This window comes from Macaca thibetana, chromosome 19, assembly GCF_024542745.1.
Source record: "Macaca thibetana thibetana isolate TM-01 chromosome 19, ASM2454274v1, whole genome shotgun sequence".
Classification (NCBI taxonomy): Eukaryota; Metazoa; Chordata; class Mammalia; order Primates; family Cercopithecidae; genus Macaca; species Macaca thibetana.
In genome coordinates this window covers 4005981-4078069 of record NC_065596.1, presented here as the reverse complement: position 1 = coordinate 4078069, position 72089 = coordinate 4005981, and the positions used below count along the sequence as shown (strand labels likewise).

Genomic DNA, 72089 nt, shown 5'->3' with positions numbered 1-72089 from the left:
TCCCCAAACCTCTTTATTCCCAATTAACCATTTGTTTTGTTACCATTGGGGTATCCAGGTAATAAGACCATTTGCTACTGATCAAGACTTGGTATACAAATGACAAATCCCTTTGGCCTCTGCTTGAATAGCTCAGAGGATGGCTAGTAGTTCAGCTAACTGGCTGCTCTCACCCCTTCCTTCATCAGAAATGCTTATGTTTTTAATAGGATTAAAAGCTACAGCCTTCCAACATCGGGTCCCACCAATGTATTTGGTGGATCCATCAGAAATCAAGCATGTTTCTGATCCTCTGGGCTTAGTTCTTTAAAAGGTTTGTCCCATTGTGTGGGAGGGGAGGTTTCCTTCCCTATCTGCAGAACTTTCTCAGTGGTTTTATGAGCTGGCAAATTTTGTACACGCTCATGTAAAAGTGATACCCCCTTTGGTGTTGACTAAGCTGGACTTGTATGTACCATTTCCAGAAAGGACTTGGGCATGCCCTCTCTGGTGAGTTTTGGGGGAACACATGATCCAAGTCATAACAGAAATTTCAGGCCTCATAAAGACATTATGATTGAAGCAGAGGTGTTCTGTTTCCAGTAAAGCCCTATAGCAAGCTAACAATTGCTTCTCAAAAAGGGTATATGCTTTGCTAGACTCTGGCAGTTTCTGGGACCATGATGTTGGAAATAACACTTAAAATCCTAAATATGTTGAACACTCAAAGGATTCTTAGCAAAGCAATTTTACTTCTGTGCAGAGGGGTGCTTCTCCTTGGCCAGTCGCCGTAAGAGCACACCTGAACAAAGGGGTATGAGAGCCTTTATTCCTGGTGCAAGTCCTGTCCCTGTATCCTTTCCCCATTGGCCAGGGTTGGGCCGCACAATCTAAACTAGTCCCAGTTGGCTAAACATTTGAACTTTCTTTACATAAGGCGGTCAGGTAAGGGAGAGAGGGGAAAGGGGAAAGAATGTCGGCAATGAGCTAGAGAGATAGTCTTCTTTCCAAATAAGGAAAGGAATGTGAGCTGGTATGATAACACCTGGTACTGTTGAGTGTCTGGGCATGTAACAAAGGCAGAAAGAAAGAAAAAAAGGAGAAAAAGGAAAAAGGGGTGGGAGTATTATGAATTAAAGAATAAAGGATTAATCAGGCTATTTGAAGAGAAACCTCATTATATCCCACAGACTTCCCCTTCTAACTCTTTTCCTTCAAAAAAAATTTTTAGCATAATTTGGCTCCGTTGTTCTACTTGGTGCTCTAGAAGGAAAAGCTCATTCAAATAAGGGGGAAGAGGATTGTAAGAGGTTTCACAAGAGCTGTTTCAATAAGTCTTTGTATTAGTCCTCGGGCACAGGGTATAATACAGCATCCTACAAGAATAAGCAACCCTATTCCGATGGCCAGAGAGATGAGGATTGAGGACATAAGTCCCTTCCATATCTACTGAACCAATTTCCCATTACATTTGTGAAGGGATCATTTAGTCCAGAATTTTTGCCTAGCTCATTTGATAAGGCAGTAAGACTTTGTAATGCTTTAGTTTTGGTCCCACCAGGAGCAGTATTATTATGGATATAAGTACAGGATTGGGTCCCGATTATGACACAAACTCCACCCTCCTTTTCTAGTATCATGTCTAATGCTATACTATTTTCCTAGGCCATCTGACTGGTGGGTCCTAATTGTTCAGCTATGCCTTTAATAGCATCTCTAGTATAAGTAATAAACCGTTGTTGATTGTAATAAATGTAATTTATCCAATTCACATTTTTATTTACAGTTAACCACCAGAAGAATGTAGATTCGAATCTGTCAGTTATTTGATTTGGGGCCTTAGATTCATTTGGCACTCCTCTTGGGACCCCAATGGCATCTATGTAAATCTGAGAATCGAAGGACCCATGGGGGTCCTCTCTTGTTTGACGATGTTTGGTTTCTACCCTTTCTGGTTGATGAAATGCCAGGGTGAAAGGGATGGCCAATTGAATTAGAGCACAAATTCCACTCCAGTTATTTGGCAGAGTGTCCAGTATTGGTCCACCACAATACCGCTGTAGCATCTGCTCGAGGATGGCTAAGGACTGACTGATGGGTAAGCTCTTGGAAGGACTTAAGCTCACTGTATCCCGTTAAGGCTCCCAGGAATGCCAAGTTTTCTCCCTGTCGTGAGAGACATGAAGTAAAGTTGACATTGGGAGATGGACACTGAATGGCCCTCGGGGGCTGACTCGCAGGCTGTTGAACTTCAGGGAACAGCAGAGAAAGAGCTTGGAATGATTTATTGCCCCAGGCTGAGGGGTTTTGGAAGAGAGCTACCCTACAGCTCATGCCCAGTCAACTGGAAGACCATCCAAGTGGAAAGGGGACAATCTGGGTCTCTGATCCACCGTGAGCACCAGTGTAACGTTCACTTTTGTTTAAAATGTGGACGGAATATTTAATCCATTCCAGCCAAGCATTTGCATCTTGATATCATGCCTCTAGAGCTATAGTTTTCCTGAAGTTTTCTACCTCCACAACAGTTACCTTGGTTGGGTCATTTTGGAGATGGGAAGAGGACGTTGGACTCGCTATACTTGGGCAGAGCCTTTGTTTCCACGTGTCTCCTGGACTCTGGTGAATTCCTTTATAATTGTTAACCAGTGGTTTAATTAACCTTAGGGAGAAGATTCGTATAGGGTCCTGTCCTGCAACGTCTGCTCTTAATCCATACCATTCGAATATAGAAAGTTCTTGGGCCATTGTCCAGGGATTATTTATAATCAGCAACAATGGGATACAGTGCAATGGCTTACAATTTGGCGGGGTGAGACCACGTTCTAGTTGGAGTTTTTGTTTTAGTCCCCATAAGCTATTTGAAGCAGGGGACCTGGCTATCCACCCTTTGTACTTAGTGGTCCACCAAACATCTGCCCAGTCACTACAAGGACCTCTTTAAAGCTCCATACTTATACTTGGTTGACTCTTTGCAGTATGGACATAGATGCTTATCAACATGGGATAGCTTCTTTTGACCTTGCTCATCTCTGCAAGGGATGACTGAACAGGCTTCCAACTGAAGGGTTAAAGAATGGCTAGCCCAAGTTACACTGATGACAAGATGACCTGTTGAAAAGAAAAGAGAAAATAAACAAGTGATTATTAGGCTCTTTTTAGAGTTAGTTTGGTGGGGCCGAGCCCTGGAGTGACAGTCTATAATTCTGGAGGTGGTTGCGCCTTCTTGACTCGGGTGTTATGAGTCCATCCTCTTTCCGCTGTCTGGACTGCAGTCTCAGTAGTTAGGAGCCCGAGGTAGGGTCCTTCCCAAGCTGGTTCAAGTTTCCCTTCCTTCCACTCTTTGATGAGGACATGGTCTCCAGGCTGATTTTGATGTGCTGGAAACTCCATGGGTGGCATCTGTCGTAGGAGACCTTTAGTCTTAAGGGAAGAGAAGGTAGAGGATATACCAAGTATATAATTTTTGAGGAACTGATCTTTTATTTCAAATGTAGGAATGTCACCAGTGGAGTGTAAGTAGGTCAATCCATAGAGCACTTCAGAAGAGGAAAGGCCAATATCTCTCCGAGGGGCAGTCCAGATTCTTAACAAAGCAGTAGGAAGACATTTAGTCCATGGCCATCGAGTTTCTAAAACTAACTTAGTTAAGTGGTTTTTTTAAGTCTGATTGATCCGCTTTACTCTTCCTAAGGAGGGTGGATACCAAGGGGTATGGTATTCCCAATTTATATCTAGAACCTGGGCTAACTTCTTAATGACATGTGTACTGAAAGGTTCCGTTATCTGAATCAATATTTTCTATTAGTCCAAATCTGGGTACGATGTTTTCAATTAATGCTTTAACTACATTATTGACGGTTGCACTTGAGAATGGGATAGCCTCTACCCAGTGAGTAAAGTGGCCTATTATTGTCCGGAGCTGCACGCCCCGGCCATAGCGAATAATAATTGAGGATTAAACGCCTGAGCTATATTCATTTCCACCCCACACCTTCTCCCTATCTCTGCCTTTTTTCCCCTGTACTAATACCTCATTAAAGATGGCGCTCTTCCTGCTTCTTCTTCACTCACTTTTCCCGCGCCCCGGAAAATTGTTACTTAATAGCGCAAGCGCAACATGACGTCCGACCGGAGAAACCGAAACTAACCTGGCCACGCCCTCGGCAATGAGATCATTTCCGCCTTAGCCCAACCCCTTCCCTTCCAAGTGTATATAAGGCAGTGCATTACCGCCATTAAACGAGACTTGATCAGAGCACTGTCTTGTCTCCATTTCTCGTGTCTCTTGTTCCCCAAATTCCCACCCCCTCCTCCAGGGCCTGCTCTGACTATCCCGCGGGCCGGGATATATTATTACTAAGTATTTTAAATGACCAATTGGTGACATTTCAATATAATCAATCAGAACACTTTGCAATGGTCTCGGCCCTGGATTCCTTCCTCCAAGTGGCGATTTCCTTAGAATCTGCTTATTACTCTTCTTACATATTAAGCAACTATCTAGAACTTGTTTCACCAGGGTGTAAATTCCTATACACCGATAAACCTGGAGAACTGCATCGCACATTGCTTGGCATCCCCAGTAGGTCCCCTGATGTAACCGAGACAAGACCTCCCTCATGAGAGGTTTCGACAACATCTCCCTTTGATCTGGTAATATCCATTTCCCTTCTGCATTCTCTTTAGCTCCTATTCTTATTAACTTCTCTTTTTCAATGGAAGAGAAAATGGGGGTTGCAGTAGGAGAAGGAAGGCATGGAGTTAAATGAAAAACGGGCATTTTGGAAAAAAATGGTAACTTCCTTTGCTATCTGATCTCTGAGATTATTTCACTGACTTATGAAAGACAATTTCTTTTGATGTCCTGGGACATGTACAGTAGCTATCTCTTCCGGCAACTGGAGATTGTGGAGGACATGAGCAATTAGTTCTCTCTGAACTACATCTTGGCTTCTACTACTGATAAGACCCCTCTCCATCCAAATTTTGCAAAAGTGTATGCCACCCCAAAGGCATACTGAGAGTCAGTATAGATAGTTCCTTCTTGGTTTTATAAATGTTCTAAAGCTTGGCTGAGTGCAAACAATTCACAGCTCCAGGCAGACTAATTATTAGGCAATCTTCCTGACACTACTTCTTCAAGCATTTCTCCATCAATCACTGAATACCCATTATGTCTTTTTCCTTCAATTACCTGGGAGGACCCATCTATGTGTAAGTGCCACCCTGTCTTGAAAGGAGCTTCTTCTATGTCTGGTAGAATGTTTGTATGGTAGTTAATCAGATCTAAACATGCATGCTCTCTTTTTAAGTTTGGATCCCCTGTTAAAAAGCCTGCTGGATTAGGTGAATTATCAGTAATTAATATTAAGTCATATTTTTCCAGTAGAATAGCTTCATATTTTAAAATCCTTGAGTCAGTGATCCACCTTCCTGCTTTCTGATTTAAAATAGTTCTAACTTGGTGGGGCGCGTTTACTGTTAACTTACCTCCGAAGGTTAACTTCATAGTTTCTTCAATTAATACTGCTGTAGCCATGATGGATTGGATACACTGGGGCCACCCACAAGTGGCTGGGCTTAAGACCTTTGACAAGAAGACCATGGGCTGTTGACGGCCTCCATGCTCTTGGGTAAACACACCTAGAGCTACCCCATTATTTACATGAACAAAAAGGTGAAATAGCTTTTCTAGGGAGGGTAGAGCTAGAACAGGGGCAGTTATAAGCATCTCTTTTAATTCCCCAATTTGCTGGATTTTCTCAGAAGTCCACAAGAGACAATCAGGCTTCCACTGGTCAAGTTTCTCATATAGCAGTTTACTTTTTAATGCATATGCGTCAATCCATAAATGGCAATATCCAGTTAGTGTTAAAAATTTCCTGAGTTCTTGTTTAGTTTGAGGCAGGGGTAGGGAAACAATTCCCTCCATTCTTTCGGGTCCTATTCTTCTTTTACCTGCACTGATTAGGTGACCTAAATATGTAACTTCAGATTCTACATTCTGAAGTCTCGCTTTTGAGATCTGCAACCCCTCACATTGCAAGTGATTGCGCATGTGTGTAGAGAAGTCACCTACTTCCTTTATATCTTTACCAGATATTAGAAGATCATCCGTGTACTGAAGCAGGCATATTTGCTTAGGGACTGTGACTTTCTCTAGTACTTGTTCTAGGATTTGACCAAAGAGGTTGGGGGAGTCTGTGAACCCTTGAGGCAAGATTGTCCATTGATATTGTTGTCTCTGCCCCAAATGGGGGTCTTCCCATTCAAAAGCAAATATATCTTGGTTATTCTCAGCCAAGGGACGTGACCAGAAGGCATCCTTAAACCTATCACTATAAACTACTGATGACTGTATGGAATTTTGCTAAGAATGGTGTAAGGGTTAGGAACAACTGGGTGAGTGGTCTGGATTATTTGATTAATAGCTCTAAGGTCTTGCACTGATTAATATGACCCATCTGATTTCTTGACAGGCAAGATTGGGGTACTGTAAGGAGACATACATGGTTCAGGAAGCCTATCTTTAACAAGACTTTCAACTACAAACTTTAGCCCTACTCTGCCCTCTAAAGGAATAGGGTATTGCTTTCTTCTTACTATTTCCCCAGGAGTTTTTAGTTTTATATATTGGAGGGATTTGGAGTTTGCCTCTATTTCCTTCCTTTGACCAGACAGCAGGATGAATACATTTCTCATCCACAGCAGTGAGTAAATGTAGTGAAGTGAGGAATCCTTTAGGGCCCACTTGAAGGCCTATGCCTAGACTTAACCTTCAGTCCCTTCCTAATAGATTAGTTCCTGCTTCAGTAATTAATAAAAAAATGAATATGAGTAAATGGATTTTGACATCTGACTTCTGTGCTTTCTAAAATTTTGCCTTAAATCCTTCTCCTTTTACCCTGGTGACCAAAAGTTCTTCTCAAGAGCAAGAAGGACCAGGTGGAGGGAAACAAACAGAGGAGCGTGAAGCCCCTGAATCTACTAAAAAGCTGATAAATTCACGTTTAAGTCCCACCTCCAAATTTATCAAGGGCTCCTGGTGGGACTCAAAATAAAAGAGGCAGAGCCCCTACCTCCCCTATTGTTCTTCAAAAGTCATGAGTGTGAAAGTTTCTCTCTCCCTCTTTAGTTCAGAACATTGTCTCTTAAAGTGGCCTGTTCTTCCACATCTGTAGCATCTATCTTGTCCTTCTTCCTTCTCAGTCTTGGTATTCCCTGCCCTTGCTCTCCTTTACCACTTAGGGGACTTATTAAATGAGGACCTCGACCATCCAGATGGAGGCTTGGGTCCTCTAAAGGAGGGTTTAGGCCCCTTATGATGTCTGGCCCCTTAAAAGCCCTGCTTAGAGATATATGGACTTGGAGCCATCTGTTGGAAGGTAGATAACATGTTTTGTCTTTTGTTTTTGTTTTTCCTTGTCTCTTCTTACATATACTTTTTGATCCTCCCTGAGCAGTTCACTCAGGGGACGGTCCTCCCAATTTTGTAATTCTTTTGAAATGTTTGGCTAACTTTTAGTAACAAAGTGAAGTTTTAACATTCCTTGTCCAAGGGGTTTTTCCAAATCAAGGCCTGCATACGGTCTCATTTGCTCCCTCAATCTATTTAAGAATCTAGCGGGTCCCTCCTTTTTTCCCTGTTGAATATCAAATGCTTTAGAAAGATTCTGAGTTTGGGGTACTGGTTCTCGAATTCCGTTTTTTTAATCATCTCCCTTAGATACTGCATGTTTTCTCAGTGATTTGCATTGTTATTGTCCCACTGGGGATCTTGGGTGGGAAATTTGTAGTTTGCAGGAGAAACATTTTGACCGGGAGGGTGCTCACGTTCCCAAACCGCCGTGGCAGCCCTCCAAATCATACTTCATTCTTCTCCTGAAAAGAGGATGCCCAAGATGAATATTGACTCGGCCCAAGTGTATATCTGAGGCCCTAGAAATTGACCAATTTGATATGTTACTCCATAATGGTCGTCCACTAATGGCTTAATCTCCTTTTGTAAATTCCGGACTTCGGAACTAGTTAAGGGATCATTTAAAAAGCCAATAGCTCCCTCTCCTTGTGGTACCTCTCTTATAGGAAAGAAAGTTGGATCTGGCTCTTTAGGTGTGGAGGGAAATGGAAAGTTTTGAATATCTTTTTTACATTGCTCTGTCTTATGTTGAAACCCCTTTAAAGAGGGCTACTTAACAGGTTGGGGGCAAGCTCACAAGAAGGTAATTCTGCAAAGTCAGTACAATAGGGAGGAGGAGCAATATGAGTAGAGGCACCACAAGTTGGGGAGGGATCTGCAGCAGCAGCAGCTGGGGGAATGGAACACGGGCAGGTGACGCAGGTGAGGAAGTGGCCTGAAACAGCTGGGGAATAACCTGACACCGCAGCCGGAGGGAAGAAAACCAGAGGAGCGGCATCGGGGACAACTGGAAGAGTGATGCAAGCAGGGGAGGGACCTGAAATGGAAACTGGAGTGGCAGGATCGGGGCACTGAATGGAGGAAGATGATCTAGACGGTCCCAAGTGTTAGTGGATGTGGGTTGTCTAGACATGGGAACTCTTTCCCTTCCAGAGGGGTTGGCTTCTGGCTTTCTCCCTCCAGAGTTTAAAGGGTAAAGGAGGGCAGGTATCTGCCGCCAACAGAGGGCGTAATCGATTTCTTCTTGGGAGACAGGGTTCTTATCATTAACGTGCTCGATTAAGAGCTGACTAATCCGCTCTTCATTAGACCCAAATTTTGGCCAGAAAAGTGAGGGTTTAAGGGTGGGTTCTCAATAAAACAACAAATAAAACAACAATATTTTATTATCTGCTGTTTACCTTTATACTTGGTTCTCTCATTATCTTTCCAATACTTTAGCATAAGCTCCAAGGGGCAATCAGAAGGAATTCCATCACTCTCTTGACTCTTTAGCTTTCCTGTCTTACTTGAAACATTCCCCATCTTAGGGGTTATGAGTGGGCCCCAACCTCTCCTGTTAGAGCTGTCTAACTCCCTCTCTCTACTGAGGCTTTAAGAGGGGGCTCAACCTCTCTTGTTAGAGATGTTTTACCGCCCCCTTTCTGGGGGCTTACTGAGGCTTTAATAGGGGGTCCAACCTCTCGTGTTACAGGTGTTTTACCTCCCCCTTTCTGGAGGCTCAGCCCCTCCCGTTAGGGGTTTCCTGCATATCCTATAGCTCACCCTCCTGGAGGTTCCTTGCACCCTTCTTTTCGTCTACTCTGACTCTTCCTGCCCCTAGTCGATAGATGGCAGCAAAAAAACAGAGAAGACTCACTCACTCCACACAACCATAATGCTTAGCCTCATTCACACACACTCAATCTTTAAATTTTCCCGACCACCAAGGCAATACTTTGTTGCCTTTGCAAAGTCTCCTACCTTATTCGGTGCACAAGAATTACCTGGCCCTCTTCTTCCCATGGTCTTCCAAGCCTCTCCTCCCCGCTTTGCTGAGAACCCAGATTCATTCATCACAATGGGTGAGTCCTGATCCTCCTCACCCTCAGGTCACCATAACTCGACAGTTGGATGCGTACCCCCGGGTGAGGTGACCAAAGATCCCCTTCCTGAAGGAGAATATTCAAGGCCCACATTTGGGCACCAGAATTGTTGGGAATAACACTCAAATTGTAAGGAAATTGAACATGCAAACAAAGGATGCTTAGCAAAGCAATTTTACTTCTGCACAGAGGGGTGCTTCTTCTTGGCCAGTCACCATGACAGCATACCTAAACAAAGGAGCACAAGAGCCCTTATTCCTAATGCAAGCCCTGCCCCTGTACCTTTTCTCCATTGGCTGGGGTCAGGCCACACAATCTAAACTAGTGCCGGTTGGCTAAACCTTTGAACTTTCTTTAGATAAGATGGACACCTAAGGGAGAGAGGGGAAAGGGGAAGGGGTGTGTGCAATGAGCTTGAGAGCTAGTCTTCCTCCAAATAAGAAAGGAAATGTTAGCTGGTACTGATAACACCTGGTACTGTTGCATGTCTGGGCATGTAACAAAGGCAGAAAGGAAGCAAAAAAAGGAGAAAAAGGAAAAAAGGTGTGGGGTATTATGAATTAAAGAATAAAGTATTAATCAGGCTATTTGAAGAGAAACCTCATCATATCACACAATAACCTGAAAGGTACCCTCTTATTTTGTTTCTGAACTGCCTAAGGCTCCAATTAGCATGTTGATCTAGGACAATTATTTGCAATTCTACTGGCCCATCCCATATGGGTCATAGATCCAGGGCCAGTTGCACTCCTTGTTTAACTTGCTCAGAAGTTGTGCTCTCTCTCTCTCCACAGTGAAAGTTATAGTGTTTTTTAGTGACCACATGCAGAGGTTGTGAAATGTTACCCAAGTGGGGAATATGATGTCTCCAGAATCCAAACATGCCAATATATTTCTGGGCCTCCTTTCTAGAGGTAGGGGTTGCAAATTCTAGTATTTTAGTTTTAGTCTTTGGTAAAATGGACTATTTACCTGCATTCCACAGGACGCCAAGGAATTTTACAGTTTGTTCAGGTCCTTGAATTTCACTAGGGTTAATTTCCAATTTTTGAGATAGGAGCTGGGTTTTTACCTGTGCCAAGCCCCGGCTAACTAGTTCTTCAGTTTTTACCCTGATTGGGCCAATTGTACAGCTGCTTTTTTCAGCAATAGGCTGATAGCTTTGAGCCTGATCAGTCAAGACATAGGCCTGGCATTGGGCCAGGGCCAGTCTGGAAGTCAGATGAGCATTTTCCATTTCCAATTTACGTTTCTTTTTTTGCAACCAGCCCATATCTTGATACATTAAGTTACAAGCAGTAAGAAAACACCATCCACTTTGGGAGAGCCCTTCAGCATCTCCTTTGCTCACTGCAATCCCCTGCAGCACTTCATGCACAAAGGTTTAAATTGCACTAATTTAGATTCCCAATTCTCACAAAGGCCAGTTCCCCTGGAATATTCAATCGCCAAGAGGGACAACTGGGGGAGTCCCCATCCTGGGATATGGGAAGTCCCTGAGCCTCCAGCCCAGTCGTTCTGGCCAAAAAATAGCACATTATGGTTTCTAATCTTGTTTGTGATGACAAAAATGTTCTGTGCAGGAAACGTATGAGGAAAGAAGAAAAAACACACACACAATATTTTTAAGGGTAAACAACATTTATTCCATGTAAATGGCAATGCAGATATAATAAGCAAATAATACAATAAGCAAATAAATATAATACAGAGATTGATAAAATAAGCAAATTGCAATGGGAAGAGGAGATGGGAATATATATATATATATATATATATATATATATATATATATATATATGTGCTCACCAGACTATGGAGAATTCACTACCAGATTGGGAAGCAACAGCCTGGGCTCCGGAGTCGGCCACCCATCCGTGCACAGATGAGGAGAGGTGTCATGAAGTTTCGGCACAGTCTGGGACCCTAGCTCTTTTTGTAACAAGTCCCTTGGCATGAGGCCCAGTCACGGGGCCCCTTTGTGATTGTGCTCAAGGAGCACAAAATGGTCAACTTGTTTTTCTGCGATTGTCTAATTTTTTTCAATAACCATTGTATAGGAGTAGATTGAAAGAGAGATTTCTCTAAATCAGCGCTGGATAAATGCCTCAAGGGGCTCACATAACCTGTTCCAGGACTTGGTGACCATTGTTAGTATCCACGTTCAATTGAGTTCAAATTTAATATTTAACTTTTCCTCCACAAATTCTCCTGTCTTGATAAAACAGCTCTGTCTAGGCAAAGGGCAAGGTGAACCCCTTGGTCTGTAACACAACCTCCGCCTCTTGGGTTCAAGTGATTCTGCCTCAGCCTCTGGAGTAGCTGCGACTACAGGTGAGCACCAGCACTCCTGGCTAACTTTATGTATTTTTAGTAGCGATGGGGTTTCACCAGGTTAGCCAGGCTAGTCTTGAACTCCTGACCTCAAGTGATCCACCCACCTTGGCCTCCCAAAGTGTTGGGATTACAGACGTGAGCCACCGCCCAAAATTATTTATTTCTACCTCCTATAGCAGTTTGAAATTACTTGAAGGTTGTTTCAAATGGAAAAATAAAAAGAATGTGGATAAAAATAAAATATAAAAAGTTTAAAAAATTACAAGAAATTACAAAATATATATGTAAATCTGGAGTGGTCAAAAATGACAAATTTATTTAAACGGTTTTATTAAAATTAGCTTTAATTGATAATGCACTATTATCAAATAAAATTGATTTTCTCTTGAACGAAGATTTTATGTATTATTAATATGACAGCAAAATACTTCTGTTCATCTTTTGAATACATTCAAAAAGAGAGAGAGTAAAAAAGAGAATTTTCCCATGCTCTGGGATGGGCCCGGCTGAGGGCAGATAAGGAAGTCCTGTTGCAAAAGGCTGCAGCATAGGCTCTTTCTTAATTCAGCCCAGCATCTGATCACATCTTCTGTCACTCAGTGCCTGAGGGGGGCGGGGCCTTAAGTATTATCCAATCAGGTATGCTGGGCTGGAAATTGTCCAATCAGGCACACAGCTGGAGCGAACAGGACAGCTTCCGGGTTTGGTGGAATCTTTATCTTTCAGTGCAGCCAGAGCTCCAGGTCACCTCATCACTGCCCTGTGTCCTCTTCTCCTACAGGCCCAGCCCCTGTGGCCCCGTGTCCTGCAGGTATTGGGAGATCCACAGCTAAGACCCCCTGGAAGCCTAGAAATGGTGAGAGTGCCGGGTCCGCCATCCCAAGAGCGGGAAGGAGCTGGTTGAAGCTGGTGGGGAGCCGCTGTGGTGGGACTCAGGCCTACCGGCAGTCAACTCCACAATCCGCGCCCGGAGTTCTTGCCCAGGGCGGCCTCAATCCCCTTCAGCCATAAGATGGCAGCTGCGCTCACAGCCGGGCCACCAGGTGTCCTGTCTCTTCCCTGCACAGTGACTGTGCCCTGGCCTGGAGCCCTCTCCGTGCATCTCTGCACCCACAGGTGTTACCCAGATTGTGCAGGGACCAGGGGAGGGTCATCAGGGGAGAATCCTGACTCAGGGTGCGGGTTCATGAATGGGAAGAGCTTTGGTCCGTGGTGTTGGCAGTTTTTCTTTTCTCCTATTAAATATTTATGGGGCCGCGCATGGTGGCTCATGCATGTAATCCCAGCACTTTGGGATGCTGAGGCGTGTGGATTATTTCAATTCAGGAGTTCAAGACAAGCCTGGCCAAAATGGGGAAACCTATGTCTACTAAAAATACAAAAATTAGCTGGGTGTGATGGCAAATGTCTGTAGTCCCAGATTCTAGGAAGGCAGAGGTAACAGAAATGGTTGAACCCCGGAGGCAGAGACGGAGGTTGTAGTGAGCTGAGATTATACCACTCCAGCCTGGGTGACAGAGCAAGACTCTCTTTAAAAAAAAAAAAAAAAAAAGGGACTCACTGAAAAAATATCGAATAATTTAATCAAAGTGTGATTCAAGAATCATAGAGCACCCAGTAATAGTTTGTAGTTTGTGGTTCATGGGAGGGGCTTGAAGGAAAGCCATTTATAAGGTGTATGATGAAGAAAACCGAATTCAATAATTAGTTAGGTTTAGTTACGTAGTTTCTTAATTTGTACAATCAAGGTGAAAATTTCCTGGTTATGTAATCAGAGTTTAACTGGCAGTTTATAGTGGCTTAAGCCTGAATTTTGTTTCCCCAGTGTAGTAATTTGCTAAAAAATGCACTTGAGTTTAGATTTTATTTTTTAGAAGCAGGAATCCAGGGACTATAGCCTCCTCAGTCTACTTGCCTGCCACTTAATTATTTTCACACCCCACAGGGGACAGATTTTCCCTGGCATTTTCCACATGTGTCCCAAACAGGGCCTCAAGTGTATCCCATGTTCCTCAATTAATCATTCTTTTTTTTTTTTTTTTGACACGCACTTTCGCTCTGTAGCCAGGCTGGAGTGCAGTGATCCGATCTCAGCTCACTGCAACCTCTGCCTCACGGGTTCAAGCAATTCTCGTGCCTCAGCTTTCCGAGCAGCTGGGACTAGAGGTGTGCACCACCACTCCTAGATAATTTTTGTATTATTAGTAGAGATGGGGTTTCACCATGTTGGCCAGGATGGTCTCAATCTCTTGACTTGGTAATCTGTCCACCTCGGCCTCCCAAAATGCTGGGATTACAGGTGTGAGTCACCATGCTCAGCCAATTAATCATTTTTTAAAAAGCATTGCATAACACGATTGAAAAGATTTGTTTTCTGTTCATAAATATTTCCCTTGAGAAGAAAGCAAAAAATAATCCCCTGACACTGTATTATAAAAAAATGTCTGTACCTCTCTTTTTTTTATTTTTCCAGAGAACTTACTGGAATGTTTTTGGGTCAAGATTACCCTTTGGAAACTTAATAGGGTGATGTGTCCTCAGCCAACCTTCAGTTTTTTTCTGGTCCTGGGTTTTAGTACTTTCTGGGGATAAACTAAGATACCCACTATGGCTATGTCTGCTAGAGTGTCTAGTGAACATTAGCTCTTGGGTCGTTTTCTCCCATAGGACCACCTGAAGTACGGAGTGTAGCCTCTGAAGGGAGCAGGTGGGGTGGCAGCCTTGGGGCCAAAAGGCATCTTTTAGTTCACTTTTTTTTGAAAAGCTAACCCCTTGAGACATGAAGATTGTCTTCATCCAACCTGCTTCCTTTTCTTGGAGACACATTGCTAGTCAGTCAATCACATGCTGGTATTGAGGGGAAAATAAATAATTTTTGCTCCCTGGATTCTGTGTGGGGTGGGGGCAGAAAAATAGTGAAAGAAAAATAGTAAAAAAATTGCGGGAAAAAAACACTTCAGAAGACAATATACTGACCCTAGTGGGATGGCATAAAACTTACGAAGTAAAATGCACCTGAGGCATTGACTGGGGCATAGCACAGTGTCTCCTGGGAGGGTGGTTATTGAGTGGATCTATACCTTGAAAAGATTTGTTCGCTTATTTTAACCTCAGGTTTGTTTTGTTTGTTTGTTTTTTTATTGTTGTTGTTTTTTAGACAGTCTCACTCTGTTGCACAGGCTGGAATGCAGTGGCTCAATCTCAGCTCACTGCAACCTCCACCTCCTGGGTTCAAGTGATTCCCATGCCTCAGTCTCCTGAGCGGCTAGGACTACAGGTGCGCACCACTGCACCCGGCTAGTTTTTGTATTTTTAGTAGAGATATACCAGGCTGGTTCCAAATTTCTGGTCTTAAGTAATCCACTTGCCTTGGCCTCCCAAAGTGCTGGGATTACAGGCGTGAGCCCCTGCACCCAGCTGCATCATTTTTTAAACTGTAATTTGCATTTTATTAGTAGGGCTTGAAAGTAACAAAATATTTACAAAGGACATAAATGAGTTTCAAAAAAATTAGCATTTAATTATATATTCCATTTGTTAATAATTCTCATTCACCTTTTTATTTCCCAGAGTGAGTTTAGGAATTTTTTCAGGTTTGTTTTTTATCGTAGAGTGATTTCAAACAGAATTCTAAGCCTCAGCTTAAAGAATGGTAGCTACCAAGGAAAAAAACAGGGAAAATTTCTCTTCCATTCTGGCCATAGACAATGAATATATTTCCACAGGAAAATGTGGTAGATAATTGATGAGTTACATAGATTTGTCAAAACATCAGTTCCTCTTTTTGCAGGGTAAATTTGTGACCATGAATATCTAAATTCTATATCCTGTTGTCTTGATTTCTGAGTTTAATGCTAAATTATATGTGATGAAATGGGTACCTTCTAGACGTGTTCCCATATGACTAATTTTTACTACATTATTTTTAAGGTAAATAATTAAATAATACATGTATTGTCTGAAAGAAGTAGATATATTTGCTTTACTTATGGAGGTATAAAATGCAAGCACCTTAGCCAGGTGCAGTGGTTCATGCCTGTAATCCCAGTACTTTGGGAGGTCGGCAGGCATTCATCACTTGAGGTCAGGAGTTCGAGACCAGCCTGCCCAACATGGTGAAATCCCATCTGTACTAAAAATACAAAAATAAGTCAGGTGTGGTGGCACATGCCTGTAGTCCCAGCTACTTGGGAGGCTGAGGAAGGAGAATGGCTTAAACCTGGGAGGCAGAGGTTGCATGGAGTTGAGATTGTGCCATTGCACTTTAGCCTCGGTGACAGAGTGAGACTCCATCTCAAAAAAAAAAAAAAAAAGTAATCACCTTTAAATTTCCTTTTCTTATGTAAACACTGTGTTTGAGTAATTTCCCTGGTTTTTTAAAACAGTTTCAAAAACCAAGTGAGTAACTCTGACATGGAAATTAAAGCTTGAACTTAGTGACTCCAAGCTAAGGCTAATATTAAGCCCGCAACAGGAAATTATTAAAAGCCCAGTTAGTTCTTTCTGGGCAGCTGCTCCTGCAGATGTCCCAGCCTGCTCACCCCAGCCATAAAAGGAGCCTTTATCCTGAGAGAAACCACAGAGCCCTGGAAAACTGAGGCTCCGCAGGCAGACACAGTGGAGGTTAAGATGAAAGGAAACTGAGAGGGTCTTACTGATGATGAAGTTGTTGTTGTTTTGAAGTACTTTCTAGAATTTGTAAAATAAAAACATTAGATTTGTATAAAAAAAAGAATTCCAAAAATGTATTGCAACAGGAGGAAGTACCAACTAATTAAAAGATCTTTATGGCTTGCAAAGATGTAGGCAGAAAAGGACTGTTTTTCCTAGGGAGAAGCAAACAAGATTAGAAAGGAGGTGGGAGGGGAATGGTGAATAGAGGGTGGAAGAGTCAGATCTTTGATCAGAGAATGTTTTATACTGAAATCAGCATGTTCTTAGGAGGGGCTTAAAATGGGGTTGTATGTTGACTCAGACTAATGGTAGCTCAAAGTTCAGGAGCCTGAGGGAGGGAGATAAACTTAAGTAAAGTTTGATTAAGAAATATTTTATTTTAGGCCAGGTTGGTGGCTCACACCTGTAATCCCACACTTTGGGAGGCTGAGGCAGGCAGATCACCTGAGGTCAGGAGTTCAAGACCAGCCTGTCCAACATAGTGAAACCATGTCTCTACTAAAAATACAAAAATTATTGGGAGGCCAAGACAGATGGATCACATGAGGTCAGGAGTTTGAGATTATCTTGACCAACATGTAGAAACCCTGTCTCTACTAAAAAATATATATATATATATATTAGCCAGGTGTTATGGTGTATGCCTGTAATCCTGTTGGAGGCTGAAGGAATGAGGGTCATGACCAACTGAGTATACCACTGGAGGCTATATGAGAAAACAGTAAACTGTCCTTATGAAAGCAGGATGTTGACAAGCTGACAACTGTGTTTGCCACCAGAAGGAATGCTGAGAGAAATCTCATTCCAGGCACCATGTTCCTTGAGGTTATCTACAGAAACATCTGGAGCCTGTTGAACAAAGAAAGCAATCATGTGTGCCTTTGTTAAATCAAATAGTTGACTGACAGTTACTCCTTCCTCCCTGTTCACTAATCAAAGTGGGAACCTGTTCACTGTCACCCACTCATTCATTATGGGAGCAACCTTATCACTGTCAACCACTCATTCAAAACAGCAGAAACCTGTTCACAGTCACCCACCCCTTCAACACAATAAGAACCTGTTCACTATCAGCCACACATTCATCACAGTGGGAACTTGTTCCTCTCAGCCATTCATTCACCTCAGTGGGAGCCAATTCACTGTCACCCACTCGTTCACTGTAACATAAAATTGTTCACTGTCATCCACTCAGTCACCAGAATGGGAACCTGTTAACTGTCACTCACTCATTCATCACACTGAAAACCTATTCACTGTCACCCACTCACTCATCACAGTGGGACCTGTTCACTGTCACCCACTCATTCACCACAGTGGCAACCTTTTCACTGTCAGCCCCTCATTCATCACATTGGTAACCTGTTCACTGTCAGCCACTCATTCATCACAGTGGTAACCTGTTCACTGTCACCCACCTACTCATCACAATGGGAACCTGTTCATTGTCTCCCACTTATTTATTACAGGAGGAACCTGTTCACTGTCACTCATCTATCACAGTGTGAAATTGTTCACTGTCTCCCACTCTTTCATCACAGTAGGAACCTGTTCACTGTCAGACACTCATTCACCACACTGAAAACCTGTTCACTGTCAGCCACTCACTCATCACAGTGGGAACCTGTTCACTGTCACCCACTCATTCATCATAGTGGGAACCTGTTTACTCTCCGCCGCTCATTCACTACAGTAGAATTTGTTCACTGTCATCCACTTGTCCACCGCAGTAGAAACCTTTTCACTTTCACCCAATCACTAATCACAGTGGCAACCTGTTCACTGTCACCCACTCATTCATTACCAGAGAAACATGATCACTGTCACCCCCTCATTCAAAACAGTAGAATCCTGTTGACAGTCACACACTCATTCACCACAGTAGGAGCCTGTTCAGTGTCACCCACTCGATCATCACAGTAGTTCCATTCATCACAGTGGAAACCTTTTCCCCGTCAGCCACTCATTTACCACAGTGGGAACAAATTCACTGTCATCCACTCGATCACCACAGTAGAAACCTGTGCACTGTCAGTCACTCAGTCACCAGAGTGGGAACCTGTTCACTGTCGCTTACTCATTCACCACAGTGGAAACCTATTCTCTGTCAGTCACTAATTTATTGCAGTGGGAACCTGTTCACTGTCACCCACTCAGTCATCACAATGGGAACCTGTTTACTTTTAGCCGTTCATTCAGCATAGTGCAAACCAGTTCACTGTCACCCATTCATTCATCTCTGGGAGAACTTGTTCGCTGACACCCACTCATGCATCACAGCAGAAACCTGTTCACTGTCAATCACTCATTCATCACAGTGAGAATCTGTTCACTCTCAACCACCCTTTCACCACGGTGGGAAACTCTTCACTGTCACCCACTCACTCATCACAGTGTGTACCTCTTCTCTCTCACCCACTCATTTACCACTGTGGAAACCTGTTCACTGTCACCAACACATTCATCACTGTGGGAACGTGTTCACTGTCACCCACTTATTCATTACAGTAGAACCTGTTCAGTGTCACCCACTCACTCATCACAGTGCAAACCTGTTTACTGTCAGCCACTCATTCATTACAGGAGAAACCTGATCACTATCATCCACAGGTTCACCATCTTAGAATTTTTTTCACTGCCACCCACTCATTCACCACAGTGGGAACTTTTTCCCTTCAGCTACTCATTCATCACAGTGGGAACCAGTTCACTGTCACCCACTCGTTCACCGCTATAGAAGCCTGTTCACTGTTGGCCACTCTGTCACTACAGTGGGAACCTGTTTACTGTCAGCCCCTCACTCATCACAGTGGGAAACTGTTTATTTTCACCCACTAATACACCACAGTCAGAACCTGTTCACTCACACCCACTCACTCGTCACAGTGGGAACGTTTTCATAATCAACCACTCATTCATCACAGTGGGAACCTGTTCACTGTCAGGCATTCATTCACCACAGTAGGAACCTGTTCAATTTCAGCTTCTCATTCACCACAGTGGGAACCTGTTCACTGTCAGGCATTCATTCACCACAGTAGGAACCTGCTCAATTTCAGCTTCTCATTCACCACAGTGGGAACCTGTTCACTGTCACCCACACAATCATCACATTGGAAACCTGTCCATTGCCTCCCACTCATTTATTACAGGATTAACCTGTTCACTGTTACACATTCATTCATCACAGTGAGAATCTGTTCACTGTCTCCCACTCATTAATCACAGGGGGAACATCTTCACTGTCTGATACCTATTCACCACAGTGGGAACCTGTTCACTGTCAGTCACTCACTCACCCCAGTGGAACCTGTTCACTCTCACCCACTTATTCACCATAGTGAGAACCTGTTCTCTGTCAGCCACTCATTCACCACAGTGGGAACCTGTTACTATCTCCCACTCAGTCATCACAGTGGGAAACTATTCACTGTCACCCACTCATTCAACACAGTGGGAACCTGTTCACTCTCACCCACTCATTCATTACAGAAGGAACCTGTTCACTGTAACCCACTCATTCATCACAGTGAGAACCTGTTCAGCCATTGTGCCTGGCCAGAAAAGCTTTTAATAGTCTATTGACTGGGAACAGGAAAACCTTTTATAATCTAGAGCAAAGTGATTGAGTCTCCTTGCCACTTGCACTGCATCAAGACTTTGGGACCTTAAACCTTGGGTTCATAATCTTTAAACTCACAAGGGGCCCTATAAACTCTTGCAATCATATTGGAGATCTTAATTGGAGATTTTTAGGTAAAGCTAAGCAGAGAAGTTTCTCCTCAAAAGCAGATGGCAACCTTGACATAGATAGCTTTTTCCAGAATATCAAAAATGAGGACATCTCTGCTATCATGACACTCCTAGATCACTTTTTTTATGGCTCTACAAACAACAGAAATAAAAAAGGGATCTCTGTGTGCACTCATGGTTTTGCAGCCAAATATATCAACAAACTTACGTCTGGATAGGTAAAAGATGAAGGGCCACTGTCAGTGAGAAATGGGAAATTTCTCACATTCTTGCTAAATGTGACATGGGAAATTTTTTGCCTCATAATATAAGAAACAGAATATTAATCCACTGCTCTTGGAGCAACATTAACTTAAAGAGAAACTTATTCAGAATAAGTTAGAGAGCATTGCCAGGAGGCCATTACTCTTCTGAGTGGTCATGATTTGTTAGGTCTTTCTTTCAAAGGTTTAGAGTAAATGAGGCAATGGTTAGAAATTTATCTTCCATAATACGCTCTATAGCAGATTCTACTGTAAAGGCTATGGTTACCCAATAGACTTTAAAATTTTTTACTAAAGTCGTGCTAAATAAAAGAATGTATCTAGTTTACTTACTAGATAAACAGAGAAGTATCTGTGCAGTTGCTAGTATTTGTAGTTACACATGGAGAAATACATTGAGTATCACAGAGATTCAGTTGTAGGGGATTAATGAACACACTGCTTCGTTGAAATGAGGAGACAACTTATCTAGCTAATCATTTGATCTATTTAATCATAGTTGGTTAGTTCAATGGGGACCTTGGTTAAAAAGCATACTTCAGGCTGGGCATTGTGGTTCATGCCTGAAATCCTAGCACTTTGGGAGGCCAACGCAGGTGGATCACCTGAGGTCAGAAGTTTGAAACCAACCTGGCCAACATGTTGAAACCCCTTTCTACTAAAAATACAAAAATTAGCCAGCTGTGGTGACACACACCTGTAATCCCAGCAACTTGGGAGGCTGAGGCAGGAGAATCCCTTGAATCCCGGAGGTAGAGGTTGCAGTGAGCTGAGATCGCGCCATTGCACTCCAGCCTGCGTGGCAAGAGCAAGACTTTGTCTCAAAATAAATAAATAAATAAAACCATACTTCAAACTCTTGATATTATTTTCCTGATAGTCAAAATAATAGTCTTCCTACTGCACTCTATTCTCTCAAAACTTAAAAATCTTTGCATGCAGTCATCTCTAGAATGTCAAGTGGTCTCTCTTTAACTGGAATGATGAAAACTTGAAGATGTATTTGACCGTGAGAACACCATAACCTATGAATGATCTGATAAGAACGGAAACCTAAAACAATGGAAACTGAGAGTGACACTAAAACCCTGAGGTTTGGTGACACTCTGACCTATGTGAAAACTTAATCAAAAGAGGGGAATTTTTTTAAACAAAATTATTAGAGGCCATCATTCTGGACTGAGCTTGTTCACTAGGCCCAAATAGACCAAAACAAACCAAAATGGAGTCATGCATGCTAAATGTGACATAGTCAAACTGAAAATTTAAAGAAATAGGTAGATTCTAAAACTGACGAGGTCTTGTTTTTCTTTTGTAAACAGCAGATTTCAATACAAGGAGGTCTCTTCTACTGTAATCCTTTTAAACAATAGTAACCCGAAGTCCTGTTTTTCACTTTACAAAACCCACAGTTCTACTATTTTGCAGTGGAAATTGAGACTAAATATGTCTTTTTTTTTTTCTTTTTTTTCTTTTTTTTTTTTTGAGACAGAGTCTCACTCTGTCACCTAGGCTGGAGTGCAGTGGCATGATCTCAGCTCACTGCAACCTCTGCCTCTCAGGTTCAAGGGATTCTCCTGCCTCAGCCTCCCAAGTAGCTGAGATTACAGGTGCCCACCACCACGCTCGGCTAATTTTTGTATTTTTAGTAGAGATGGGGTTTCACCATATTGGCCAGGCTGGTCTTGAACTCCTGACCTTGTGATCTGCCTGCCTTGGCCTCCCAAAGTGCTGGGATTACAGGCATGAGCCACTGCACCTGGTCATAAGTAAATTTTTGATGGTGACAAGGTAATATCAATGTCTAAAGTTTTGGGTTATTTCTCAAAATTGAGAAACTAACCAAATGGGAGATATTGTTAAATTAATTATAGCCTAAAGCTAACTCCTTTAATGTTTAATTTTGGTCAATAGGTTTTTCGGTACATAGTCAACTAAAACCTAACTGGATATCTAAATAGGTTTTTACCTATTCTTGTACCAACCACTATGTTTGTGCCAATAAAAGAACATCAGCTGCTCAAACCATATTCAAATAAGGCAAATCCCAAGCTGTAATTAATCTGGCTGTTTCTGTACCACTTCTATTCTTTGTATGTCACTTTGCTTTCCCTGTGTATAACTCTTTTTTACCATGTGGCTGTGCTGGAGTCTCTCTGAGGCTACTCAGGACCCACAGACTGCTTAATTTGCAAATTATTCTTTGCTCAATTAAACTATGTTAAATTTAAGTTCTCTGAAATTATTTTTCTTTTAAAAATTTCCACGTTTTTATTATTATTATTATTATTAATTATTATTATTATTTGAGACAGTGTCTCGCTGGAGCGCAGTGGCACAATCTCGGCTCACTGCAACCTCTGCCTCCTGGGTTCAAATGATTATCATGCCTCAGCCTCCTGAGTAGCTGGGATTACAGGCGCGAGATACCACACTCGACTAATTTTGTATTTTGAGTAGAGACGGGGTTTTACCATGTTGGTCAGGCTGGTCTTGAACTCCCAACATCAGGTGATCTGCCATCTCGGCATCCCAAAGTGCTGGGATTACAGGTGTGAGCCACCACACCTGGCCTCAAATTTGTTCTATGATAAAAAATAAGCGATGTGTTGTTGGGTTTTGATTATCTAAAACAAGTTATGTTTTCCAAATTACTCTATATCAGCTATGTCAGCTATTTTTTCCAAATTATTCTATGTTCTTTCAAAATGCTTTTGCAATTTCTTTTTTGTTTTTGTTTCATTTTGTTTGAGACAGTCTCACTCTATCAACCAGGCTGGAGTGCAGTGGTGTAAGCAATCATGGCTTAATCCAGCTTCCACCTTCCAGGCTTAAACAATCCTCCTGCCCTGGACACCTGAGTATCATCATGCCTGGTTAATTTTTTAAATTTCTTTTATTGAGACAGGATCTTATTATGTTGCCCAGGCTGCACTTGAGCTCCTGAGCTTAAATGATTCTCCCATCTCAGCCACCCAAAGTGTTGGAATTACAGATTTGGGCCACTATGCGCTTCAGTAATTTCTTGAGATTTTTCCCAATAATAAAAAATACTTTATGGGCACACATCTACAAGCAATCTGGCTTTTATTTTAGAAATGTCACTCTCCAGGATTTTAAGAGTCTATGACAGCTACTTGAGTAGTGTGATCCATGGAGGTACATAGGCTTTGGAGTTAGACAGAGTTGATCCTGAGTCCTGGCCCAAGCCACTCAGTAGCTGTGGGTGTTTGGACAATTTTTTGATGTTGAAGAGTTCTACAGACCGCATATGCAGAAAAAGCAGAATGGACTGGGCACGGTGGCTCACGCCTGTAAGTCCAGCACTTTGGGAAGCTGAATTGGGCAGATCACGACGTCAGATTATCGAGACCATCCTGGCCAACATGGAGAAACCCCATCTCTACTAAAAATACAAAAATTAGCTGGGTGTGGTGGTGCAGGCCTGTAATCTGAGCTACTCAGGAGACTGAGGCATGAGAATCACTTGAACGCAGGAGGCAGAGGTTGCAGTGAGCCAAGATCGCGCCACTGCACTCCAGCCTGGTGACAGAGTGAGACTCCATCTCAAAAACAAAAAACAAAAAACAAAAAAACAAGCAGAAGGATACTGATTGCAAATATGGTAGCAATTTTTCATCCCTCCTGTACCCATGTACATTGACAGGTGCTTTTACAGCCATTCCCATGAAGATTCAGAATCTATTTTCCAAACGCTTGATCTGGCTGGCCTTATTTGCTCATGGCAGTAGAAACCTGAGAACATGACAATGTGTTGGTTTGGAGCCTAGGCTCAAACAATTTTGACTGCTTATGTTTTTCTTTTCTTTTCTCTGTTTTTTTCCTTTTTTGAGAGGAGTCTTTCTCTCTGTCACCCAGGCTGGAGGGCAGTGGCATGATCTCGGCTCACTGCAACCTCCACCTCCCAGATTCAGGCAATTCTCCTGACTCAGCCTCCTGAGTAGCTGAGACTACAGGTGTGTGCCACCACACCCAGCTAATTTTTGTGTTTTTAGTAGAGGTGACGTTTCACCATGTTGACCAGACTGGTTTCAAACTCCTGACCTAACGTGATCCTCCCGCCTTGGCCTATTAAAGTTCTGGAATTACAGGCATGAGCCAGCATGCCTGGCATGCTTCTGTTTTTCTTTCAGAATGCTGCCATCTTCATGAAAAAAAGCCCATATTAGGCCAGGCGCGGTAGCTCACACCTGTAATCCCAGCACTTTGGGAGGCCAACGTGGGCGGATCACGAGGTCAGGAGATGGAGACTATCCTGGCTAACATGGTGAAACACCGTCTCTACTAAAAATACAAAAAAATTAGCCGGGCATGGTAGTGGTCGCCTGTAATCCCAGCTACTCAGGAGGCTGAGGCATGAGAATCACTTGAACCCTGGAGGTGGAGCTTGCAGTGAACAGATATCGCACCACTGCACTCCACCCTGGGTGACAGAACAAGACTCCATCTCAAAAAAAGAAAAAAAAAAAAGCCCGTATTAGCCAACTGGAGTATAAGATACTATGAGGAGGAGAAGCAAGGTATCCCTGTTGACAGTCCCAGAAGCAGAAGCTCACCTCTGCAAGCACAGTTGCTTTCCTAGTCAATGAGCAGCTCATGATAGATACATGTCTGAAGGAGCTTAGCTGAGAACAGAAGAATGGCCCCACTGAGCCCAGCCTAAATGACTGAGCATTTCAATTATGAACTAATCAGTTTTGGATGGTTTATTATGCTGCCATAGCCAACTAATGCATGCACCCAGTGCAGACAGAATGCTAAGATTTAATGACAGGTTGATTACTAGTTACCTTCTAACATTGGGCACCATAAAAGTACTGATATTTTTTCCCATTTAAAGTTAGATATCTAGTAAGATAATATTGAGAAATGCAGAAATATGGCCGGGGGTGGTGGCTCACACCTATAATCCCTGTACTTTGGGAGGCCAAGGTGGTTGGATCACCTGAGGGTGGGAGTTCAAGACCAGCCTGACCAACATGGAGAAATCCCGTCTCTACTAAAAATACAAAAAAATTAGCCAGGCGTGGTGGCGCATGCCTCTAATCCCAGCTACTCGGGAGGCTGAGGTAGGAGAATCGCTTGAACCCAGGAGGCAGACATTGCGGTGAGCCAAGACCTTGCCATTGCGGCAACAAGAGTGAAACTCCATCTCAAAAAAAAAAAAAAAAATGCCGAAATACATGTGGACATGTGGACATGTATGCATGTGATTGGTGCTTATATTCACTCAGTTTCCCATACCACAGGAGAAAACAGCTAACCACAGCCTGACCATTAGGGTCATGGTCAAATAGCAAAATAAGTGTGCCTTTAATCTATTTTCTTCCTATATAAACATTAAAGGTCAAGACTGTCAACAGATCTGAAGACATAGATTTTTTTCTCCTGTGGCCCCATCATCCTTTGTTCACTGTCTGATCTCTGAAAGAAAGGTGGGCAACAGGTGGTAAGCAGTGGTTTACCTGTGGTTTATTTCTGCTGCTATCAGTTTTTTCTATAACCAGTATTTGTTCCACCCTCGGAACTGAAAAGAGATGTTGATAAATAGAGGCTGTCCCCTCACCTGTGGCAAAAAAGGGGTGTTCAGGCCCTCCACCCCCACTGACATCACAGCTGTACTTCAATGTGGCAGCTATTGGCCATGTGTGGCTACTGGGTGCCTGGAATGTGGCTGGTCTGAACTGCAATGTGCTGGAAAGGTAAAATACAGAATTAGTTTCAAAGATTTTGTTTCAAATGTATATATACTTCATTAATAATTACATATTGCTCACATGTTAAAATGAAAATATTTTGAATATATTGGGTTAATTAAATTGTTACAATCAATTCCACTTGTTTCTTCGTTCTTGTTAAAGTTTGGCTACTAGAAAATTTTAAATTCACATGTGACTCACATTTTATTTCAGACGATTGCCTGATCGAAGGACCAGAATACAGGGAGGTCATAAAATCTAAAATTTTAGAACAATTGTTGTTATACTTTGTTCATTTGTGAATAGCCATACAATATATTATTTTTGAATGCATATAACTTGATACACGAGGTTAAGGGCAAATACCCTCTGGTGTGGGCCTGACTCAGCTCAGGAAGGAAGCCCTGTCTGAAAAGGCTGCAGCCTAGGCTGTCACTCTTTCTTCTTTCAGCCCAGCATCCAATCACATCTTCTGTCACTCACGGCCTGAAAAGACGTGCCTTAAATATTATCCAATCAGAGACGCTGGGCTGGGAACCGTCCAATCAGGAACGCAGCTGGAGCAGACAGGGCGGCTTCCGGGATGTGGCGGGGCCTTTGTCTCTCGCTGCAGCCTGTGCTCCAGGTCTTGTCTTCTCTGTTCTGTGTCCTCTGCTCCTAGAGGCCCAGCCTCTGTGTCCCTGTAACCTGCAGGTATTGGGTGATCCACAACTAAGACGCTGGGACCCCCTGGAAGCCTAGAAATGGTGAGAGTGCCGGGTGCGCCATCCCGAGAGGGGAAAGGGGTTGGTTGAAACCGGTGGGAAGCGGCTGTGGCGGGACTCGGGCCTCCCTGTAGTCCGCTCCACAATCTGCGCTCGGAGTTCTTTTTGCCCAGCTCGGCCCTAGTCCCCTTCAGCCATAAGATGGCGGCTGCGCTGACAGCCGTGCCCGGGCGTCCTGTCTCTTCCGTGCACAGTGACTGTGCCCTGGACTGGAGCCCTCTCTGGGCAGCTCTGCATCCTCAGCACCGCGTCTCTCCTTGATTGAGCAAGGCCCACGGGAGGGTCGTCAGGGGAGAATCCTGACTCGGGGTGCGGGTTCATGAATGGGAAGAGCTTTGGTCTTTGGGGTTCCCAGTTCCTCTTTCTTTTCTATTAAAAATGTATGGGGGGACGGGCGCTGTGGCTCACGCCTATAGTTTCAGCACTTTGGGAAGCCGAGGTGGGCGGATCATCTGAGGTCAGGAGTTCAAGACCATCCTGGCCCACATGGTGAAACCCCGTCTCAATTAAAAAAAAAAAAAAAACACACACACACACAAAAATTAGCCGGGCGTCATGGCTTGCGCCTACAATCCCAGCTACTCAGGAGGCTGAGGCAGGAGAATCGCTTGAACCCGGGAGGCGGAGGTTGCAGTGAGCCGAGATCGCGCTACTGCACTCCAGCCTGGGCAAGAGGAGCGAAACTCCGTCTCAAAAAAAAAAAAAAAAAAAAAAAAGTATAGGAGTCACCGCAAAAGTATTAAAGAACTTAAAAAGTGGTTCAAGTATTGTAGAGCACTCAGCTATGGCTTGTAGTTTGTGGTCCATGGGAGGCTTGAATAAAAGACTTTTATAAGGTGCATGATGAAGAACATCAAATTTAGTAATTGGTTAGGTACAGTTATGTAGTCTCTTAATTTGTACGATCGTGTTGGCAATTTTCAGGTTATGTAATCAGAGTTTAATTGGCAGTTTATAGTTGGTTAAGCCTGAATTTTGTTTTCCCCGATGTGGTAATTTACTAAAAAATACATTATTAGTTAGATTTTTTTAAAAAAGGAGGACCCCAGGGACTAGAGCCACCTCAGTCTAATTGCCTGCCACTGAATTATTTGCACAGTCCACAGGGTACTTCTTTTCCCCTGCATTTTTCACACGTGTCTCAAGCAGGGTCTCAAATCTAGTTCTTACTCCGTGTTCTTCCAGATTAACTCTGATTTACAGTAAAATACTAAATTTCCAGTGTCGTTGACATTCCCAAATGCCACCTTCCGCTCCCTGATACACATAATCAATTATTTGTCCTTTATTGTACATTTTATTATATTTCAATTAATCTTTGACAAACCATTGGATGGCACTATTGAAAACATTGTCTTCTGTTTGTAAATATTTCCCATGAGAAGAAAGCGAATAATAATCCCTGACACTATATGGTAAAAAAAATCTCTGTGTCTCTTCCTTTTATCTTCCCTAGGCACAGAATTCCTATCAGAATGGTGTTGGGTCAAGGTTTCCATTTGGAAACTTTATGGGGTGATGGATCATCAGCCACTCTTCAGTTTTTTCCTGGTCCTGGGTTTTCAGTACTGTCTGGGGATAAACCAAGGTGCCCACCACGGTGGCTCTGTTGGCTAGAGTGTCTAGTGAATATCAGCTCCTGGGTCATTTTCTCTCACAGGACAACCTGAGGTATGAAGTGTATCCCATCAAGGGAGCAGGTAGATACCCTGGGTGTGAGTGCAGTCTCCTGGTGTATTCTTCCTTTGAAAAGCTAACTCCTTGAGACATTAAGATTGACTTCATCCGGCTGGGCGCGGTGGCTCACACCTGTAATCCCAGCACTTTGGGAGGCCGAGGTGGGCGGATCACGAGGTCAGGAGTTTGAGACAAGCATGGCCAATATAGTGAAACCCCGTCTCTACTAAAAATATAAAAATTAGCCAGGCATGGTGGCACACACCTGTAATCCCAACTACTAGGGAGGCTGAGGCAGAAGAATTGCTTGAACCCGGGAGGCAGAGGTTGCAGTGAGCCGAGATCGCACCACTGCACTCTAGCCTGGGCGAAAGAGCGAGACTGTATTTAAAAAAAAAAAAAAAAAAAAAGATTGACTTCACCCAACCCAGCTTCTATTTCTTTTTTTTTTTTTTTTTTTTTTTTTTTTTTTTTGAGACGGAGTCTCGGTCTGTCGCCCAGGCTGGAGTGCAGTGGCCGGATCTCAGCTCACTGCAAGCTCCGCCTCCCGGGTTCACGCCATTCTCCTGCCTCAGCCTCCCGAGTAGCTGGGACTACAGGCGCCCACCGCCTCGCCCGGCTAGTTTTTTGTATTTTTTAGTAGAGACGGGGTTTCACTGGGTTATCCAGGATGGTCTCGATCTCCTGACCTCGTGATCCGCCGGTCTCGGCCTCCCAAAGTGCTGGGATTACAGGCTTGAGCCACCGCGCCCGGCCCAGCTTCTATTTCTTGGAGACACATTGCTGGTCAGCCAGTCAGATGCTGGTATTGAGAGAAAAATGCAGAAATAATTTTTACCCCCTGGATTCTCTAAGATTTGTGAAAGAACAAATAGTATCCCAAAAGACAGAAAAAAGTCACCCCAGTGAGATGGTGCAAGAACTTGCAAAGTAAAATGCACTTGGGGCAGTCACTGGGGTATAGTGCAGTGTCTCTTGAGAGGCTGGTCATTGAGAACTTTAGTGAGCAGGAGTGGGTGGGAGAATCTTTCAAGTGATTGAGTGGCCTGACTTGACACATAGGTCAGACACATGTGTTTTCTAATCAGCACTGTCACTCCATGGGTTTGTCACCTTGAAAAGATTTGTTCGCTTATTTTGACTTCAGCTTCTTTTAATTGTAAATTGCATTTAATTAGTGAAGTTTAAAAGGCACAAAAATATTTGCATAGGGTGTGAAAGAAGAGGGTTTTAGAAAAAAAAATTAAACTCTGATCATATATTCCATTTGTTAAGAATTCTCATTTACCTTTTCCTTTGTCAGTGTGAGTTTAAAATTTTTCTCAGGTGTGCTTATGGCTGGGTGATTCTAAACAGAATTCCAAGTCTTAGCTTTTAGAATGTTATCAAGAAGAAAATTAGGAAAAATCTCTCTTCCATTTTGGCTGTAGAAAATAAATAGATTTCCACAAGAGAATGTGGTGTATAATTGGTGAGTTACATAGATTCATGAAAACATCAATTTCTCTTTTTGCAGGGTAAAGTTGTGACAGTGAATATTTCTGTCCCATATCCTGTTATCTTGATTTTTAAGTTTCATGCTAAATTTTATGAGATGAAACTTGGTACCTCTTAGAAGGTACCGCTTAGAAGTGTTCCCATGACTAATTGTTTACTACATGATTTTTAATAGAAATAATAAAATAATATGTTTATTGTTGAAAAGGAATAGGTGCTTTTGCTTTTCTAATTGAGGTATAAAATGTAAGCACCAAAAACTTTCTTTTTTTATATGAACACAATGTTTGAGTGATTTCATTGGAGTTTTCAGTTTTAAAAACCAAGGGAATAAATCTGATGTGGAAATTAAAGCTTGAACCCAGTGACTGCAATGTAAGGCTAATATTAAGCCTACAATAAAAGGTTATTAAACGCCCAGTTAGTTCTTTCTGGGGAGCCTCCCCTGCAGATGTCCCAGCCTGCTCACCCCAGCCATGGAAGAAGTCTTTATCCTAAGAGAATCTCCAAAGCCCTGGAAAGCTGGGGCCCCACCGGCAAATGCAGTTAAGGTTAAGATGAAAGGAAACTGGGAGTCTTACTGATGAGAAACTTTTTTATTGTTTTGAGGCACTTTCTAGACTTTGTAAAATAAAACAAAGTTAGATTTGTGTAAAAAAAAAAAAAAAAAAAAAAAGAATTCCAGCGGAATATTGCAACAGGAGGAAGTACCAACTATATAATCTTTATGGCTTGCAAAGTTTAAGCAGACAAAGGCTTTGTTTCCTAGGGAGGCGCATAAAAGTTTAGAAGAAAGGTGGGAGGGGAATGGCAAATGGAGAGGGAAAAAAATCAGATTTTAGATCAGAGAATGTTTTACCCTGAAGTCAGCATGTTTGTAGGAGGGACATAAAATGGGGTTGTATGTTGACTCACACTCAGGGTAGCTCAAAGTTCAGGAGCCTGTGGGAAAAAAAATAAAGTTAAGTGACATTTGATTAAGAAGTATTTTATTTCTGTGCATGGTGGCTCATGCCTGTAATCCTAGCACTTTGGGAGGCTGAGGTGGGCACTTTACCTGAGGTCAGGAGTTTGAGACCAGCCTGACCAACACAAACCCTGTCTCTACTAAAAATACAAAATTAGCCAGGCATGGTGGTACATGCCTGTAATCCCAGCTACTCGGGAGGCTGAGGCAGGAGAATCCCTTGAACCCAGGAGGCGGAGGTTGTGGTGAGCCGATATTGTGCCATTGCACTCTGTCTCAAAAAATAAAAATTAAAAAAATAAATAAAGTATTTTATTTAGACCAGTGAAGACAAATTCCAACACCTACTCAAAAATTCAGCTGATTTTTTAATGAGAAAAGGAAGAAAATGTGTAGAGTATATATCTGGCTATGTGATAGGTAAGAAAAGGGAGCACCTTCTAAGTCATAAATAAAGAAGGGTGTTTCTGACCGGGTATGGTGGCTCACGCCTGTAATCCCAACACTTTGGGAGGCCGAGGCGTGAGGATCATGATGTCAGGAGTTCAACACCAGCCTGGCCAAAATGGTGAAACCCTGTCTCTACTAAAAATACAAAAATTAGCCGGGCGTGGTGGTATGTGCCTGTAGTCCCAGCTACTTGGGAGGCTGAGGCAGAAGAATCTCTTGAAGCGGGAGGCGGAGTTTGCAGTGAGCCGAGATCGTGCCACTACACTCCACCCTGGAGACAGAGCAAGACTCCGTCTGAGGGGGAAAAAAAAAAAGTGTTTCTTTTCATAAACTGTTGCTGGAGCACACAAAGGATGAATGTTATTAATCACAGCTATTTTCCAGGATTATGTATGTGTTTCATTTTTCCCCACTTCTTTATTCTCTACATTACTTTCATTTGACTTTTTCTGGGTTGTGTCTTTTATAATAAACCAGTAAACATAACTACAATGTTTGCTGAGTTCTGCGAGTAGCTCTATCAAATTATTGAACTAGAGGGAGGTTATGGGAATCCCCACATTTTAAACTACTAGTAGCTCAGAAGCATAGATTGGCCTATGGGGTTTGTGACTGGCATCTGTAATGAGGACAATGTTGTGGGACCGAACCCTGAATCAGGGTCTGTGCTGACTCTGGGTAGTGTCAGAATTCAAATTTCAGATAATTAGTAGGTATTGGAGAATTGCTTAGTGTTCAGCAAACTCTACAGATTTGATACCAGAAAAAAGATATCACAGAGGCCTGGCCTCGAATGGAACTCTGGGTGTCTGGGAATGGGAGGCTCTGCTCTCATGTACACAGGCTGTCACACTGCCCATTGTCTTGTGATTCCAGGTCTCCTCCCAGGGTGACTGTGGACTGAAAACTTGGAGGAAAGGACCTCTGATGACAGACCCCCTTTTCTTGCAGCTGCCACCACAGGAGTCCCACCCACTCACAAACACACACTAGACGTTGACGTATCCACATCCCTCTCAAGACTAGTCATCATCCTTGGGACTTTTACCACATCATTGTGGATCCTAGTGTTTCTTGCCAAAATCCCACAAGAGTGTCTACAAGTCTCCTGGCATATCCCAACCCCCAGACACTGAATCTGCAGCAGCAACCTGTTTTCTCCACCAAGCTAGGGTTCTGGACCACCTGTTCATAATCCCATCTGCCTGCACAGGCACAAATAAATCAGAGTACAGCCCCACTTGGACCGCTATCTATATGTAGCAAAAACCTACAATCCTTCCACCTACATTGCACTTTTCCCCACCCATGAAGTTTTTTTCTTTTAACTTTTGATTTTGGTTCAGGGATACATGTGCAGGTTTCTTATATAGGTAAAATTGTGTCACGGGGGTTTGGTGTCGATTATTTTGTCACAGAGGTACTAAGCATAACACCAAACAAATATTTATTCAAATTCTCCTTGTCATCTCAGCCTCCACCCTTACTAGGCCTCGTTGTCTGTTGTTTCTTTTTTTGTGTACATGTTGTTATTGAACTCTTACTTTTTTTTTTTTTTTTTTTTTGAGATAGAGCCTTGCTCTGTCGCCCAGGCTGGAGTACAGTGACAGGATTCACTAGACAAAAACTCTGATCTCTTTTTTTTTTTTTTTGAGACAGAGTCTTGCTCTGTCACCCAGGCTGGAGTGTAATCGCACGATCTCAGCTCACTGCAACCTCTGCCTCCCAGGTTCAAGCAATTCTTCTGCTTCAGCTTCCCAACTAGCTGGGACTCCAGGTGCACACCACCACACCTGGCTAATTTTTGTATTTTTAGTAGAGACAGGGCCTCACCATCTTGGCCAGGCTGGTCTCGAACTCCTGACCTTGTGATCCTCCCACCTCAGCCTCCAAAAGTGCTGGGATTACAGGCATGAGTCACTGCACCCAGCCTATTTCTATTTCTTTTACCTTGCTAAGAATACATATATATCTTATAATAAAATTACCCTAGAAAACCTTAAAATATTTCTTTAAATTTCTGATTAGTATATGTTGTAAAATTGAGGGAGCAGTGGCTTAAAAAGATTAAAATTACACAAACTCTGGGATTTAAGTTTCTGTTAGGTAAGCTTAGGCAAAACAGAACTGGAAATACCCCAGTGGCATAGAGAACAGAATTCTACACAGAGTCCTCTCCGTGCCCCAGTTCTGTTTAGATTTAACCTATTTGGAGGCCTTATTTAGGTCTGGCCCCACGCTGGAGTCTTGCCTCACACAATTTGTTAGAAGAAATCAGAGTTTTGGGCCAGGCGCGGTGGCTCACGCCTGTAATCCCAGCACTTTGGGAGGCCAAGGTGGGCAGATCATAACGTCAGGAGTTTGAGACCAGCCTGACCAACATAGTGAAACCCAATCTCTACTAAAAAAAAAAATACAAAAATTACCCTGGTGTGCTAGTATGCACCTGTAATCCCAGTTACTTGGGAGGCTGAGGCAGGAGAGTCTCTTGAACCCAGGAGGTGGAGGTTGCAGTGAGCTGAGATCATGCCATTGCACTCCAGTCTTGCCCTGGGTGACAGGGCAAGACTCCGTCTCAAAAAAAAAAAAAGGAAGAAGACAAGATCAGAGTTTTTGTCTGGTGAATCCTGCTGCCTTTCTAGAGCTGGTGCTCACAATCTCCTAAAACCCCAAAACAGATAAATGGTAAAAATAAAGTATGTATTTTAGGGTCTTAATTTTTAATTTTTTTTATTAAAACCAGTGCTTGCAGTTCTACATTGTTTAACAACTTGTTTTCTACTTTTGCAAATCCAGTAGTTGCTCTGCAAGTCACATAAAATTAAATATAAATATGGTAAAAACTTCTCTAAAATACATTAAACCTTCTTTTCTGTATTATTCTTATCTGTCTACATTTAGCTTTTCTTCTATGCAATTAAAAAAAAAAATGACAGAGAAACAAGAAGAAATAGAAAGGCTGGGCTCTTTATTTAAATCCTAAGAATTATTAAACAATAACAGCTTTCAGAGTGTTATGATGATGAAATCACGTAATGTGTTATTGCCAACACAGTGCTCTTTAACATCCTTTTGAGTACATAGTTCCCACTTAATGTATCTTGCATTAGTACATGTGTACATGTTGTTGCCAAATGCAGGCTTATTCAGACATTGCTGCCTTCTGTTTCCTCTGTAAACTTTAATGAACCAGCAAAGAATATGATATTTTAGGATGGAGATGGGTTTTATTTATTTATTTATTTAGAGACAGAGTTTCGCTCTTGCTGCCCAGGCTGGAGTGCAATGGCATGATCTCAGCCCACCACAACCTCTGCCTCCCAGGTTCAAGTGATTCTCCTGCCTCAGCCCCCCGAGTAGCTGGGATTACAGGCAATCACCACCACATCTGGCTAATTTTTTGTATTTTTAGTAGAGACTGGGTTTCTCCATGTTGGTCAGGCTGGTCTCAAACTCTCAACCTCATGTGATCCGCCTGCCTCGGCCTCCCAAAGTGCTGAGATTACAGACATGAGCCACCGCGCCTGGCAGAGATGTGTTGTCTTTATTTGTACCAGAAGTATTTGGTTGTGACAAGAGTGCTGAGTGTAAGGGACCCTGTGCTGTGTCTGCTTTCTCTAATGCTAATAATGAGCCCAGGGGGAGCAACATCAACATTGACAGGGGACTTGTTTAAAATCCCATTCATGGACCCTTTCCAAACCTGCAGAATCACATTACATAGAATGAAGTCAAAATTACCAAGTGATTTATAAGCTCATTAAGGCTTGAGAGGCAATGCTTAGCTAAGTGGTTATCAGCCCAGGCTTCTCATTAGGATTCCATGGCCAGTTTGCAGAAATTTCTTTACTTGTGCCCTTTCCATGTATTCTGTTTATTGTTCTGGGGGAAAGCATCCATGTTGTAGTAATGAAGTGCTTCATGTGACTCTTAAATTGAGGCCAGAATCAAGTATGAGGTGTTCCAGGTACATTGATGTGTTAAGTTCTACCTTTGCACTAAAGGGTGGCCACAGGACTGTTTCTGTTTGGGTTTGGTAGGGACAGGGCAATGTGGCCCATATTTTCTTTTCCTTTTCTTTTTTTTTTTGAGATGGAGTTTCACTGGAGTGCAGTGGTGCGATCTCAGCTCTCCGCAACCTCTGCCTCCTAGGTTCAAGCGATTCCCCTGCTTCAGCCTCCCTAGTAGTTGGGACTACAGGCGCATGCCCCTACGCCTGGCTAATTTTTTGTATTTTTAGTAGAAACGGTGTTTCATTGTGTTAGCCAGGATGGTCTCGATCTTCTGACCTCATGATCTGCCTGCCTCGGCCTCCCAAAGTACTGGGATTACAGGAGTGAGCCACCAACCCCAGCCATGGCCCATATTTTCATTATTGTAGCAGAAATTGCTGGTGTCTGTGACAGGGGAGGGCACCTGAGAACAGGAAAAGTGAAATGTATTTTGATCTCCATGGAGCAGCTCATTGTTCCTGAATCTCTTCCGTTATAAAGGACAGAAATGAGTGAGCTTTTTTTGCCGGTCTTGATCCTTCTGCCTGTGGGTCTCGTGGTAGCAGATAAGCAGGTGATGCTGACATCTTTAAAGACATATTCTCAACATGCAGCTGTAATTTGTTCGAAGAATCTCATCTGAAAAGGATTCCCAGAAAAGGAGAAAGAAGAAAAAATGGCTTTTTTTTTTTTTAAGCAAAACATGTCTCAGATCAAGAGCTGTGTCCACTGTGCCTCCTAGAATGCCATGCAAATCATTACTTCTCTATTGTATTATTCCTCCCTAAAGAGTTTATTTTAACTACTTTTAAAACATTTTGTGATAGTCAAGGGTGTCTGAAAAATATTTGTTTCTATATACCAGAGCCCTTTCTACATTCTTCACATTGTGGCTTCTTATATGCCATGCAGAATTCCTACCACGAATTTATAATCTGCACTATTTAAAATGTTCCCTTTGTCACTGTTGAACATGAAAAGGTGTGGATACTCAAGATTTCTATTGGCGGAAAGCTGGAGTCATTTGTAAAGATGGAAAACATGTAATGTTGAGGTTCCATCTGTATTCTCCATTACCTCTATGCAAAACAGAATCAAGGAAATGCTTAGTTAAACAAGATGACATTACCCAGAAAGTTCTAAACAAAAATTGTCAGGAGATACCTGCTCTCTAGGGTGCTAAAGAAAGATGACTTAAAATTGTTATTACAAATTATAGAACAGGGAAGATATCTGTATCCTGAACTTTGCATAAAACTGATTTTTTAATGTTAAAATTCAGACTGTAATTTAGTTTTGGAGGGGCAGTATCACAGCCATGATGCTGTGTCATTCCGTGTGCATCAGCACATCATAAAAATTTGTCCTAGTGCAGTTCATGTTAACGATTCACTTGGTTAAAGAGTTCTCTGACAGATTTTGTCACTATAGTTAATTTTTTTTCTCTTCATTATTATCTTAATGCAGCTAATATACATAAACCATCACAGTTAATCTAGCAGCTGCCCTTTTTTCCTAGTTTTTTGGGAGTTTTTTTGTTTGTTTGTTTTTGTTTTTGTTTTTGATTTTTTTGCATATATCTGTCTTTGGAAAGTCAAAGCTCTTATCTTTGTTTACAGGCCAGAAAAATTAGGAAAAACACAGGACTCTTCCCCTTACTGGATGTTTGACAAAATATTATTCTTGACCAAAAACATTGACCTTACTGGTGAGCTTGTTAGAAATTCAGACAATCAGACTTTATTCCAGATCATCTGAAAAAACAACCTGCGTTAACAAGTTCTCCAGTTGATTGTACACATTAAAATTTAAAAAGTACCTTCTAATTCAACCTGTCTTTTCCATCACAATTCATTCTCTACAATGCATATACAGCACTCAAAAAATATACATTTTTATGCCCTTAATTTTATACTATGTCATCCAGAAAAGTATCATGTATACACTGATATTGTGGATCTTATGCCACTCTCTTTTCTTAGAGTTAAAAAATACATTAGAGAATATTTCTAAATAATAGAAAATTATTTTATTTTATAATTTTAGTTCCTCCTATAAGTCAGAAAATTACCTTTACTCTCTCATGTCACCTCGAGTCAAATTAAAAATGCTTTTCGTAACCACTTGGTAATCGTGTGTATGTGTGTGTGTGCGTGTGTATGTGTGTGTATTTTTCAGGGACCATTGACATTTAGGGATGTGGCCATAGAATTCTCTCTGAAGGAGTGGCAATGCCTGGACACTGCACAGCGGAATTTATATAGGAATGTGATGTTAGAGAACTACAGAAACCTGGTCTTCCTGGGTGAGCATAACTTCAATACTCAATTCCTAATATACCCTAAAGGTGTTATTTCTTTTCTTTGTGGAATTTTTTTTGGTAAAGTGTGCTTTGCATACATTAGTTTCAGATCCCTGTTTTCAAGAAAACCTTGAGGATTAATACATGTAGAAAAGAATTTGTTCAAGATGTTTCATTTTTACCTTAACTTTCCAAATTCCTGAGCTAATCTGTATCCTTCACTCTAGATTACTAAATTCCACAAATTTTGTGGCATAAAATATTTTTGCCCATACCTTAAAACGTAATTGCCAACACCAGTTTTTGATTCAGTAGTACTGGATAGTAAAACTAAGAACCTACAAATCAAAAATATTTTTTAAGTATTTGGAAATGTCTGTTATAAATTAGTATCTTGGGATTTACTATCTAAGCACATTACTAGATTGGTCATTACAGAAGATGAGCAGGATTTATATTATTTATTTTTAATAAAACAGGTATTGCTGTTTCTAAGCCAGACCTGATCACTTGTCTAGAGCAAGGAAAAGAGGCCTGGAGTATGAAGAGACATGAGATCATGGTGGCCAAATCCCCAGGTAGGTGAAAGTGAAAATGAATACAATAGACAGCAGAGATAAGAGGTCCAAAGGTCAAGGAGAATACCAGTCCTTAAAATGTGGTTTCGGAAACTGTGTTCCAAAGAAAATAGTTTCTCGGAAGCCTGAGGTTTCTTTCTTTTTTCTTTTCTTTTCTTTTTGTTCTTTTCTTTTCTTCTTCTTTCTTTTTTTTTTTTTTTTTTTTTTTTTTTTTTTTTTTTTGCCCGCACATGGGGGTTTCTTCTACTTTCCCTTTGGTGATCTTCAAGTTTACAGTTAGAGCCAAAGTCCTTTTTGTGGCATATAAGAGACTGCACAGTCTGACTGCTTTTTCATTGTTTTGGGGGACACACAAATATCTGCATAATTTTGAAAAACTCTCTGTTAAACAATTTTTTAAATTCTATTTTTGCATCATTTTTGAAATGTGTGAGTAGTGGTTTCTGTTCCATTGAGGGGGTTTTTTTGTTCATTTTTCTGCACATTCCATCCTGTTTGTATTACTACAGTCTTAAAATAGAGTTTGAAATTATAAAGTATGATGCCCCTATGCTTTGTTCTTTTACCTCAAGATTGCTTTGGCTCTGCAAAGTTTATTGTAGTTTCATGTATGTTTTAGAATTGTATTTTTCATTACTGTAAAAACTGCCACTAGATTTTTTTTTTTTTTCGCTCTTGTTACCCAGGCTGAAATGCAATGGTGTGATCTCGGCTCACTGCAACCTCCACCTCAGGGTTTCTCCATGTTGGTCAGGCTGGTCTCAAACTCCTGACCTCAGGTGATCCACCTGCCTTGGCCTCTCAAAGTGCTAGGATTACAGGTGTGATCACCACGCCTGGCCGCCACTAGAATTTTGATAGGGAGTTTATTGAATCTATAGGTTACTTTGTGTAACATGGCACTTTAACAATATTTATTCTTTCAATCCATAGACATGAAATATTTTAAAATTTATTTGTGTCTTCTCTAGTTTCTTTCTATGATATCTTATATCTTCCAGTGTAAAAATGTTTTACCTCTTTGGGTAAATTTGTTCTCAGAAATTTATTATTTTGATGCTATTATAGATTGTTTTCTTTATCAGATAGTTTGTTTTAAATACATGGAACCATAATTTATACTTTTATGTTAATTTTATATTTTGCTAATTTACTGAGTGTATTTATTAGTTTAGACAGGTTTTAATGTACTATGGTTGATGGTTTTCTATATATAAGATTATATGATCTACAACCAGCAACTTTTACTTATTTGTCTTCAATTTCAATGGCTTTAAAAATTTTTTTTTACTAATTCTGCCACATACTTCCAGTGCTATATTAAAATGGAAGCATTGACAATAGTATTGGGAATGGGTGCTTGATGTCACAAAAATCCTTTGAGAGACAAAGGATCTCTCAGCAAGGCTAGTTTACTCTCTGCAGAAAGAGTACACTCGCGAACAGTTTTGCCACAAGAATGCACTGAACAAAGGAGACAGGGTCACTTATAACCTGATGTGTTCACCCTACTGCTGTGTCCGGTTTCCACTGGCTACAACGGGACCTCACATTCTGTATTTGTCCCAATTGGCTAGCAACTTAGAACTTTCTAAAAGAGGCAAAGGCAGAGGAGAACAAAGGAAGGAGGGAGCAACTTGTGGAATGCTGAGAAAGGTGAAAACACTTCCAAATAAGGAATATTAACAGGCTATGACCTAATGCTTGCTTGGACCAGTATAAGCATGCCAGGGCAAATATTTAGGCTAAAATGTGGGAGCTAAGAACACAAAGTACATTGATTAGTTTATTATGGCTAGCAGATATCTAAGAATGTTAGCACAGGTCTTTGAATACATTTTGATTCTAAGAGAAGTTACTATTTATTCCTAATTAGATGAGGAGAAAAGTCCCTTTGAAGAGGAACCTCTATTTCACATTTCACAATGAGCACAATATAGTTTTGCATTGGTGTGTATGAATTTGAATGAGCAAACAGCTCTTCAGGTTTTGTTTTGTTTTGTTTTGTTTGTTTGTTTTGAGATGGAGTCTCGCTCTGTCACCAGGCTGGAGTGCAGTGGCACGATCTCGTCTCACTGCAACCTCTGCCTCCTGGGTTCAGGTGATTCCCCTGCCTCAGCCTCCCAAGTAGCTGTGACTACAAGTGTGCACCACCACACCTGGACAATTTTTTTGTATCTTAGTAGAGACAGAGTTTCACCGTATTGGCCAGGCGGGTCTCAAACTCCTGACCTCATGATCCACCTGCCTCATCCTCCCAAAGTGCTTGAATTATAGGCATGAGCCTCCACGCCTGGCCCTCTTCAAGTTTTTATAAAACGGTTTCAGAAGGTTAAGATCTTCTGTTGGGCCCCCAGGGTGATGGGATGCCCTCTGGGTTTATAGTTCAGAGGAGTTGTAGCTTAATCACAAGGCTTCTGGGTCTGCACTAGGGTCTACCTTTAGTTGGTTTGTTATAAGAGGCTTGGGTAGCTGTAACTCCCTTTTTATTTTTGGACAGACTGAATATCCTTCAGGACTTCTATATATAGGGCAGACACTAGCTCAGGTTTCTGCAGTCGAGTCTAATAATGGCAGTGCCAGTATACTTTTTAAACTAATTTCAGGACTATCACAAAATCACACAGTTTCCTTCTGGCTTGCAAAATTTTCATGACAAATTTACTGGTTATCTCATAAGACTATGCTTATAAATGACACATCACTTTTATCTTGCAGCTTTCAGGATTCTCTACTTGTTTGTGACTTGAAATTGCACTCATGTATGTGTTTGTTAAAAATATCTTTGTATGTGTTCTAGTTTGTTGAGCTTCTTCATTTTTACATCATTTTTTCTTACATTAAATTTTTTTTGTATTTTTCACTTCCACAATTTCTGTTTTTTATATTTTTAATATTTTGTTATCCTCATTCTTCTGATTTTCAATAGCTGTCTGTGTTTCTATTTTCTTCATTGAATATTATTCAGGTTTTTAAAACTAATTTGTATATGTTTATTTTTAATGGTAGCTTTCTGAAATTTTTATATTTCTGATGGGGCTATGTTGCCCTAATATTTTGTATACATTGTAATCTTTCATTGAAATTTAGACATTAAAAACAAACTACCTGTAACAATCTTCATATTATAGCTTTGTCCTGGCATAGTCTGAAACCAATGGTCTTGGATAGAGATTCTGAGAGTTTCTCTAACATGTTCTTAGGATGTGTCTTGTCTGGAATTTTTTAGGTTTTTTTAGTTAAAGGAGTTTGTTCATGTTTCTTCTTAATAGTCAGTAATCATTTGCTACAACTATTTCCTGCCTATAGTATTGCAGTCTCTTCGCTACTGTAGCATTTACCTTTGATCTCACCAGACTCAAACTGCCATTCCAATGCCTATACCATTTATTTCAGTACAGAAACCAGTGTCTGGAAAAGTCCCTGGAAATCAGAAATAAAAATGTTTTTGCCACTATTTTTCTTGTCTTTTATAAAAGAAACCAGGAGTTGCCAATTTACTTCTAAAGGCACTCTGTTACATTGGGCAGCAGAAAGAGCTATGTTGTAAATGTAATAAACTGTTTTTTTCCTATGTGGCTCTTTGCATTATGCTCACCTGGGGCACTGCACACACTTAACTCATTTATAAATTTTCCACAGATGTATTTTGGTCAGTATGTTTTTGTTACATTTATATGTCTATGAAGCATTTAGGGCCTATGGTATTTTGCTGTGCCATCTTACTTAATGTAGTTTGTTTAGTTTTATATGTTACATTTGTAAACTGTCTTCATCTAAGTCTAGCAAGTGGAGTAATATGTCATTTTTATTTCTTTCAGTTATGTGTTCTCATTTTGCCCAAGACCTTTGGCCAGAGCAGAATATAAAAGATTCTTTCCAAAAAGCGACACTGAAAAGATATGGAACGTGTAGACATGAGAATTTGCCATTAAGAAAAGGCTGTGAAAGTGTGGATGAGTGTAAGATGCACAAAGGAGGTTATAATGGACTTAACCAATGTCTCACAGCTACCCAGAGCAAAATATTTCAATGTGATAAATATGTAAAAGTCATTCATAAATTTTCAAATTCAAACAGACATAGGATAAGACATACTAAAAAGAAACCTTTCAAATGTAGAGACTGTGGCAAATCATTTCGAATGATTTCATGCCTAACTCAACATAGCAGAATTCATACTAGAGTAAATTCCTACAAATGTGAAGAATGTGGAAAAACCTTTAACTGGTCCTCAACTCTTACTAAACATAAGAGAATTCATACGGGAGAGAAACCCTACAAATGTGAAGAATGTGGTAAAGCTTTTAACCAGTCCTCAAATCTTATTAAACATAAGAAAATTCATACTGGAGAGAAACCCTACAAATGTGAAGAATGTGGCAAAGCTTTTAACCGATCCTCAACTCTTACTACCCATAAGATAATTCATACTGGAGAGAAACCCTACAAATGTAAAGAATGTGGTAAAGCTTTTAACCGATCTTCAACCCTTACTTCCCACAGAAAAATTCATACTGGAGAGAAACCTTACAAATGTGAAGAATGTGGCAAGGCCTTTAAGCAGTCCTCAAACCTAACTACACATAAGATAATTCATACTGGAGAGAAACCCTACAAATGTAAAAAATGTGGAAAAGCCTTTAACCAGTCTGCACACCTTACTACACACAAGATAATTCATACGGGAGAGAAACCCTACAAATGTGAAAAATGTGGAAAAGCCTTTAATCATTTCTCACACCTTACTACACATAAGATAATTCATACTGCAGAGAAACCTTACAAATGTAAAGAATGTGGTAAAGCTTTTAAACACTCTTCCACCCTTACTAAACATAAGATAATTCATACTGGAGAGAAGCCCTACAAATGTAAAGAATGTGGAAAAGCTTTCAACCAATCCTCAAAACTTACTGAACATAAGAAAATTCATACTGGAGAGAAACCCTATGAATGTGAAAAATGTGGCAAAGCTTTTAACCAGTCCTCAAATCTTACTAGACATAAGAAAATTCATACTGAAGAGAAACCTTACAAATGTGAAGAATGTGGCAAAGGTTTTAAATGGCCCTCAACCCTTACTATCCATAAGGTAATTCATACTGGAGAGAAACCATACAAATGTGAAGAATGTGGCAAAGCTTTTAACCAATCCTCAAAACTTACTAAACATAAGAAAATTCATACTGGAGAGAAACCCTACACATGTGAAGAATGTGGCAAAGCCTTTAACCAGTCCTCAAACCTTACTAAACATAAGAGAATTCATACTGGAGAAAAACCTTACAAATGTGAAGAATGTGACAAAGCTTTTAAATGGTCCTCAGTCCTTACTAAACATAAGATAATTCATACCGGAGAAAAATTACAAATGTGAAAATTATGGCAAAGCTTTTAAGCAATTCACAAGTCTTATTAAACATAAGAAAATTTATACTGGAGAGAAACCCTACTAACCTGAAAGATATGACAATAATTTTGACACCACCTCAAACTTACAAGCATAAAAGTAATCATACTGGTGAGAAATTCTAAAAATGTGAAGAATGTGACAGTCTTTAAATGGTTGTCACACTTTATTTTAGGTAAGATAATTCATACTGGAACAAACTACAAGTGCGAACAATGTGGCAAAGCTTAATTTATGCTCATACCTTATTGCACAGAAAAGAATTTATACTTGAGAAAAATTATACAAATATAAAGAGTGTGGAAAAGCCATTAATATCTGCTCACATCTTATTCAGCATCAGAAAGTTAATACTTAATAAAAGCATTATAAATGCAATTACTGTCCAAAAAGCATTCAGAAAATATAAGCCTTTAATGTGAAAAAGAGTAATCATTTTGAAGACAAACACTGCAAATATAAAGAGGGTTGTAGTACCTTGTATCACAAATCTTATTGTACTGATTTTGTACTAGAGGAAACCCCTGAAGCAGTCGCTTAAACTTTGTTTAACATCAGAGAATATTTTTTTTTGAGATGGAGTTTCGCTGGTTATCCAGGCTGGAGTGTAATGGCGTGATCTCGGCTCCCCGCAACATCTGCCTCCCAGGTTCAAGCGATTCTCCTGCTCCAGCCTCCCGAGTAACTGGGATTACAGGCATGTGCCACCATGCCTGGATAATTTTGTATTTTTGGAAGAGACGGGGTTTCTCCATGTTGGTCAGGCTCATCTCAAACTCCTGATCTCAGGTGATCCGCCCACCTCAGCCTCTCAAAGTGCTGGGATTACAGGCGTGAGCCACAACACCTGGCCAACATCAGAGAATTTATATTTGAGAAAAACCCTGCAAATGTAACAAATTTTGAAAGACCTTTTCAAAAACTACAGCTTAAAAAGCAGCAGAGGATTCATACTAAAATATATTTTTGCAGATGCAGTAGATATAAAAATATATTTAATCCGAAGTTTATGTAAATATCAGAGGATTCACAGTAGAAATATCTAAGGCGCTGGCACTTCAGACACTACACTAAATCAGAGTGCTGAGTATAGAAAATAATCCAAAACTAAATTTGGTGGACAAATTATTTGTATATAACTTTAAAAGAAGTAGAACATTTTTTGCAGAGTTTTCATTACATTCAAAGTATACTTTTTTTCCTTAAAAAAATTACAGGTTTTTTGAAAAGCAAATAATCATGTAATTCAATTTTCAAATTACTTCATGCTCTTTCTTCTTCATTGCTATTATATTCACATGTGAAAGCATGTGATCACTTGTTGCTGCATCAAAGACATGAGTTTTTTTTTTTATTAGGTGGTCAGTATTTATGACCTTTTCTATTAAAGAATAAGAACATTAGGCTGGGTGTGGTGGTTCACGCCTGTAATCCCAGCACTTTGGGAAGCCGAGACGGGCAGATCATGAGGTCAGGAGTTTGAGACCAACCTGGCCAATATGGTGAAACTCCATCTACTAAAAACTACAAAAATTAGCTGTGCACTGTGGTGCACACCTGTAATCCCAGCTACTGGGGAAGTTGAGGCAGGAGAATCACTTGAACCCAAAAGGCGGAGGTTGCAGTGAGCCGAGATCGCACCACTCCGCTGTAACCTGGGCAACAGCAAGACTCGGTCTCAAAAAAAAAAAAAGAAAAATACACTATTCTTATGTACGCTCCAGCCTGGGTGACAGGACGAGACTCCATCTCAAAAAAAAAAAAAAAAACAAGAACATTAAAATGTAAGATGCGTGATGAAAATCTAAGTGGTGGGGCTCTTTGTGGTTAAAATAATATTGAGTGATATATGAGGTAGTTGTTCAGAGTAATATTCTTCTGCATTATAGTGAATGAAAAACATTTTTAGTTTTAGTTAAAATTAGTAATATTTTACTAATTATATTTCTCTGTAATAAAATGCAGTACATTTTAAATTTGTCAGATTACATGTAAACTTAGTTTTTTAATTAAACTTTTTTAACATTATGACCATTGTGCATTCAGCGATGCGTTATTATGCCACTAAGTTTAACCTATCTAGCTTACTCAAGAATGTAGTTAAAAGATGGTTACAGTGTTCAATTTGGTAACATAATGAACTAACATCTCTTTTACCAGTGACTTTAAACTGCAAATTGGTTAAAGAATATTGTTCTTGTAGGTTAAATTTTTATTCTTTTTTTTCTTATATGAACTTATTTTTGTAAATTTTTGTGGGTATATAGTATGTGTATATATTTATGCCATATATAGAATATTTTGATACAGGTGTATAATATGTAATAATCACATCAGGGTAAGTGAAGTATCCATCACCTCCAGCATTTATCCTTTGTATTACAAACCTATTCTACACATTTAGTTATTTTGAATAGTGCAATTGTTTTTGGTGACAGGGTCATTTTATGGTCATAATAAGAATTGTATAGAAGTATTCATAAAATCCATACATTTCTGAATTCTGAATAAACATTTAAAAATTTGTTAATTTTTTTTTAAACATGTGGCCTCTCTGCCTGCAAACATACAGACTCTTAATTTTTATTTACATAGAAGTAAAATACACATATATTACTCTAAAGATAAACCTTAGGGGTAAGAAAATTATAAAGTATGTGTGTTTTGTGAATATGAATTTGTACCTATATTCAGAAGAAAACAATATTGGAGCAAAACAAATCATCTTAATAGTTGGCTGTGTGTGGTGGCTCACGCCTGTAATCCCATCACTTTGGGAGGTTGAGGCAGGTGGATCACCTGAGGTCAGGAGTTTGAGACCAGTCTGACCAATATGGTGAAACCCCATCTCTACTAAAAATACAAAAATCAGCTGGGTGTGGTGGTGTACACCTCTAGTCCCAGTTATTCAAGAGGCTGAGACAGGAGAATTGCTTGAACCCAGGAGGTGGAGTTTGCAGTGAACTGAGGTTATGCCAATGCACTCCAGCCTGGGTGAAAGAGTAAGACTCATCTCTAAAATAAGAATAATAATAATAAGGTAGCTTACTAGAAACCTGAATACCTCAAAAATGCTGAAAACAAATGTATACTCTGCTTTATGTTGAATTTATTACTGTAATATATCATGGCTTATGGTTCAGAATCTTCTCATGCAAATATTTTTGTTTTGACTTGCCTGGTACGTATGCTGGACCTATAATTTTCTTGCTTTTTATAATTATTTTTATAGTTGCTGAGGCATTATTATGTGAGTTTGTCAGGGATTATAATGCTTTTATAAAATTTAGTAGTGCACACAAAATAATGTTTAGATGTAATTCCAAAATTAGTGTATTAAGTTATATTTTATGTTCTTAGAACATTTCATTTCTTCTTTTAATTGAAGTACTCTATTTAATCTGCTTTTCTTTAGTTGTTGTTCTTTTCACTTTTTATAATTGAAATAACTATATTTATTTATTGAGCCAATTTTTTTTCAGGTAAGTACTAAGGATGCTTTATAAGTCATGAGGATGTTTTTATATATAAATATAGCAAACAAACATGAGAGTGCTTGCTGTGTAACAGATGCTCCATAACAAGCTATAAATATTCCTGCTGAGGTTAGTTTGTAGCTTCAAGTCAGAGATGGAAAATATCAATGGTGAAAAAATAATATTGATTCTTCATGTTAAGAAGACATTTTTTCCAGGTTACAAAGCTGACTCTTGCTGAATTTAAAGAGAAATTCTGCTTCCTTTTTTTTTTATTATTATTATTGTACTTTTAAATTCTAGGGTACATGTGCACAACATGCAGGTTTGTTACATATGAATACATGTGCCATGTTGGTGTGCTGCACCCATTAACTCGTCATTTACATTAGGTATATCTCCTAATGCTATCCCTCCCCCCCACACACAATAGGACCCGGTGTGTGACGATCCCCTTCCTGTGTCCGAGTGATCTCATTGTTCAATTCCCCCTATGAGTGAGAACATGCGGTATTTGGTTTTCTGTTCTTGCAATAGTTTGCTGAGAATGATGGTTTCCAGCTGCATCCATGTCCCAACAAAGGACACGAACTCATCCTTTTTTATGGCTGCATAGTATTCCATGGTGTATATGTGCCACATTTTCTTAATCCAGTCTATCACTGATGGACATTTGGGTTGATTCCAAGTCTTTGCTATTGTGAATTGTGCCGCAATAAACATATATGTGCATGTGTCTTTATAGCAGCATGACTTATAATTCTTTGGGTATATCCCCAGTAATGGGATGGCTGGGTCAAATGGTGTTTCTAGTTCTAGATCCTTGAGGAATCGCCACAGTGTTTTCCACAATAGTTGAACTAGTTTACAGTCCCACCAAGAGTGTAAAAGTGTTCCTATTTCTCCACATCCTCTCCAGCACCTGTTGTTTCCTTATTTTTTAATGATTGACATTCTAACTGGTGTGAGATGGTATCTCATTGTGGTTTTGATTTGTATCTCTCTGATGGTGAGTGATGATGAGCATTTTTTCATGTGTCTGTTGGCTGTATGCATGTCTTCTTTTGAGAAGTGTCTGTTCATATCCTTTGCCCACTTTTCAATGGGGTGGTTTTTTTTTCTCTTGTAAATTTGATTGAGTTCTTTATAGGTTCTGGATATTAGCCCTTTGTCAGATGAGTAGATTGCAAAAATTTTTTCCCATTCTGTAGGTTGCCTGTTCACTCTGATGGTAGTTTCTTTTGCTGAGCAGAAGCTCTTTAGTTTAATTAGATCCCATGTGTCAATTTTGGCTTTTGTTGCCATTGCTTTTGGTGTTTTAGACATGAAGTCCTTGCCCATGCCTATGTCCTGAATGGTATTACCTAGGTTTTATTCTAGGGTTTTTATGGTTTTAGGTCTAACATTTAAGTCTCTAATCCATCTTGAATTAATTTTTGTATAAGGAGTAAGGAAAGGATCCAGTTTCAGCTTTCTACTTATGGCTAGCCATTTTTCGCAGCACCATTTATTAAATAGGGAATTCTTTCCCCATTTCTTGTTTTTGTCAGGTTTGTCAAAGATCAGATGGCTGTAGATGTGTGGTATTATTTCTGAGGGCTCTGTTCTGTTCCATTGGTCTATATCTCTGTTTTGGTACTAGTACCATGCTGTTTTGGTTACTGTAGCCTTGTAGTATAGTTTGAAGTCAGGTAGCATGATGCCTCCAGCTTTGTTCTTTTGGCTTAGGATTGTCTTGGCAATGCAGGGTCTTTTTTGGTTCCGTATGAACTTTAAAGCAGTTTTTTTCCAATTCTGTGAAGAAAGTCATTGGTAGCTTAATGGGGATGGCATTGAATCTATAAATTACCTTGGGCAGTATGGTCATTTTCACAATATTGATTCTTTGTATCCATGAGCATGGTATGTTCTTCCATTTGTTTGTGTCCTCTTTTATTTCACTGAGCAGTGGTTTGTAGTTCTCCTTGAAGAGGTCCTTTACGTCCCTTGTAAGTTGGATTCCTAGGTATTTTATTCTCTTTGAAGCTATTGTGAATGGGAGTTCATTCATGATTTGGCTCTCTGTTTGTTACTGGTGTATAAGAATGCTTGTGATTTTTGCACATTGATTTTGTATCCTGAGACTTTGCTGAAGTTGCTTATCAGCTTAAGGAGATTTTGGGTTGAGATGATGGGGTTTTCTAAATATACAATCATGTCATCTGCAAACAGGGACAATTTGACTTCTTCTTTTCCTAACTGAATACCCTTTATTTCTTTTTCTTGCCTGATTGCCCTAGCCAGAACTTCCAACACTATGTTGAATAGGAGTGGTGAGAGAGGGCATCCCTGTCTTGTGCCAGTTTTCAAAAGGAATGCTTCCAGTTTTTGCCCATTCAGTATGATATTGGCTGTAGATTTGTCATAAATAGCTCTTACTATTTTGAGATACATTCCATCAATATCAAATTTGTTGGGAGTTTTTAGCATGAAGGGCTGTTGAATTTTGTCAAAGACCTTTTCTGCATCTATTGAGATAATCATGTGGTTTTTGTCTTTGATTCTGTTTATATGCTGGATTACGTTTATTGATTTGCGTATGTTGAATCAGCCTTGCATCCCTGGGATGAAGCCCACTTAATCATGGTGGATACGCTTTTTGATGTGCTGCTGGATTCGGTTTGCCAGTATTTTACTGAGGATTTTTACATCGATGTACATCAGGGATATTAGTCTAAAATTCTCTTTTTTTGTTGTATCTCTGTCAGGCTTTGGTATCAGGATGATGTTGGCCTCGTAAAATGAGTTAGGGAAGATTCCCTCTTTTTCTATTGATTGGAATAGTTTCAGAAGGAATGGTACCAACTCCTCCTTGTACCTCTGGTAGAATTCGGCTGTGAATCCGTCTGGTCCTGGACTTTTTTTGATTGGTAGGCTATTGATTATTGCCTCGATTTCAGAGCCTGCTATTGGTCTATTCAGGGATTCAACTTCTTCCTGGTTTAGTCTTGGGAGAGTGTAAGTGTCCAGGAAATAATCCATTTCTTCTAGGTTTTCTAGTTTATTTGCGTGGAGGTGTTTATAATATTCTCTGATGGTAGTTTGTATTTCTGTGAGGTCGATGGTGATATCCCCTTTATCATTTTTTATTGCGTCTATTTGATTCTTCTCTCTTTTCTCTATTTGTCTTGCTAGCAGTCTATCAATTTTGTTGATCTTCTCAAAAAACCAGCTCCTGGATTCATTGATTTTTTGGAGGGTTTTTTGTGTCTCTATCTCCTTCAGTTCTGCTCTGATCTTAGTTATTTCTTGCCTTCTGCTAGCTTTTGAATGTGTTTGCTCTTGCTTCTCTAGTTCTTTTAATTGTGATGTTAGAGTGTCAATTTTAGATCTTTCCTGCTTTCTCTCATGAGCATTTAGTGCTATAAATTTCCCTTTACACACTGCTTTAAATGTGTCCCAGAGATTCTGGTATGTTGTATCTTTGTTCTCTTTGGTTTCAAAGAACATCTTTATTTCTGCCTTCATTTCATTATGTACCCAGTAGTCATTCAGGAGCAGGTTGTTCAGTTTCCATGTAGTTGAGCGGTTTTGGTTGAGTTTCTTAGTCCTGAGTTCTAGTTCGATTGCACTGTGGTCTGAGAGATAGTTTGTTATAATTTCTGTTCTTTTACATTTGCTGAGGAGTGCTTTACTTCCAACTGTGTGGTCAATTTTGGAATAAGTGTGATGTGGTGCTGAGAAGAATGTATATTCTGTTGATTTGGGGTGGAGAGTTCTGTAGATGTCTATTAGGTCCCCTTGGTGCAGTGTTGAGTTCAATTCCTGGATATCCTTGTTAACTTTCTGTCTCGTTGATCTGTCTAATGTTGACAGTGGGATGTTAAAGTCTCCCATTATTATGCTTCCTTTATTTTCTAAGTATCTTTTGTTTTATTATGTGTATTCCAGCTATGTATGCATCACAGCCCTTCTTTTTCTGTATTATAGCTATGGTTTTCTCATTGTTGTCTTTATGCCATGCCATTTTACACAGTACTTTGTAGGTTTTGATGAGAAAGTTGTTTTTTTTAATGTACTAAACAATTAGTATTAACTGGAGAGTTTGCTTATCAATACAACTTTCAGATCAGTTAATTAAGATAAAAGGCATTCAGTATCCACAGGTGAGAGGATTAAGTCAGTTAGTGTTCTTTTTCTCTGCTTGTAAAAGAAAAATATTCTTACACAAAGTGTGGCAAATATTTGCTAAAAAATATATCTCAGAAATTAAATTTTTAAGAGAGCTAATGGTAAGTGAAATTTTTTAAATTTAATTTTCTATGATATAGCACAACTTAACGTTTCCATGCAGAATCTTCTATTTTTAAGTGTGAATGTTAAAGTTTGTAAAATAATAAAATGACCTCATGGATTAAAATTTGGAATAATATTTCTTTTTTATATTGATATTACAATTTGAAAAAATTTCTCAGTCTTATATAGTTTCTTTAGTGGGTGAAGTTCAGTCTAGAGTTTCTATTCTTAGTCACCTAACTGTAGCCAACTTCTTGATCATTTTCTCTGGAAAACTTGGAGATCACGGCAGCTTTTGATTGAAACATATCCTATTAGTTTGCTCACAAACTTGTTTACTGTGTTCAAAGAGTGGCCAGTCAGGAGACCATAAACAACAACTGCCCTTTTGGTGTCTTTTATGCAGTCATTATCTGTAATAAATAAATATTTATTCTGTAAAACATGAATTTTGAAGTGTGTATACATTGTCAAATATTTAATTCTAGATAATTAATGCTTTACCTCACATAGTTAACATTTTTTGTGGTGAGAGCACGTGACATAGTCTTAGTGCTTTTCAAAAATACAAATACATTATTATGAACTATAGTCACCATGCTGTACAAAAAAATCTTTTGAAATTTTTTCTCCTATTCAAGTATAATTAAGTATTTTTTGACTGACATCTTTCCAAACCCCCCTTCTAAACACCTTGGTATCTGGTGGTCACCATTTTACTTTCTACTTCAATGAGATTACATTTTTTTAGGATCCATGTGTAAGTAAAATTATGAAATAATCTTTCTGTCCCGGACGCCGAGGCTCACGTCTGTAATCTCAGCTCTTTGGGAGGCTGAGGCGGGCAGATCACAAAGTCAGGAGTTTGAGACTAGCCTGGCCAATGTGGTGAAACCCCGTCTACTAAAAACGGAAAAATTAGCTGGGCACGGAGGCGGGCGCCTGTAGTCCTAGCTGAGGCAGGAGAATCTCTTGAACCTGGGAGGCAGAGGTTGCAGTAAGCCGAGATCGTGCCACTGCACTCCAGCTTGGGTGACAGAGCAAGACTGTCACAAAAATAATAATAATCTTTATGTGCCTGGCTTATTTTAGGTAATGTGATGTCCTCCAGGTTAATCCATGTGATTGAAAATAATAGAATTTTCTTTTTTGAAGATAAGTAGTATTCCATTGTTTACATATATCATATTGTCTTTTTTTTTTTTTCTTTTTGAGACAGAGTCTTGCTCTGTAGCCCAGGTTGGAGTGCAGTAGTGCCATCTCGGCTCACTGCAACCTCCACCTCCTGGGTTCAAGCAATTCTCCTGTCTTAGCCTCCTGAGTAGCTGGGACTACAGGCACATGCCACCATGGCCAACTAACTTTTATATTTTTAGTAGAGATGAGTTTTCACCATATTGGCCAAGCTAGCCTTGAACTCCTGACCTCAAGTGATCCACCCACCTCGGCCTCCCAAACTGCTGAGATTACATGAGCCACTGCACCCAGCCTACTACATTGTCTTTATTTACTCATTTGATGTTGAACTGTTGATTCTATATTTTGGCAATTGTAGAGTGTTGCAAACAACATAGAAGTGCAAATATTTTTTTATTCTGATTTTATTTGTTTTGGATATATATCCAATATTAAAATTGCTGTATTATAAGATAGTTTTATTTTAAATTTTTTGAGACTTCTCTATTTTTTATTTATTTATTTTTGTTTGTTTGTTTGTTTTGAGATGGAGTTTCGCTCTTGTTGCCAGGTTGGAGTGCAATGGCGTGATCTTGGCTCACCACAACCTCTGCCTCCCAGATTCAAGCGGTTCTCCTCCCTCAGCCTCCCGAGTAGCTGGGATTACAGGCATGTGCTACCACACCTGGCTAATTTTATATTTTTACTAGAGACAGGGTTTCTCCATGTTGGTCAGACTGGTCTCGAACTCCAGACCTCAGGTGACCCACCTGCCTCGGCCTCCCAAAGTGCTGGGATTACAGGCGTGAGCCACTGTGCCCGGCCTATTTTGTTTTTTATAATGGTTGTTCTCATTTACATTCAAACCAACAATGTGCAAGCATTCCTTTTTCTTCACACCTTTACTAATATTTTCTTCTTTTTAATAAGTCATTCTAACAGAAGTGAGTTGATAATCATAGTTTTTTAAATTTTATTTATTTTTTTGGCTTTTCCTGGTAATAATTGATATTGAGCATTTTTTATATCTCTTGCCTATGTCTTTTTTGAAAAATATTTAAGCCTTTAACTCATTTTTAGTATTATTTGTTTTTTGTTCTATAATTGAGCTTCTTATATATTTTGATATTAAACCCCTGTCACGTGTATAATTTGCACATGTTTCCTCCCATTTTTTAGTTGTCTCATCCTGTTGATTGTATCAGATTCTGTGCAGCAACTTTTTAATTTGAAGTAATCTGACTCCTCTATTTTTTCTTTGGTTCCCTGGGATTCTGAGGTTAAATTTTAGAAAGTTACTGCCCATACCAATGTTATGGGGCTTTCACTGTATATTTTTTGTACTAGTTTCAGAATTTCAAGCCTTACATTTAAATACCTAATTTATTTTAAGTTGATTTTTTTATATGGTGTGAGATGAGGGTCTAATTTTATTGCTCTGCATGTGGCTATAAAGTTTTCTTAACACCATTTATTGAAGATACTGTCATTTCCCTAAAAGACTGTCAACTATTAATATAATCAGCTATAAGTATATGAATATATTTCTCATTTCTGTCTTCTGCTCCATTAGCCTATGTGTCCTTTTTTATTGAAGTACCCTACTGTTTTGGTTACTATAGGTTTGTAGCATATTTCGAATCCAGGTAGGGTAATACCTTTGGCCTTTTTTGTTTTGTTTGATTGCTTTTGCTATTCAGGGTCTTCTGTGGTACCATATAAATTTTAGATGTATATTTTTAAATTCCTATGAAGTTTGTCACTGATATTTTGATAGAGGTTGCATTATATTTGTAAATCATTTTGTATAATGCAGATATTTAACAATATTAATGCCAATTCATAATATTTTTCATTTGTGTATTATGTATTACTTTAATATTCTTGAGATTATAATGTAAGGTGTTTCAACTTTTTGGTTACATTTATCTCAAAGTATAGTTACTACAGTTATTGTAGATAGGATTGTTTTTCAATTTTATTTTGAGATAGTTAATTGTTTACAAAAATGCTACTGACTTTTGCATGTGGATTTTGTATTCTGTAAATTTAATGAATTTGTTTGTTAGTTTCTTAGTAAAGTCTTGTGCTTTTCTATACTTAAGATTATGTCTTCTGCAAATAATAATAATTTAACTTTTTTTCCTAATCTGGATGACTTTGATTTTATTCTCTAATTTCTCTGTCTTGGACATTTCGTACTATATTTAGTAAGACTGAAGAAAGTGGTCATCCTTGTCTTGTTCTAGCTTTCAGAGTAAAAGCTTACAACATTTCCCTGTTTAGTATGCTATTTACTGTGCACTTTTTTGTTATATGTGGCATTTATTGACTTGAGGTGCATTTGTCCTATACTTAATTTTTTCAGAGATTTATCATTAGGGAATGTGTCAAACTTTTATTCTGCATCTATTTAAATGTTAGAGTTGTGAAATCACAACTAACTCCACATAAATACAAAACATCCTCAGAGACTACTATGAACATCTCCACACAGGGAAACTAAAAAATTTAGAGAAAATAGATAAACTCCTGGATACACACAACCTCTCAAGATTGAACCAGAAAGAAGCAAAAATCTTGAACACAGCAAAAATTAATAGAATGTATAATGAAATTATACATTTAGCATTAGAAATTATACATTATAGAATAGTAACAGAAATATATACATTGGTAATAGAAAACCCACCAACCATGAATAGCCCTAGATCAGAAGAATTCACAACCAAATTCTACCACATACACAAAGACAAGCCAGTACTAATCCTCTGAATGTACTCCAAAAAATCAAGGTGGGATTTCTTCCTAACTCTTTATATAAAACCAATACCATCTTGATACCAAAATCTAGTGAAGACACAACAACAGCAACTGTAGGCCAATATTTCGGGTGATCATTAAAACAAAAATTCTCCATAAAGTATTAGCAAGCTGAGTTCATAATCAAATCAAAAAATTTTGTCACAATCATGGGAGCTTTAGTTCATGAATGCAAGAATGTTTCATCATATGCAAGTCAATAAATGTGATTCATCAAATAAAGATGATTAAAAGCAAACATGATTATCACAATAGATGCAGAAAAAGCATTCAAAAAATCCAATATTTATAAAAATATTCTCAACAAACTAGGCATTAAAGAAACATCTCAAAATAGTAAAGCCATCTGTGACAAATCTTCAGCTGAAATCATACTGAACGGAATCAGCTGGATGAACTCTCCATACGAATAAAAATAAGACAAGAATATCCACTCTAAACACTCGTATTCAACATAGTTCTGGAAGTACTAGCTAGAGCAATTAAACAAGATAAAGAAATAAAAGGGATCTAAATAAAAGAGAAAGTCAAATTATCCTCACAGATTACATAATTCTCTACCTGGGAAACTGGAGATTCACAAAAAGACCCCTAAGCCTAAAAAATGACTTAAGCAAAGTCTCAGGATACAAAATTACCATACACAAATGAGTAGAATTTCTGTACCTGAATAACATTCAAGCTGAGAACAAAATCAAAAACACAGTTCTGGTTGTCGGCAAAGCCTGAGTCCTGTCCTCTCGCTCTCCTACCCGGACATCATGAGCTTCACCACTCACTCCACCTTCACCAACTACTGATCCCTGGGCTCTGTCCAGGCACCTAGATGGTCATCAGCGCAGCCAGCATCTATGCAGGCACAGGGGGCTCTGGTTCCCGGATCTCCATGTCCTGCTTCACCAGCTTCTGAGGCAGCATGGGGTCCAGGGGCCTGGCTGCAGGGATGGCTGGGGGTCTGAGAGGAATGGGAAGCATCCAGAATGAGAAGACCATGCAAAGCCTGAACTACTGCCTGGTCTCCTACCTGGACAGAGTGAGGAGCCTGAGGACCGAGAACCGGAAAGTGGAGAGCAAAATCTGGGAGCACCTGCAGAAGATGGGACCCCAGGTCAGAGACAAGCCATTACTTCAGAACCATCGAGGACCTGATGGCTCAGATCTTCACAAATACTGTGGACAATGCCCACATCATTCTGCAGATCAACAATGTCCATCTTGTTGCTGATGACTTTAGAGTCAAGTATGAGACAGAGCTGGTCACGTGCCAGTCTGTGGAGAGCGACACATATGGGCTTTGCAAAGTCATTGATGACACCTATGTCACTTGGCTGCAGTTGGAGACAGAGATCAAGGCTCTCATGGAGGAGCTGCTCCTTATGAAGAAGAACCATGAAGAGGAAGTAAAAGGACTGTAAGCCCAGGTTGATAGCTCTGGGTTGACCATGGAGGTAGTTGCCGCCAAAGCTCAGGACCCTGCCAAGATCATGGCAGACATCTGGGCCTAATACGACGAGCTGGCTCGGAAGAACTGAGAGGAGCTGGACAAGTACTAGCCTCAGCAGATTGCGGAGAGCACCACAGTGGTCACCACGCAGTCCGCCAAGGTTGTAGCTGCTGAGATGTTGCTCACAGATCTTAGATGTACAGTCCAGTCCTTGGAGATTGACCTGGACTCAATGAGAAATCTGAAGGCCAGCTTGGAGAACAGCCTGAGGGAGGTGGAGGTCTGCTACGCCCTGCAGATGGAGCAGATCAATGGGATCGTGCTGCACCTTGAGTCAGAACTGGCACAGACTGGGGCAGAGGGGCAGTGCCAGGCCCAGGAGTACAAGGCCCTGCTGAACATCAAGGTCAAGCTGGAGGCTGAGATCACCATTTACTGCCACCTGCTGGAAGATGGTTAAGACTTCAATCCCAGTGATGCCCTGGACAGCAGCAAATCCATGCAAACCATCCAAAAGACCACCACCCACCAGATAGTGTATGACAAAGTGGTGTCTGAGACCAACGACACCAAAGTTCTGAGACATTAAGCCAGCAGAAGAAGGATACCCTTTGGGGAGCAGGAGGCCAATAAAAAGTTCAGAGGTAAAAATAAATAAATAAATAAATAATAGAGTTCCATTTACAATAGCCACACACACAAAAAAATAACATACTTAAGAATACATTAAACGAAGGAGGTAAAATATCTCTACAAAGAAAACAACAAAACACTGCTGAAAGAAATCAGACAGCCGGGCGCGGTGGCTCACGCCTGTAATACCAGCACTTTGGGAAGCCGAGGCGGGCGGATCACAAGTACAGGAGATTGAGACCACGGTGAAACCCTGTCTCTACTAAAAATACAAAAAATTAGCTAGGCGCGATGGTGGGCGCCTGTAGTTCCAGCTACTCAGGAGGCTGAGGCAGGAGAATGGCGTGAACCCGGGAGGCGGAGCTTGCAGTGAGCCGAGATCGCGCCACTGCACTCCAGCCTGGGCGACAGAGCGAGACTCCGTCTCAAAAAAAAAAAAGAAAAAGAAATCAGACAAAACACAAATAAATGGAAAAGCATTTCATGCTCATGAATTTGACGATTTAATATAATTAAAATGTCCATGCCACTTAAAGTAACCTGCAGATCGTTATTCCTATCAAACTGTCAATGCCATTTTTATAGAATTAGGGGAAAAAAACTATTCTAAAATTTATACGGGAGAATTTTTTTAAAAGCCAAAATAGCCAAGTCAACATTAAACAAACAAACAAAATAAAACCTGGAGGCATCGAATTACCTGACTTCAAACTGTGCTACAAGCTACAGTCATCAGTATAACATGGTTCTGGTACAAAAATAGACATATAGACTGTATTGGTCCATTTTTATGCTGCTAATAAAGACACACCTGAGACTGGGTAATTTATAAAAGAAAGGTTTAATTGACTCACAGTTCCATGTGACTGGGGAGGCCTCACATTCATGATGGAAGCCAAAGGGAAAGCAAGACATGGCAGCAGGCAAGAGCCAGCATGTGCAGAAGAACTCCCTTTTATAAAACCATCGGATCTTAAGAGACTTATTCACTACTCAGAGAGCGGCATGGGAAAACCTACCCCCACGATTTAATCACCTCCCACCCAGACCCTCCCATGACATGTGGGGATTATTACAATTCAAGGTGAGATTTGGGTGGGGGCACAGAGCCAAACCATATGGAACAGAAGAGAGAGTGTAGTTGTAGCTACACTCCTACAACCTACTTTTGACAAAGTCAACAGAAATAAAAAGAAAACAACCCCCCATCTAAGAAATGATACTGGGAAAACTCATTAGTCACATGCAGAATTAAAAAAAAACCCTACCTTTCACAATGTAAACAATATATCACAATATAGGCCGGGCGCGGTGGCTCAAGCCTGTAATCCCAGCACTTTGGGAGGCCGAGACGGGCGAATCACGAGGTCAGGAGATCGAGACCATCCTGGTTAATACGGTGAAACCCCGTCTCTACTGAAAAGTACAAAAAACTAGCCGGGTGAGGTGGCGGGCGCCTGTAGTCCCAGCTACTTGGGAGGCTGAGGCAGGAGAATGGCGTGAACCCGGGAGGCGGAGCTTGCAGTGAGCTGAGATCTGGCCACTGCACTCCGGCCTGGGCGACAGAGCGAGACTCCGTCTCAAAAAATGAAAACAAAAAAAACAAAACAAAAAAAAGAAATGATACTGGGAAAACTCATTAGTCATATGCAGAAGAAAAAAAAACCCCTACCTTTCACAATGTAAACAATATATCACAATATAGTTTAAAGACTTAACTGCAAGACTTCGAGCTATTAAAACCCTAGAAGAACATGTAGAAAGTACTATTCTAGACACAGGGCTCTAGAGAAAAAAAATTATAACTAACACCTTAGAAGTTAATGCAACAAAAATAAAAACATGTTGAGGTTGTGGAGAAAAGGAAATCTACATACACTGTTGGTGGAAATGCAAATTAATTCAGCCCCTGTAGAACACAGTTTGAAGATTTCTCAAATAACTAAAATAGAATTGCTATTTGGCCCATTAATCGCATTAATGCGTATATACCCATAGAATAAGAAATTATTTTACCAAAAAGACACCAGCACTCACATGTTTACTGCGGTGCTATTCACCATAGAAAAGACAGAATTAAACTAGGTACCCATGAATCTTAGATTCATGTTATTTGTTAATTTGCTTAGAATAAGGGCCTTCCGCCAGCTTGGAGGACAGCCTGAGGAACGTGGAAGCCCTCTGCGCCCTGCTGATGGAGCAGCTCGATGGGATCCTGCTGCACCTGTAGTCAGAGTTGGCACAAACCCAGGCAGAGGGACAGCACCAGGCCTAGGAGTAGGAGACCCTGCTGAACACCAGTCAAACTGGAGGCTGAGATCGCCACCTACTGCCGCCTGCTGGAAGATGGCGAGGACTTCAATCTTGGTGATGCCCTGGACAGCAGCAACTCCATGCAAACCATCCAAAAGAAAACCACTGGCCGGAGGGTAGATGACAAAGAGCTGTCTGAGATCAACAAAGTGCTGTCTGAGCCAGCAGAAGCAGGGTACCCTTTGGGGAGCAAGAGACCAATAAAAAGTTCAGAGGTTAAAAAAAATAAAAAATAAAAAAAATAAAGGCCTTCTGCTGCATCCATGTTGCTGCAAAGAACATGTTTTTCTGTGGTTTCTTGGTATTACACGGTATATAAGTATTTCAGATACTATATGTTCTCACGTATAAGTGGGTGCTAAACATTGGGTGAACATGGAAACAATAAATGCTGGGAATTCTAAAAAAAAAAAAAAAAAAAAAAAAAAAAAAAAAAAGCCAAGACAAGCATTGAAAAACTTATCAGGTATGAGGTACACCACTTGGACAATGGAATTATTAAGTGTCCAAACCTCGACATCATGCAGTGTACTTAAGTTACAAATCTGCCCATGTACCCCCATGAATCTAAAATAAAAATAATAAAATGCTTTGTGGCATAATGGCATGTTACATTTCTCCATTTCTGGGTTAATAGTTGAAATTAGGAGTGAAAGACACAGAATTATGTCTCTTTTGGGTATAGAGGTGAATGTTTTTATACCAGGTCCCCCCAAGTTTTATGAGCTAATGTCTCTGAAAGCTCTTGGTTTATAGCCCAAAAAGTGTTTTATCCCCAAGTGTGCAGCTAAAATAAATGGCTACATCTTTATATTTTATTTATTAACTGTCCACTATAATTTGTTACTCTACTCTTTTTGGGGAAAAAATGTGGTTTAATCACATTTCTCTTTTAGAATAAACCATTTTTGAAAACGTGAGGCTGTGAAAATCATGTTAAATTCCTGAATTAAGAAAAGATTTTTTTTTTTTTTTTCAGGAGTCTGACTCTGTCACCCAGGCTTGAGTGCAGTGGCATGAACTCAGCTCACTGCAACCTCCGCCTCCCAGGTTCAAGCAAATCTCCTTCCCCAGCCTTTTGAGTAGCTGGAATTACAGATATCTGCCACCATGCTCAGTTAATTTTTGTATTTTTAGTAAAGATGGGATTTTGCCATGTTGGCCAGGCTAGTCTCAAACTCCTGACTTCAGGTGATCTGTCTGCCTCCTCCCAAAGTCCTGGAATTACAGGTGTGAGCCACTCCACCTGGCAAGAAAACATTTTTTTTAAAGCATAAAAGCCTTATGGTCGTATACCAAAAATGATGAAATACACAATATGGGTTATTTATGACCACACTACTGCAACCACTCTTTCACAACCATTCTGGTGAAGAAAAAAAGAAATTGATAAGAAGGTATTGTTAGAATACTTTTCTGATTCTATTGCAGTATTAAATTCTTTTTTTTATTATTATTATTTGTCATATAGAAGTCCGTACTTCAACAAAAGATGCCAAGAATTTCAAGTTAATATCCTCACACATATATTCTTACTAGAAGGTCACTGGTGTTTTTGCAATCAAGGTGTGGCATTTCTGGCTTTGGTGTGCTACTTTGATTGTGTAAAATAGAAAGACTGGAAGTAAAGTGGAGTCAACCATGACATCTAGTTTCTACAGCAACAACATCTGAATTCTTGTGTTATGTCAACTAGAAGTAATGACAGTATTTTATTTTATTTTATTTTATTTTGTTTTATTTTATTTTATTTCATTTCATTTTATTTATTTAGAAATAGAGTTTCACTCTTGTTGCCCAGGCAATGGTGTGCAATGGTGTGATCTTGGCTCACTGCAACCTCCACTTTCCAACTTCAAATGATTCTCCTGCCTCAGCGTCCTGAGTAGCTGGGATTACAGGCATGCACCACCATGCCCGACCAATTGTGTATTTTTAGTAGAGACGGGGTTTCTCCATGTTGGTCAGGCTGGTCTAGAACTCCCGACCTCAGGTTATCTGCCCACCTCGGCCTCTCAAAGTGCTGGGATTACAGGTGTGAGCCACCGCACCCGGCCACATGACAGTATTTTAAAACTAAAAAGATATATTTTTAATAGTTTTTCAATCGTTTATAAAAATTTATAGTTTTTGAATGATATAAGTTAAATAACTTGAACATGCAGGTAACTGTTTCATCTGGATATTATTAATAATTTATTTATTTGTATTTTATTATTTATTTATTTATTTTGAGACTGTGAAGTCTCGCTCTGTTGCCCAGGCTGGAGTGCAATGGCACAATCTTGGCTCGCTGCAACCTCCACCTCCCGGGTTCAAGTGATTCTCCTGCCTCAGCCTCCTGAGTAGCTGGGACGACAGGCACATGCCACCATGCCTGGCTAATTTTCTATTTTTGGTAGAGACAAGGTTTCACCATGTTGGCCAGGCTGGTCTTGGACTCTCGACCTCAGGTGATTCACCTGCCTCGGCCTCCCAAAGTGTGGGGATTATAGGCATGAGCCACCGCATCCGGCCTGTTATTTTACTATATTTCTTTCAAAAATTGTAATTCATTTATCCTGAATATATCACTGGGCCCAGAACCTAGGTGATATGACTCTCCTGCATCATCTCTGCCCATAGGCGGGATTATTAAATATACCTGGGCCCACATAGGTATACAGATGCTACAATGACTTGTATACCTGGACGCAGCCAAGAGAGGAGATTTTGACTCTCATAGGCTGGCTTACAACAATGGATAAGGTCCTGGGTCTCCTACTTGTACCAAAGTCAAAGAGAATGACAACATTCACACATATCATGTAAATTCCTCAAGTGACACCAAAAGTGTCAATAGGGACAACCATGCTGAAGAGATTGTGACTCTCCCATGCACACCCAGCTGACTGTAAGGACTGTCACCCTTCCAGATGGACACAGACCACTGTTGAGGTTTTGAATGTCACACCAAGAGTGAGTCAAAGGTTGGAATTGTGACTCTTACACATGGATCTGGTCCACAGGTGGAATAATGACTCTTGGATCTCAGGTAGAATTGGGGCTCTCATGCAGGGATTCAGTCCAGCACTGAGACTGCTTTGCATTCTTGGACCCAACCCACGGAGATATCAGCTCTCATACATAACCCGGGACATGTGCAGGATCGTAAATGTCATCCCTGGACCTTTCTGCGGGTGTAATTGTGAAAGATATTTTTGCCCAGAATCTGAATGATTTGACTCTCCTGCCTGGGCCAAGCCCACAAATGGGATTGTGACATATACTCAGTCCAAGCACCTAGGTTATGTGACTCTCCTGCCTGAGCCCTGCCCTCAAGGAAATTTGACATATCATTGAACCCAGCACCTAGGTGATGTGGCTCGCCTCTCCTGTCTGGGCCCTGCCTACAGAGAAAATTGTGACATATTCCTCGACCCAGCACCCAGGTAATGTGATTCTCCTGCCTGTGCACTGCCTACAGAGGGCATTGTGACATATCACTGGGCCCATCAACCATGTGATATGAATCTCCTCTCTGCCTGAGCCCCGCCCTCAGGATTGTAAAATATTGCTGGGTTCAGCACCCAAGTAATGTAACCCTCTTGCTTTAGCACTGCCCAAAGGAGAAATTGTGACATCTCTCTGGGCCAATCTTCTAGATTATGTGAACCTCCTCTCCTGCCCCCTCCCTGCTCTGGGACCGTGACACATTACCAGACTCAGCACCTAGGTGATGTGACTCTCCTCTCCTGTCTAGGACCTGCCCAATTGGTGATTGTGACACCTCACTGGGCCTAGCACCTAGGTAATGTGACTGTTCTCTTTTGCCCGGCGCCAGGTTGCATTGTGACCTATCACTGGGCCCAGCACCCAGATGTTACTCTTCTTCTCCCTGGATGTGCTCACAGCTGGGATTGTGACATGTACCTGAGCCCAGCATCTAGGTGGTGTTACTCTCCTCTCCCGCTTAATACCTGCCCTGGGTACTGGGCAAGGCAATATGTCACAATGCCCCCTGAGATCAGGGCCCAGGCAAAAAAAAGTCACATCACCTGTGTGCTGTGCCCAGTGATGTGTCACAATGTCCCTTGGGGACAGAGTTCAGGAAGGAGAGTGACATCACCTACATGCTGCATCCAGTGATATATCACTTTCCTGCCTAGGCTCTGCCCACAGAAGGCTTTGTGACAGATCTACGGGCCTAAAATCTAGGTCATTTCACTTATTTTGGGGGGCCTTATGCACAAAAGATTGTGACATATTTCTGGGCACAGTATACAGGTGAGATGACACTCCTGCCTGGGCCTGGCCCATAGAAGGAATTATATCACTGGTTCCATCACCTAGGTGAGGTGACTCATGTCTCCTGCCTGGGCCCTGTCTACAGGAGGAACTGTGACATAACACTGGGCCCAGCACCTAGGGGATGTGACTCTTTTGCCTTGTTCCTTCCCACAGGTGAGAGTGTGACATACCTGGGCTCAACTCACAGCTGTGAAAATAACTCTCATTCTTGTACCCAGCCAATAGGAGGGATTTTGACTCTCATAGATACGTTTAGGGCAACTGGTAAGGTCCTGGGTCTCCTACTTTTACAAAGATAACAGAGGATTATGACACTCACACATATCATATAAAGCCCTTGAGTGGTACAGAAAGTGTCATAACAGAACACAGGAGCGGGGCACGGTGGCTCACGCCTGTAATCCCAGCACTTTGGGAGGCCGAGGCGGGCAGATCACCTGAGGTCAGGAGTTCGAGACCAGTCTGGCCAACATGGTGAAACCCCGTCTCTACTAAAAATACAAAAATTAGCCAGGTGTGGTGGCGCATGACTGTAATCCCAGCTACTCAGGAGGCTGAGGCAGGAGAATCACTTGAACCCGGGAGGCAGAGGTTGTAGTGAGCCGAGATTGCGCCACTGCACTCCAGCCTGGGTGACAGAGCAAGACTCCGTCTCAAAAAACAAAAACAAAAACACAGCACTCAGATGAGATTATGACTCTCATATTCACACTCAGCTGCCAGAATTGTCACCCTCAAACATGGACACAGCCCACTGGTGAGGTCCTGGATCTCACAGGAGTACACAGTTGGAATTGTGACTGTCATACATAGGCCTGGCCACAGGTGTGATGCCGACTCATTTCTGGACACAGCACACAGGGACAATGCGGACTTTCATACCTGAACCCAGCCAATAGGAGAGATGTTGACTCTTGTACCTAGGGCAATGAGTAAGATCCTGGCTCCATACCAGCACAAGTTTCTAGAGCACACAGCAACTGTCTTGCACACTGTACAGAGCCCTTGGGTTATACAGAGTTTCATAACGTGGCCCAGCACACAGCAGTTATTGTGACTCTCATATGCACACCCAACCAGCAGTAAGGATGGTCACCCTCTTTCATAAACCCACCCCACTGTTGAAGTTCCTTTTTTTTTTTTTTTTTTTTTTTTTTGAGACGGAGTCTCGCTCTGTCACCCAGGCTGGAGTGCAGTGGCCGGATCTCAGCTCACTGCAAGCTCCGCCTCCCGGGTTTACGCCATTCTCCTGCCTCAGCCTCCCGAGTAGCTGGGACTACAGGCGCTCGCCACCTCGCCCGGCTAGTTTTTTGTACTTTTTAGTAGAGACAGGGTTTCACCGTGTTAGCCAGGATGGTCTCAATCTCCTGACCTCGTGATCCGCCCGTCTCAGCCTCCCAAAGTGCTGGGATTACAGGCTTGAGCCACCGCGCCTGGCCGAAGTTCTTAATCTCACGCCTGGATTCAGTCAAAAGTTGAAATTGTGACTCTCCTACGTGAATCTTTTCCACAGGTTGGATAATGGCTCTCAGACCAGGATTTAGAACACAGGTGAGGCTGTGACTCCTTTACTGAAACACAGTCCCCTGCAGCCAGGATTGGGGATCTTACGCACAAATCCAGTCAACCCTTGAGACTTTGACTCATGTACTTGGACCAAACTCACAGGCATCGACTCTCATACCTGAAGCCAGGACATGTGTGGGATCGTTAAGCTCTTCTCTGGGCCTTTCCACAGATGTGGTTGTGACATATACCTTTGCCCAGCACCTGAGTGAGGTGCCTCTCCTCCCTGGGTCCGGCTCCTAAATAGGATTGTGAGATATACCTGGACCCATGGTCTCAGGTGATGTGACTCTCCTGCGTGGGCCCTGTCACAATGGGGGATTTTGCTATACTGCTGGACGTAGTATCTAGATGATATGACTCTCCTATCTGGGCTGTAGTTACAGGGGAGATTGTGACACATCGCTGAGCCCAGCACCTAGGTGATGTAACTCTGCTGCCTGGGCCCTGCCCACACAGGGCATTATGGTATATTGCTGGGCCCAACACCCAGGTAATGTGACTCTTTTCTGGGCCTTGTCCTCAGGGTGCATGGTGATCTATCACTGGATTTAGCACATGGTTGATGTAAATCTCCTGCCTGGGTCTTGCCCATAGGAGATGTTGTAACATATTGCTGGGCTCAGCACTCAGGTGATATGCCTCTCCTGCCAGGGCTCTGCCAACAGTGGGGACTGTGACATATTACAGGGGCCAACACCTATGTGATGCCCCTCGTTTTCTTCCTTGGTCCTACCCTCAGAGAAATTTGTAACTTATTGCTGGGCCAAGCACCCAGGTAATGGGACACTTCTTCCTGGGCCCCGCCCACAGAATTTCTGGGCAGAAATTGTAACGTATTTCTGGGCCCAGAACCAAGGTGGTATAATTCTTTTGCCTCAGCTTTGCCCACAAAAAGGATTGTGACTGATTCCTGGCCCAGCATCCAGGTTAGGTGACTCTCTTGCCCTGTCTCTGCCCACAGGTGGGATTGTGACATATCAGTGGGCCCAGAACCAAGGTGACGTGTGTCTCCTGTCTGTGCCCTGCCCACAGGGGAGATTGTGACACATTGGTGGGCTCACCATCCAAGTGACGTGAGTCTCTTGCCTGGATTTTACCCAAAGAAGGTATCGTGACACATCTGTGGATGTGACTTTTCTGCTTGATCCCTGCCCACATTTGAAATTGGGGTATACACCTGTTTCCATCACCTAGGTGATGGAGCTCTCCTTCCCGGTCCCTGTCCAAATGGAGGACTGTAACATACACCTGCTTCCAGCACCTAAGTAATGTGACTCTCCTGCCTGGACCCTGCCTCCGGGTAATTGTGACACATACCTGAACCCATCTTCTGAGTCGTGTTGCTCTTCTTCCTGGATCCTGCCCAGAGGGTAGATTGTGGCATGTACCTGGACCCAGCACCTAGGTGATGTTACACTTTGCCCGGACCTAAAACACAAAAAAGATTTTGACAGATTTCTTAGCTCAGCACCTAAGATGTGTGACTCCGCTGCCTAGGCTAAAGCCACAAGTGGGATTACATAAAACTGGGCCAAGTACTGAGGTGATTTGAGCCTTTTTTAAGGTCAAGTTCTCAGGCGGGGACTGACATATACCTGGGCTCAGGAATTACAGTGATGTGGCTGTCCTGCATGGGCCCAATCCACAGGGGAGATTGTGACATATACCTGGGCCCAGCCCACAGGTCATGCGACTCTCTCACCTAGGTCAAGGCCACAAATAGGATAGTGGCATATAGTTGAACCAAGCACCTATGTGTTCTGACTCTCATGCCTGGCCAAAGTCACAAGGGGCATTGTGACATATACCTGGGCCCAGCACTTAGATGATGTGAGTCTTTAGCCTGAGCCCAGCCCACAGGAAGTATTGCGATACATACCGGGGCTCGGCACCTATGGGAGGTGTATATCTCACCTGGGCCAAGCCGACGAAAGAGATTGGACAATACACCAGGGTTAAGCACCTAGACAACGTGGCTCTCTCACCTGGGACCTGCCCATAGCAGAGATTGTGGCATACACGTGGTCTCAGTACCTAGGCGATGTAACTCTTCTGCCTGGGCCAAGGCCATAGGTGGGATTGTGATGTATGGCTAATTCCAGAACCTAGGTGATATGAATTTCCAGCATGAGCCCAAGCAACAGGAGGGAATGTGACACGTACCTGGGCCCAGTACCTAGGTGATGTGGCTATCTTGCCTGGGACCTGCCAAACAGGGGATTGTAATATACCTGGGCCCCGCGCCTAGGTGATGTGACTCTTCTGCTGGGCCTCAACCATAGGAGAGATTGTGACAGATACATGGGCCCAGACTTCAGGTGATGTAGCTCTTCTGCCTGAGCCAAGCCCACAGGGGGAACTGTGAGATTTAGCTGGACCCTGCTCACAGGCAGTGATGACTCTCATACCTGGACCCAGCGAACAGGAGACATTCTGACTCTCATAGCTAGCCTTAAGGAAATAGGTAAGGTCATGGATCTCATACTTGTACGAAAGTCCCAGAGAGATTTGTGACTCTCAAGCATATCACATAAAACTCTCAAGTGGTAGAGTTAACACATTGTGGCTCTCATGCACATCCAGCTGAAAGTTAGGCTTGTTACTCTTACACATGGACACAGCTCACTAGTGAGGTCCCCAATTTTATAGTCAAACATACTCGACAGTTGGAATTGCGACTCTCCCATGTGAATCTTGACACAGGTGGGATGGTCATTCATTTTTGGACCAAGCTCACAGGCACGATGATGACTCTCATACCTGGACCCAGCCAACAAGAAACACTTTTGGCCGAGCGCGGTGGCTCATGCCTGTAATCCCAACATTTTGGGAGGATGAGGTGGGCGGATCACGAGGTCAGGAGTTCGAGACCAGCCTGGCCAATATGGTGAAACCCCATCTCTACTAAAAATACAAGAATTAGCCGGGTGTGGTGGCATGTGCCTGTAGTCCCAGCTACTCAGAAGACTGAGGCAGGAGAATCACTTGAACTCACAAGGCGGAGGTTGCAGTGAGCTAAGATCATGCCACTGCACTTCAGCCTGGGTAACGGAATGAGACTCCATCTCAAAAAAAAAAAAAAAAAAAGATATTGGTATTTTAGGAAATTGGTCGGTTGTTTGTTTTTTTTTTTTAATGAGGAGAAATTCATATAATTATGTATTTCAAACATTCAGAATGTTTCTCTCTTACATTAGTAAAGAAAAATGATGCCCTGAACACCGGCCTCATGGTGGCCTGCATCACTGTTATAAGTCAACAACAAGGGGCAACTTTCCTTAAATTTTTCTCCATGAGGCTGGGCGCAGTGGCTCACGCCTGTAATCCCAGCATTTTGGGAGGCCGAGGCGGGCAGATCACCTGCGGTCAGGAGTTCGAGGAGTTCAAGACTAGCCTGGCCAACATTGCAAAACCCCGTCTCTACTAAAAATACAAAAATTACCCAGGCGTGGTGGTGCACACCTGTAATCCCAGCTGCTTGGGGGGCTGAGGCAAGAGAATCGCTTGAACCCAGGAGGCAGAGGTTGCAGTGAGCTGACACCGTGCCACTACACTGCAGCCTGGGCAGTAGAGCGAGATTCCGTCTCAAAAATAAAAAGATTTTCTTCATGAATTTTACATTTCCCACTAAGCTTCCATCATACTAGTGATGCCCCCCTAATACAGAATGGCCTCTCATAGCTCTGAAGCAGCAACGGTAGGGTAAGCTAATTTTTGTATTTTTAGTAGAGACAGGGTTTCACCATGTTGGCCAGGCTGGTCTCAAATCATGTAGCAACATGTTTTCTTATAAACACTAGAAATGTAGGCATTGCATCCACTGATGTGACAGTTTAATTACATCAATAATCATTACTTTTCAAAAATCTCAAATACTGTCAATACAGAATAACTATTCATTGAATATAAATATATCTATCCAAATATTAATGTCTTAATTCTTTAAAACATACAAACAAGTTTTCTAATTGTTTAGATTTTGGATTGTTTCCTATCTTAAATACTCTTGTTTAGCATAAAACTTTGAAGTGTTAGTACTTTTTTGTGTGATACTCTGATGTTTATTTACTTTTTTTATAATGAGTTTTTCTTTCTTTTTTATAGAGAAGGGTGTTTTGCTATGATGCCTAGGCTGGTCTCAAAATTCTGGCCTCAAGTGATCTTTCTACCTCATCCTGCCAAAATGCTAGAATTATAGGCAGAGACACTGGACTTGATGTTTTTGTATTTGTTTTTGAGCTGGAGTCTTGCTCTGTTGCCCAGGCTGGAGTGCAATGGTGTGATCTCGGCTCACTGCAACCTCCGCCTCCCAGGTTTAAGCAGTTCTCCTGCCTCAGCCTTTCAAGTAGCTGGGATTATAGGCACCTGCCACCATGCCCAGCTAATTTTTGTATTTTTAGTAGAGACAGGGTTTCACCATGTTGGCCAGGCTGGTCTCAAATTCCTGGCCTCAGGTGATCTGCCTGCTTCAGCCTCCCAAAGTGCTGGAATTACAGGTGTGAGACACTGTATCCCACAGACTTGATTTTTTTACTACTTCCTCACATGTATTACATCCCTAAATCTTTTTTAATGTGAACATTGGTTTTTAGATGTATAATTTGGAGAAAATTATTTCCGCATTCATTACATGTACAGAGTTTCTGTAGTATAAGCTCTCTGACGTTTACTAAGGCAGCAGTCTTCAAACATTTTGGAACCAGAGACTGGTTTCATATAAGACAATTTTTCCATGGACCAAGATTGTCATGAGCAGTGCACAACTTAGATCCATTGAATGGACAGTTCACAGCAGAGTTTTTGCTTCTATGAGAATCTGTGTAGCCTGGTTCTAACAGGCCATGGAACAGTACTGGTTCACAACCTGAAAGTTGGGGCCCCTGCACTAAGGTATAAACAATAATTAAATACTTTGTCACAACCTTTACTTTTTGTATTGAAAGCATATAAAAAGCAAATCTGTTTTTAGATTTTGTAAGGAGGTTTGATATATTTTTTTAGCTGGTCTTTGTCCTTGATATAAATAGATCAGGGCACAGAAAGAGAGTTTCCATGCTGACTCAGATATCTAGGAATGTTTTGGTTGGGGTTCATTCATTCAACACACATATCTTAAGTACTTACTTTGTGCAGTCACTTTTCTAGAACTTTGGCATAATTTAGTGACTGAAGCAGCAACGTTCTCTGGGCCTCAATTCTATTTGGGGACTCAGACACTCCAAGTAGACATCAAAAGGTCATTTTCAGAGAATGTGAAAAGTATTTTTAGTAGAGACAGGGTTTCACCATGTTGGCCAGTCTGGTCTCAAACTCCTGGCCTCAGGTGATCCACCCGCCTCAGGAGGCCCTCATGACCTCCTCTATGTATGGATGCATCCTCTCAGATTCTGATCAGGGTTACAGAGTCCAGGGCCAACTATAAACTGGGTGGACTTCAGGTCCAGAAGGAAGACCTCCTGTCACCCAAGAGTATGGGAAGAATATATAAACTGTGGCTGAGGAGAGATAGACAGAACTTTGGGTTCCATACATCTTATGTGTCCCATGAGAGGAATGACGGGGGCTTAGCACTTTGGAAGGCCGAGACTGGCGGATCACCTGAGGTCAGGAGTTCAAGACCAGCCTGACCAGTGTGGTGAAACCCCATCTCTACTAAAAATACAAAACTTAGCTGAGCATGGTAATGGGTGCCTGTAGTCCCAGCTACTCCAGAGGCTGAGGCAAGAGAATTGCTCAAACCCGGGAAGCGGAGGTGGCAGTGAGCCGAGATCATGCCACTGCACTACAGCCTGGGCGACAAAGTGAGACTCCATCTCAAAAAAAAAAAAAAAAAAAAAAGAGGAAAAAAACATATCTGGCTGGACATGGTGGCTCACACCTGTAATTCCAGCACTTTGGGAGGCCAAGGCAGAAGGATCACCTGAGGTCAGGAGACCAGCCTGGCCAACATGGTGAAACCCCATCTCTACTAAAAATACAAAAATTAGCCAGGCATAGTGGCAGGTGCCTGTAATCCCAGCTACTTGGGAGTCTGAAGCAGGAGAATTATTTGAACCTGGGAGGCAGAGTTTGCAATAAGCCAAGATCATGCCATTACACTCCAGCCTGGGCAACAAGAGCCAAACTCCATCTCAAAAAAAAAAAAAAAATCTGTGGATGGGGCCAGAGATGCCCTGCCAAGGGGTAGGGAGGCTAGAACTCAACGCTGGTCCAAGAT

The 72089-nt window shown here is 41.2% G+C and overlaps 1 protein-coding gene and 1 pseudogene across 1 annotated transcript; both read left to right on the top strand.

The window, feature by feature from the left end:
• The first annotated feature begins 26817 nt into the window (after positions 1-26817).
• LOC126942225 (zinc finger protein 85-like) lies at positions 26818-47552 on the top strand. Its single transcript, XM_050769580.1, is given in 5 exon segments — positions 26818-26979; positions 37759-37885; positions 38362-38460; positions 42282-43827; positions 43829-47552. Coding segments are annotated over 5 exon segments (1866 nt in total). The 5' UTR covers positions 26818-26976; the 3' UTR covers positions 43920-47552.
• A 7945-nt stretch (positions 47553-55497) lies between these two features.
• On the top strand, positions 55498-59235 carry LOC126943314 (keratin, type I cytoskeletal 18-like; annotated as a pseudogene).
• The last annotated feature ends 12854 nt before the right edge of the window (positions 59236-72089 follow it).